We start from the raw sequence: 71,725 nt of genomic DNA on the forward strand, positions 1-71,725 counted from the left end.
CTTAGAGCACGTGGATCTCTAAAAGGGAGGGAAACACTTCCCGAGTGCTTACTGTGTATAAAGTGCTCACGTGTTTTATTAAATGCCGTCTGTGTAGCAGGTGTTAGCCTCCTTGTACAGATGAGAAAATTAAGGCTTGGCAAAGTGAAATGAATAGCCCCAGTTCAACAGCTAGAAGGTGGTGCAGCTGGTGGGTTAGTCTCCACTAATGCCTCAGGGCTGCGGGGGCTGGGAAGGGGAGGCAGTGCCAGGCACAGAACGCCCATAGGTGTGTTCTGGCCATTCCTATGGGCCGGTCTCTGAGGGCTGACCGGGCTTCGTGTGGGGTGGGCCGGGGAAGGAGAGGAGGCCGGTGTAGAGGACACTCACAGGGGCCTTGTCCTATAGGCCCTTGATCCATGGGAGGCAGCAGGGTGTACCAGCCCTATTTCTTCCCACCCCCTCATCTGACCTCACAAAGAACTTCTTAAAAAACTGAAGAAAATATTGAGATATGAGGAACCACCAGCTCTGTGGGGGCGCATTCCCCTCAGGAATGGTTCTCAGCCGGAGCGGTGATGTGCTACCTGGCCCTAAGCTCTGCTGCTTTATTTCCCAGGAACAAGGGCAGGGTGGCAGGTGTCCCTGTGCGGGCTGGAGAGAGTGAGGGTCCCTTCTGCCCCTTCTCACCTTCTCGGTCCCTTGCAGTTCCCACTTCCCACTTCTCTCTCCTCTTCCCCAAAACCATGACGGTAACACATGCTCCCCCCCGACACACACACGTGCGAGGCTTCCCGCCACTTCCATGAGAGTCTCCCAGACCCTGGCTGAGTCTCCTGGCAACTCTCTTCCTCAGAGCCCATCGCCCATCAACTCCCCTCTTCATCCACGCCCCAAGGCTGGTCCAGCTTTGTCAGGAGGGAGCAGCGGGCCCACATCCCACTGGGCCCTTAGCAACTAATGACCCCTGAGTCACCAGATCTCCAGCTGGCCTCTCCCGTGGGCTCTCCCAGGCTCATGCCGTGGGGTCTAAGAGACCTGCCCTGTTCAAGTGCACCGCCCAGTTCCCCAGAGACACCTCAGGGCCTGGCTCCTCCAGGCACAAGAACAGACACGTCACCTTCACTGGGCCACAAAGACATACGTGGCTCCGGGGCTGAGATCTCTGTCCACAAAAGCTGTTCTCCAGACCCAGGGTTGCCATGGCAACGCCAGGTACTTGTGACCCGAAAAGAAAAGATGGCCTGGACATGGGTCCTGCATCAGCTACCAGGAGAGCGGGCCTAGGGGAGGGAAAGCCTGGGGGTGGTTCTGCTGTGGCTCATGTCCTCTTACCATGGCTCTGACCCAGGAGCCTGAGTGCCGCTCCCAGCTCTACCACTACCCAGTCGTGCAACTTGGGGCAGTCACTTTGCCTCTCCCCCCAAGTGTAAACAGAAGTGAATGAGCTTCACCCATTCCTCCCAAATCCCAGAGCCTGGGGCCTGGCCAGACAGGATCTCAGAGGCAGTGAGTCAGGTCAACTTAGTGTGAGAGGAGGCGTACCATCCTAAGTGCTGGGACGGGTGTCTGGGATTCTTGGCGTCGCCTCTGCTGTTTCACTGTCATAACTCAGTTGCAGAGGGAGGCCAGTGTCAGAGGCTCGTTTTGTCACTTGCTCCTTCCCTCAGCTCATTTACAAAACACGTGTGAAGGGCCTGCTGCATCTGGGGCACTGTGAGGGGTCCGGGGGTCCCAGATGAGGACGAGGTGGTCCCGGCCCTCGCAGTGCTCCCAGCTGAGTGGGGAGGAGATGCCCCAGAAACCAGCATGAGCTAAAGAGCCCTGGGAGCCAGGATGCCAGTGCTTAGGAGAGCAGCTCTGAGGTCAGCCTGGATGTAGGTTTGGATCCTGGCTGAGAGCGAGGGAAATACTGAAGTACTCCACACCTCGCTCTCTCCACCTTGCAATGGGCAAGAACAACAGGTAACAGGTGCTGCTTCACAGGGTTGCTGCAAACGTTAACTGAAAGAATCTCTGGGAAGTGCTGGGCACGTAGCAAGTGCCCAATAAATGGTGGCTTTTCATGACAGTTGCCATGACAGGGGCTATCGCAGAGGTTCAGGAAAAGTGCTGAGGGTGATGGAGGCCGAAAGGGCAGCACGTATCAGTGCTCTGAGAAGTCCCAGTCCCATTCCTTTTCCTGCCGGTGGACAGGAAACCGCTTTGGTCCCTGAGGTGGCTTCCCAGAGATGTGCCTCAGTTTACCACCTTTCTCTCTGGCCTCCGCAGTTAAGGGCTATGAGACGAGATTGGCCTCCATGTTGCTGCACAAGCAGAGGCCCCGTCAGCCTCAGGTGTCCCCGTCCCCCCTGTTGGCACACTCGCCACATGAGCTTAGCCCGGCAGCGAGCTGGCACGGAGCAGGGCGGCCTCACGCCGGGTCTGCTCTGCCTCCCTCAAGCACCCATGTCTGGGGCCCCCCAAGCCACTGCCCAGGATACCAGGGTGGTCATGGCAGGCAGGCTTGGGCCACCTTGTCTCCACGCTGCTCTGAAGTCAGGCTCTCCCTCCTCCTCGTCTTCTCCCTCCCGGCTCCGGTCTCCCACATTTCTCTCGCTCTCGTTCTTTTCCGTTAAATAAGAGCATGATGGATTGAGAAGGGGACTGAGCTGAGTCACGGAGTTTAGAGATGGAAGAGACCAATTAGATCATCAACCTCATCTCTCTCCTGAGGAGAGGCGGAAAATAGGAGACAACAATAAACAATTTTATTGGGATATTAATTTAGGCGCCTAAGGGCCTTGACTTGTGTCTCTTAATATAATGCCATGGATTTTTTCCCCCCTTCCCTACTAATGCAATAACGGGGCCATTTTGTGGACAGTCGGTTTGCATGATGGCTTTTGTTTGCCTCCTTTTCCCACGGAAGGTCCAGATGGAGTTTCGGAGGAGCTGGGAGCGCTGGCGGCTCAAGCACTTGCACATCCAAAGGGACAGCAGCATGAAGCCCCTCAAGTGCCCCACCAGCAGCCTGAGCAGTGGGGCCACGGCGGGCAGCAGCGTGTACGCAGCCACCTGCCAGGCCTCCTGCAGCTAAGACCCCAGCACCTGCCCTCCCTATGGTCTCGCTGCTGGCGGGCTGGCCATCCCAGGTGGGAGAGCCCGTGCCGGGCCCGGGGGAGGGAGGGACACACGCACGCACGCACCCATCCCTGCTTTCCCTTCCCAAACCCATCAGACAGGCAAATGGGCAGTGCCTCCTGGGACCCGTGGCCACATTTCCTCCAAGGGGAAACAGCTTGCTAATTTGATCACAGTGGCAGGAGGAGAGAAAAACCGATTGCTGCTAAACCGAGGAGGATTTCTTCCCGTGAAGCCACCAGGCCCCTGGGGAACCCCAAGACAGAGCAGCAAATCAGCCCTAGACTCACACTCAAGGTCAACGGCTTATTAGCGGGATTGGGGCGTGCCAGAGGAGATGGTTCTGAAAGAGGCTCATATAACCTCAGACAAACAGAGCATAGGGAACGCGAATCAACTCTGCTTGCCTCTGGTTGGGTCACCGCCGCCCCCACCTCCTCATGAAGGGACACTGTTCCCATGACTGCATTGCTGGTTCATCTTGCCCCCCCATCTCACCACCCAGCTTCTCTGTGGGGGCTTCGCTTGGGTCACGACCAGCAGCTATTTCTAGAAATGGCTGTGGATGCTGTTGAGCATGAATGCTGAGAAGGTGCCTGACGGTTTCCTTTGCTGGTGCCTACTTCTCCCGTGGGTATCTGACCTGCCTAGGTGTCTGCTGCCACTGTGCCCAGGGAACCAGGACAGGGCCTACTGCCCAGGAGCCCAGCTCTCAGAGTGAGCTCTGAATTCTATTCTAGAGATGCTCCAGAATCCTCTGGGGTTCAATGAGGGAACTTCAGGAATGCTTTCACTGGGGGTATAGTGTACCTGCAACTGTTGGGAACCCAGAGGGCCGAGAGCTTTACTTCCACCTCTCTGGGGACAGGTTTTTTATTTGTGACCAGATTATGTATCTTACATGGGAATTTAGGTGTGCCCTCTTAACTTTAAGAGACTTCTGGGGGAAACTACCAGTTGCTACTGTTACCACGGAGGCAGTCTTCCCCTATCCTTGGTTTCTTCTCCTTGAAAGTCCCCCACTTGGGAGCTTGTATATACTTGGTTCATTTTTCTTTATTGCTGTGAACAGTCTGCATGTGCAAATGTGTGATTCTGATTTCTCCCACCTGCTGGAAAAAAAGAACAAAACCATTGTGATTGTGGTGGTGTTGGGGGGAGGGGGTAGTAATGGATTTGACTCAGCCACAGTTAGAGATCATCAGTGTTTTCCCTGCCTCCAGTTTCACCCCATAATCAGTGAGCAGCAGACAGGCTACATAGGGGAAACCCAGATAGAAGGGAGACAGCCATCCCAGGGAGGCTGGCGATGGAGTTTGTGGATGCAAAGGAAGTTTCCAGAGTAGGAGAGAGAGTCCAGACCTTCTAGGAAGGCAGAGAAAGAAGCTTTGGGTGAATTCCTTTATGGGTCCCTTTCTCCCTCCTCCTCCTTTTTAAGTGCTGGAAGACCCTCCCCCAAACCTTGCACCAGACACATTTTCCTGTGCCTCTCAGAGAGGCATGTGATGTACAGGGGAAATAATAATGGGACATAAAACACATCAAGCAGAAAATTTCTTATACTTCAGCTTCAGTGAGGTGTTGTGTCTATGTTAATGGGGAACTTGAACCTCAGGCTAAAGAATTGTGCAGACTGGCTCCTGGAGAAAATGTAGAGAGGTGGGGGAGAGGGGCACCCCTACTTCCCCAGAATGAGGAAGGATTTTCCAACACGCTCCACTCCTTGGCTTTCTCTTTAGAGGAGGAGGGGGAGATGAGCACCCATGAGTTGATGTGGGGTACAGCTCCAGTGCCAGTGTTTCAGTTTTGGATAAACTGGAAGATTTCAAGAATCATTAATACACTGCACAGCAAAAAAAAAAAACAAAAAAAAAAAAAAAAAAAAAAAAAAAACCAGCTTGATATAAGCTGAGAGAAATAAATTATTGTGGGCAGGAGGGATTGTGGGGAGAAAGTGTTTAGTTAGGCACCAGGGGAGCTCAGATAGTGTGGTTTGAACTGTACGTAGAGTTCTTTTCCCAGCTGGTACTGGTGATTCCTGGTCTCAGAAGGCTCGTCACACCCCCATGTCCCAAGGCTTGTGACACTGAGGAACTGTTTCCTTCATAGATACATATCAGATACTGAAGAAATATTTTCTTTGCTCCAAGACCCACACTATTAATATTCATTTGGTTGGCAGTGTGCTCCCGCCAAACTATTCTCAAGCTCTCTTCCGCTAAATATAACTCTAAGAGATCTGGGAACGATCCCATGCCGTGTATTCCCAAATTCCACTGGCTGTTTACATGCATGATGCCTAAGTGTGGAGCTTGCTGCACACACTCTTCTCTGCCTCTATCCTGGGGGTGCGGTTGCTGACCAGCAGGTGTGGACTGTGTGTGTGTGTGTTTGCAGCCAGCAGTGCCTGATGACTATTGGGACGCGAGCCTGAATTCAGCACTCTGGCCAGCTCCGCGTGTTAGGCGCGTAAATCATGTCCGCTGGGTCTCGACCACATCAACCTTGACAACAGCTAAATCACAGAACAGAAACAAATCGCTTACATTGCAAAGCTGCCTTCAAGATGAGTCTCCAGATGGCCCGTGTGATTTTCGATTCCTCAAGGCAGTCCCCTCCGAAGCCCATGCCAGGGGTGTTCTTGAGACTCCGAGCACGGAAAGACCTGCCCTGACCCAGAGAAGTGAGGCGGGAGGCTTGCAGAGCTGACTTGCAGGAGGGTGGCTGGGCTGGGCCTCCAAGTCCAGTGAGGCCTCTGGGAAGGATAGGTAAGAAATGGAAACAGCCGTTCAAGATCCCCTGAGTAAAAGTCGGCCATGTTTATCTGGAGTTTCTGTAAAAAAGGAAACGCAGTAGCAAACGGTAGACAGGTCAGCTAGTGAGGGCGCCATCTCCTCAGGGACTTCTACTGCCGAGAGGAGGGGAAGGCTGCGCTTTCCTAGCCCTACTGTAGTACTTCATTCATCCTTGTCTTTAAAATTAAGAAATCGAGATGCAGCAGAGCACACATATAGACGGACACAGAAAGTGAGCATTTTGAATAGTGAGTCCAGCTCTCTTTTAACAAGTTGGCAGAATGGTTTTCTGATGGATCTGTGCTTAATTTGACAAGTTGCTTTGCTAGCCACACAGACTGAGCTAAAAGAACTGGAAGGATGTCCTAAGCCTTCCCCTTTGGCTCGCTAGTCTTCCTGAAGTTGGAGAAGGCTAGCAAACTGGGCAGCGTCAGCCTAGCAGAGGTCGCACAGCCCCCCAAGGGCGAATGGAGTCAGCTCACATCTACACCCCGAAAAGCTCAGTTGCCTCATCAGTGTGGGCCATCTTTCAGCAGCTCCTGTCTCCATCCACAAGGAAAGAACACTCTGGGTGTGTGTGTGCGTGTGTGTGTGCGCGCGCGTGTGTGTGTGTGTCCTGTGCACAGCAGCATAAAGATAGGAGATGATGAGTCTGGAATCATCCCACCCACTGTGAAGGTCATGGGACCACACAGTCCAGGGCGAAGATGGGCAGGAGCCTGAGCTGTAAATGCTTCCTCTCCATGCACAGACAGGGTTCGCATTATTGCTAATGTCCACGACGTGCTCAGGGAAGATAAAATATATTCCAGAGGTTTATTTTCCCTCCACTGAATTGACTCTAATCTACGGTGCTGACCCTGCTTTTGGCTCCTACGAGGAACCAAACTCTATAAAAACTCACAAATAAAATATGTCGGCTTCCTCTGCTAAGATAGCTATGTGAATGACATGCTAAGTATTTCAATAGAAACCAAATTAGTATCGACTCAAACCTTTTTTCCTTTCTGTTGCTGGAGTGAGGTTCTTTTTGGTAAAGAAAACGTGAGGGACTTCTGCAAACATGTCGCCACACCTCGACAGTGTTACCTGCTGACTCAAACCAGCTCCCTGGCCAGGCCTGGAGGGCCAGAGCAGGAAGTGTTGTTAAGCAGTATAATTCAAACACTTAATGCCTCAGTGTGTCTACGGTATCTGTAATTACTTCTGCTCTGTCAGTGGATACAGATTGGCAGGAAGCAGATAAGTATAATTGTTTCCCCATTAACGACCCAAATCTCTTGGACTTCGCCTGCATCTGAATCTATCAAAGGGAGAGTTTTTGCTTCCCCCTTTGGCCATTTTAGCGAGTTTCTCAGGACCTGAGCCAGCGGTGCATTTTCTCTCTGATGCACCCTAGCTCTTCCCCACCCCCACACCTCACCGCCACCTCCCCATCCCCACCCTGAGCTTCCTCACACTCCTCCCCCATCTAGCCACGTTATGAATGCTTTTCTCTCAGCTGTGACCAATTTGGGGGTGCAGCTGAGAGTGAGGCAGTGCCAGGGCTGAAATGAGGCCTGCACCCCATACTGTGGTGTAGAGCTCCTACATGGCAGCCAGCGGCTTGGACCCTAACTTACATGGGGGTTCTGCAACCTTTCTGATGGAGCCTGTCAAAACTATCTGTAATTAGTCAACCCAGACAATCTAGCATGACTAACTGCCACGGTGTCAAAGCAATCCGGGAGAAGGAAATCATATATAAATGAGAATGTTGGGATGTGGTGAGCAAAAAGTTCCCAACGAAGTTTGGAACATATAACAAGTTAGGGTCTTGGCTTCTTTGCAGGGGAGACAGGGGGGTGGTCAGGAAGAAGCAAGATTTCTTCCAGATGGCGCTGGACCTTGCCAAACAGTTCACACTTTACTTTGAAATCTGCAGTTCTAAGCTACTCCCACTAAAAGTAATCACACGCTCAAAGCAGATCAACCTCAACATCCCATGGGTTTTGGAGGGGGTTCAATGCAGAGCTTTAAATGCGCCGAGAGAGAGGTGAGCCAGCCTCTCAGGAGCTGGATTTCTGTCTTCAGTGCTCTTGGGGGATGTTTGCTCTTCATGAATGTTTAAACAAGATAATTTTCATGTGATTTCTTAATGTGTAAATTCACGTAAAATACGACCTGCGTCTATAGGTAGCAAACGTGTATAATTCCTTGCACAGACATGAAATGGATTCAGGCTTTTCCCTAACTTGCCTTGTAAATGTCAAATAAAGGCCTGTCATTACTGTGTCTCTCTTGCTCTTCCTTTGGGAGAGGAAGTTTTCTGCAGTGTCAACCCAGGTGACTCATGGTGCAGTGGGAAAACACAAAAGATGCCGTTTCCAGCCCAAAGGGGAAAAAAAAAGCCCTTGCTCATTACTCACATCGTGATTTTCATCTTCAAAGCACTTACCAAGTACTAATTTATCCATCGCAGCCTTTATACAGGGACTGCACAGCCATTTAATTAGAGAATTTGGGTGGTCGAGTGGCTTAAACAATGACTGGTGGCCAAATGGACGTGTATTCTAATTCCACTCATTCATTTGATCTCCCGTCTAAATGAACTCAGTCCATTAAATCCATTTTTTCAAAAATGTCATAAAAGCACAAGCCTTGTTTGCAGAGCAGCTACAGAATTTGAATGGAGCTGCTGTTTAGAGATTCATCTTCAGAAAAAGGAACTTTCCTCCAATTTAAATAATCTCTCGCTCTCCAGGTTTGCAATTCACTCTGCTAGAAGACCAGAGGAAGTGCAGATGCTCCCACTTCCTCCACCATTGCAGCTACCCGTTTGAAGATCCCTGTACTTATCTGAAGGTTTCCCTAAATGACCTCTTTTTTAGACAAGCGTTGGGGTTTGTCTCTTTCAAACCCAATAATTCTTATTCCTGAGAGTAAACGACAAATACAGCCAGCTCCTGGTGTCTGCCTCTTGGCTGGTCTGCACCAATCTTGTTTTTGCCTTCCTTCACTCTCCTGTGTTATTCTCACCCCTCTCTGTCTTTACTCCGCTGCTCAGCAGCAGAAACAAGATGGAGCTCAGAGCTTTCTCTCTGTGCCCCATCCCCAGGGAAACATCTGCCCAAACCAATAATGACCAGCACATGTGTACGATGTGGAAGCCGGACAGATGCAACCTCAGGAAAAGAGGGTGCACTCTGGCCTCACAGGTCTTAACATCAGCCTGAACAGGGGGTAAAGGCAGCTTCCCTTTCTGCTGGAATTCTTAGCCTCCAGACTCACTCATGTTCACATGCCACATAGAGCCACATTCCAGTGGCTGATACCCCACAGATGGGGATAACTAAGGTCCACAGAGCACTGGTGAAGGATCTCACTCCTATGCTTTGTGTAGCAGCAATCCCAAGGGTTGGGGATACCCCACCCCACCCCACCAAATCTCTCACCATCCCCTCAAAAGCCTACGCCTTAAACACAGAGCAGTTCAGTGTCTTTCAATCCCTCCCTCTCTCCTCCTCTCAATCTCTCTCTCTCTCTTACACACACACACACACACACACACACACACAGCAGAATACTGAAAACGATGGGGTCTCCCTTACCTGAAATAGTGGGGATAAAACCCCACCAGTGCAAATGGGAATAGAAAACAATGTAGGCAGAACATTGGAGAAGATGGAAAAACAGACAAGGAAGAAGTAGAAATTTGAGTGTTCCCAAAGGTGGGAGAAGAGTAGGTGGGAAAGATGATGACGCTAGAACCTAAGAAAAGTAAATAAAGAAAAACAACAGACTGTGTAAATGTGGGAAAGAACTGTAGTAAGACTCGAGGAAATTGCAGAGGTGGGAAAAAAGAGAAAGGGAATTGCCAGTGGCGAGCTGTAGGGAGTCAAGTTAGGAGCCCCATCTCTAGCCAGTGTTATTAACTCCTTCTTCTATAAATCTGAGCTCTTTCCCTGAAGAGATCTCTAATCCTGAACTGTGATAGATTCTTCTCTTTGGTCCTAAGGCTCGTTCTAACTAACATAATGATTTTAGAAAGAGAAAAAGATCACAGCCTAGAGTAAATCCAACGAAGTTTTTTTTTCCTCCCACTGATACAGGGCACCAGTGTTAGAATGGATTACTGTGGCTCCCCTCACGTAGGAACAATAGACCTCAGGACTTACCTGTGTGGCAACCGCTCAGAATAAAATCAATAGCTGAGAATTATAAACACTGAGCAGTGCCATGCCACGAGATGGACCGCTCTGAGGCTGAAGTAGGCAGGTAATGCCTGGAGGGGATTTACAAGCAGCTTTTCTTTTTTTTTTTTTAACTTTCCATATCTCCAGGGTGAAAGAGCAAAGACTTGAAATAATAAATAATGTTTACGGAAGACTTTTCAGTTCCAATGACCTAAGGTGGGATTAGAAACACAGCTCAGGACTTGGGCGCTTCAACTACACACATTTAATAGCAACAACAAAACGGCCGTGGTCGCTGTACTCATTAGGTCCAATCTTCAGCAATCTATAACCATTTATGTACATTTCTGGTTTATAGAAACAAGTGTTGTACCATCATATATTTTGCCCTCCAGAAAGCTTCAGAACTTTAAAAATGCCTAGGAAATGAAATTTACAGTTTTACTGAACTCCAGCCCCTATCCACCAATTAGATGCCACTTTACAATGAAACCACCCTCAAGCCCTTTCATTTTTCGAGTCCTGTTATGGGAAGTGGAGACTGGAGAACCAACATGCAGGAGACCCACTCTAAAGTAAAGACATCTCACTCTGATGAAGCTAAGCCAATGTCCTTCCAATAGCATGCTTTGGAAAGGTACAGTAAAAATCAGATGAAAAGACATATGCACTGGGGCACCTGGCTGGCTCAGCTGGTAGAGCATACATCTCTTGACCTCAAGGTTGTGAGTTCAAGCCCCACGTTGGGTGTGGAGCCTACTTAAAAAAATAAAATTAAAATAATAAAAAAAGAAAAGACATGCACCCTCACATTATATAAAAGAATCAGGCTACCATACAAATTATACTGTGTTGGAATATTCTTAGCAATTGAGAGAAACTTCTAGAACACCACACTTTACATAAGGTATTTACAAAAACATCTTCTCCCAGAAAATGGTAAAGATCACGAAGCCTGCCAACCAAGGCATGATGGTGCCCCAAGTCCAGAAAAGATGCTGCATCCATGGAGCCCTGGCATCAGCTGCAACCACATTCTCTCACATTCTCCTGGCCTGGAAATCCACCTGCTTCTCAGATGCAGGTCTTCTTCTTTGCCTCTGTTTCCTTCACTGACTTGTCTTGGCGTTCACTCCTCACATAAGAAATGCAACTGCTCTTGAGATACTCTGCATCCGTGGTGCAGAGCCCCTGAGGGGACGCCAAGCCGCCTGAAACCCAGCAACGCCCCCAAATGGGAGTAGCATGTGGGGCTCAGGCACCCTCTGTACCAGCACATGAATAGATCTTCACCAAACTCGGAAAGGAGCACTCATGTAGATTTCTAAAGGCTGCAGCAACGAGATCATGCAAACCCCGTGTAGACATTTTGGAATCCGACCTCCCTCTCCTCCTTGGGGCTGGATCCTCCAAAGCTGTCATGTCCTAACATCAACTTCCCATTGAGTCATCTCTCCTTAGCAAATGCTCTCCCAATTGCCCTACTCACCCTGCATTCACCAGCCTTTAGTAGGCATGAGGCTTCCTCTGTTTCTGGGAAATGTACAATGTTAGGAGATTCTCCTCTTCCCATAAAGAGTTCTTTGAAAATCACAGATAGGGGCGGAACCTGGCATCACCCACAAGAGGTGCCAGATTTCTTAAAGACCTTACTTTTCATTGATGAGAATCTAGAACAAAGCAATTCTTTCATATCACTCTGTGCCATTTCACCGCACGAGATGTGTAGCACTGCCGAAGCCAGTCTAAATCTCGGGGGAAAGTCATTAGAAGGAACGTGATTAAAACAAACTCTGCATAACAAATCCATTTGTGTCCATAGAGATGGTCCACTGTAAACAAACTGCGTAATGTATAAAAAAATACTCTGCCTATAAACGCATATGCTTTTCTCTAGGAATCATCAAAGTATCATCAATATCATGAGCAAAGTGGTGAGGTGAAGTACTTCCCATAGGAGAGAGGTAAAAAGGGACACGGACACATAGGGGAGGTGTGTGTCTTTACTGGGGGATCAGGGAAGGCCTTTCGGGTGATGCGACATCAGAGAGGCCTGACTGGAGTAAGGGAACAAATCCCAGGCTCATCTAGGGGAAGTGAGCTCTAAGCAAAGGGAACAACTCGCACAAAGACGCGAAAGCGGAAGCTGCTTTTGTGTGTTGGAGGAGGGGTCAGCAGACTGTGGCTCACTGCTTGGTTTGTTTATAAACCAAAGTTTATAAAACAAAGTTTTATTGGCATTCTCATTTGTTCACATATTATCTCGCATGGCTGCTTTTGCTCTACAACAGCAAAGTCAAGTCATTGTGGCCGAGATGGTATGCTCAACAAGACTATTTACTGTCCGGCCCTCTACAGAGACAAGGCCAAACCCCTGTGTCTGATGAACATGAAGGAAGTGAATATAACTGGGAGAGGTGAGCAGGGGCCAGATCACTTCAGTCCTGGTAGGATAAAACCAATAAACCGCCAACCAACTGCCACACGAAAGACGCGTCTCCCAGGGTAAGGAGTGCAGATGTCATTTGTAAGGCTTCTTTTCGCCAGCTCGCTCCAGTGTGCCTGTCTGAACTCTGCCTTGTTGCTGGTCTGCAGGTTTTCAGCCATTTTTCCTCTGTGGCGGCGATATGCACATCTGATAGGCTCCCATGAACACACCCCTGGTAGGCCCAGGTGAGCAAGAAGGTGTATAACACGGGGTCACCTTGCAAGTGCATTAATAAAATGGCAACATTCACAAATAATAGTAATTTCCTAATATTTTAAATGCGTCATAAGGCACAACGAGAACCACTGCTACAGACTATGTTTTCTAGCATTTTTTTTTCATTCAAGCAAAATTCCAGGCACAAAACGTATTCAAAGACCTTGCTACTCAAAGTATAGTCTGAAGACCTGTAGCATTGGCATCACCTTGGAGCTTACCTGAAATGCAGAATCTTAGGCCTTGGCCCAGACTTAGAGAATCAGAATCTTCATTTTAACAAGGTCCCTGGGAGATCTGAATGGTCACTAGGGTTTGAGGCCACTATCCTGACTGGTCTCTAACTGCTCTTTTCTAAGAGTTTGAAATATGGTTTTATATTTCAAAGAGGTTAGCCTATTTATACTATTCGTACTAGTGAACACTGGCTACAACTTAATGGTTAATAAGAAAGGATTGGCCAAATAAATGATACATTTATCTAAACAGAAATATTAGCGGCTGGCAAAATCGATATTGTAGAAGGCCGTGAGAATTTATTCATAGCTTATCATTAAGTGAAAAAATACCAATTACAGTCAAAAGGATTGAGTATTGAGGAATGGAGAGAAGTAGGGAGAAGGTGGAAATACTAACTTCTTACATTTGTTTTTTACATGATATTAACAAATTCTGCCTAAAAATCCAAAGGATTAAGTAATGAAAGCTAAAAAAAACTTCGGAACAGAAATCTAAGTTTTCCAAATTATCAAAAGAAACGCACACACAAGGGAGAAAAAAATCAAAACAAAACAAGAAAGAGAGACCAAGTGTTAAAATTACCAACATAAACAGAAAGCATAACATGTGTGATGAGATAAACAAGACTCAGTAAATATAAATGAGCTAAACACACCTATTAAAAGAAAATATTCTAATGTATTACAGAGTAAAATTCAACTATTCTCTACATACAAGCAACACACCTGACAAACAGGACTCAAGCTCAAAACTACAGCACGCACAGAGGCACGCTTGGCCAATGAGAACAAAACGCAAGCAGGGGTCCCGATCTCGATATCAGATAAGGAGGAATTCCGGGCAAAATGCAATAAAGAACACAAATATGGCTTTTTATAATGATGAAAGGGGACAATCTGTAATGAAAAATAGGCTTTTATATATTCCAAAACCTGAAACATACTAAAAAAATACTATAATCCCATTAAAATTGTTGATTAAAAATAGTAACAGAGTCTATCAGCACATTACAAGAACAGTATATTAAAATCAAGGGTCATTTATTCCAGGAATAAAAGGATGGTTTAATATGAGTAAATATACAAACTGATTACATTAATTGGTCAAAGCGAAAAATCACATAATCAATCTCCACTACACTGGAAGAGATTTTGTGAAATGCAACATCCATTCTTAATTTAAGGAGGAAGAAACCTTTTAATAACATAAATACAGATGATAATTATCCATCCACTTACCACAGAGCCAGCAGCATGCTTAATGGGAAAATACTGAAACAAGCTCATTAAGGTCAAGAACAAGACAAAGACATCATTGACTATCATTCTGATTTAACATTTTTCTGGATGTTCCAGCCAATGTTATTAGATAAAAAGAAAAAACAGGAGGCAGAAAAGCTAGAAAAAGAGGACTTAAATTTTACATTACTGGAAAAGAAAATAATTATCTATGTGGAAAATCCAGGAAAATCAAGTGAAACACCATTATAGTTAGTAAGAAAATGCAATAAAGGACGAGAGCTATAACAAAATTAATACCCCAAATCAATAGCTTTCATATATCTGTATCTATATCTGTATCTTCCCAAGCGCCCTGATCGTCACCTTTTCCTAGGTGGTTTCTTGTGACTGAAAGGCTATCTCTTTGCCTCTGCCTGTTTTTCTGGGAAGTACCTGATGTTCCTTCGAACTCAGTACAATGTCACCTTCAGGAGGCTGGCCCTCGCCGACCCTGATGCTCGGGCCCGCATTTACACGCCACACTGTCAAAGCGCTTACCGCGCTATCCTGTAACTATCTGATTCTTGGCTGCCTCTCCCATTTGACTGTGAGCTCCTTGAGAAAAGGGGCCTTGTCTGCTTTCTGTGTGCTCAGAGCCCAGCACCAGGCCTGGCAAAGATTAGATGCTCTATCAACCTCCACATTTGATACTACATTAGGCTTCTGATTCTATTCATAAGAAATGACCCAAACCTGAACACAGGACAGACTGACAGATCCATGGATAAAGATGGGCAGATAGACAGATAGGGAGAGATATGATATATTCATAGAAGTTAAAAAAGCAGGTGCTGGTGAGATTATTATGTCTCCTTTGGTCCCATTTATGGATTATAATTCTTTCACTGATGAAAGAATGAATTCAGTAAAAAAAAATTTATTCAGTAAAATGCTGTTAAATTGATGAATGCACAAATGTATCTGTTTCGGAAATAAATGGTCACAGGTTTTATTTGGTTCCTTTTCTAAAATATTTGTAATTTTTATTGTGTTGACTTGTAGGATATTCCGACTTAGTTTTTAATTATCATTACCATTCATATTATTGGTTTCCCCAAATTAAAACCTTCCACTTTAACATAAAAAATAGATCATATAAATATACTTCAAATCCCAGTAATTTTGCCATACTGTCAATATCTGTTTAAAAAAATCTTAAAAGATAGCTGAATTTAAAAATATGTAAACATTTTCACCAACGGGAACAAAAAGGTTAGGTGCTCTGTAAATGAATGGATGAATGGGTGGGTGGATGGACAAATGAAGGACACAGAGAATCCACTTTTCCACATGCTAGCCCAGGTGATCTCTTAAAGACGAAAGCTGGATCATGTCATTCTCTTACATAAAAATGTTAAGTGTGCATGTAAATAAAGTCCAAAACCTAAAAGAGAAAAAAGAAAGCGAAGGGCAGAATGGTGTGTATCATGTGCTTTGTTTGTGGGCTGCATGGAGCACGGCAGGATGTGGGCAAGGGAGACTCTACCCTGAGTGTCTGCTGTGCCTCTTGAACTCTGAAATCTATGCCTGTGAGTACAAAAATACAACACTCTTTTCTATAGTTTCAAATGTTTTAAAATGAAAAAGATTACTTTTTTTGTAATTGTTTTTAAAGAAAACTTCAAAAAATAATGCATATTCGATTATCTTAATAGTCTTTGGAGCTAGTTCCTCAGTATTTTAAAGCCATGCATGTGGTTCTTTTTCTCTGTGTGTTCCGAATCAACGGTTTGACAAATGACAAACCTTGTTGCCCCCTTTAAAAATACATACCCATCTTTCTTTGCTTAGATCTAATATACGCTGTTTCCGTCCTGTTTTAACATTTGTGATTTATATCAATGGCTTTTGATCTTTGGTGAACTGGAGATTGTCCCAAGGAGCCTGTTAGAGTGCAGATTCTTGGGGTGCTACTCCCATACATTCTCAGGCAGTGCGTCTAAGTGGGGCCCTGGAATCTGCATTTTAGCATCACTACAAGAGATTCCCGTGCAGATGGTCCATAGTCCACACTTTTCAAAATATTCATCTGACTTGTTAAGGAAACAGAATTTTTCATTTAAAAGTATGTAGTACTATGAATTTAGATTTGAAAGTGATCTCTCCTGATAACTTCTCCCCTAACACACACACACACACACACAAACACACACACTACTTAGACCTTTATAAACATCTGTATTATGTTATATGCCTTATAATGTGGCTCTCTGTGTACTTTTCTTCTCTCTCAGCGTTCTGAGAGATCCAAATCTTTAACCCAATGCTCCAATGTCGCAAAATAAAAAAGTATATGACAAAAACCAAAGCATAAGAGTTCAAATTTACTTTCTTTGGCTTAGGGATCAAGTTTCTCTGCCAGCGATGTAAGTTTCTAGTATCCCCCACCCCCAACGAAGGTCTGATATAGACAAGCACAGGGCTAACCCCTTCAAGCGCCATACTGCCTGCTAAGTCTAGAGACGGCTGTTGTCTTATTTTAAAATATCAGTATAAATCACTTCTGGTAGCTTTCTGTACTTTTCCCAGGACCTCTGATGAGCCCTTTCCCCTGTGAATCTTAAAGTGAAAAGAACTCCTAAAAAAAGCGGCACAAGTGGTTCAGATAAACATCCCAGGGGGTTTTCCACATTACATAAATTATCAAGTGTGGGGAGAAGGAACTGGGATGAGTAGCAGCAGCTCTATGCTACCCCCTGGTGGCGAGATCTTCCATGGCGTCCCAGCCCCACCGGGTACCCCGGCTCTCAGGGTGGACTCACTGCGCAAGCTCACTTACCGGTTCCCCAGCAGCGCCAAGCCTAAATACAAGTATTTGCTGGTAAACAGTTAACAGCGTGACTGGCAGGAAACAAAACACGCAGTTAGGTTTGTATTTTCTTTTGCCCAGCTGAGGATCATTGTTCTGCCAATTGTATAACTTCCTTTTTTTTTTTTTTTAATTTTAGCACAGAGCTTTTGAGCCTAATCTTACTGAAGAGATCCGTCAAAAGGCAAATGTGGAAGACCTCCTAGACTCAAGTACAATCCTAATAGCATAAGATATATATACCTAAACCATCAATGGTAAAACTCCAGAGATTTTGAGGAAAGTCACTGCACCCACCAACTGGGACATTCACCCCTGCCCTGCCCTGGAACCTCAGAATGGGTCAAGGCCAACTTGAAAGTGATTGACCTAGAGGTACATAACTCAGATGATTTAGCCTGAAGGACAGGCAGGATTGAGAGAGAAAAAGCAACAGTTCGCCAGTCTGGAGGATGCTCCGTGTCCCCTGAGATTAGATAAGAAATAATGTGAAGTGGCATTGGGGGTGGCTCAAGTTCTTTTAGTAAAGAATTTCCTAAAAAGTGCCTACAACTTGGACCTGGATTCTTCTTTAGGTGTCACTAGGAAAAAAAAATATTTGGTCAGGAATAAATGTGCCCAAGGTGAGGGTGCCTTTTTGGGGTCCCTTCCAGCCCTACAAGTGGAGATTCATTTAACAGTCTCTGTGAATAGACAAGATAGGATAATGTGAATAAAAGCAAAAACCAATTTACTTGTAAGATTCGGACAGAAATGACCTCACCCGTGCACACAGCAATCATAGGGAATGAGAGCATCTCTGGGATTTCAAGTTTCCTGGTGAGAGAGGCAGCCTTTAATGGAAGCTGCTTGCTGAGCTAATGGTCAGGCCCTGAGTGGAAATTCTGAGATCAATAGGCCTTTCTAAATTCAGGAAATCAAGACTGCACCTAAAGCTTAATGGTCTGATAAGAACAGCAAATACATACTGTCCTATTCTCTCTTCCCTGCCATCCATTTAATTGGTTCACACCCCACTTTTCCTAGAAGTTAATGCTGTCATTACATGCAACCTTTGGCAAGAGGTGAGCGAGGAGAGGTGATAGATCGTGCACAGAAAATCTCATGAAAGATGGGCTTATGGCAATCAAGCTCCACCTCATTATAAATAACTACATTTGCAAAGAATGCTAGTGAGGCCCACACCTAAGTTGAGGCTCTGCTATGCTTAAGCAAAATCTCTCCTTTGCTGAGATTGCTACTTGGATCAAAGGTTCCCAATTCAGAGTTACAGGCACTCTGTTTTCGGTAAAAGTTGGAGCTACATATTTTTTAAAATGAAAAATTCTTTCTTAGAACAATGCTTATTGAACTGGGCATTGTCACGAGTCTTTGATCAGGGATATTTCTTCCTTGTATTTGGCTTTTATGAAATGTAAAAGCCCAAGTAAAAGATCAGGGAGATGAAGAAAGCCTTAAGAAAACAAATCAAGAAACAATATCATGCATCTTGAATACGAGTAAACTTGCCTGTTTCATAGGGATTCAGCTGTTTCCCACACTTTCTAGAGGCCCAGTGACACAGAAGTCACGGAAGACAAGACTTCTTTATGAGCTACAGGGAACTCCTGCTCCAGAGACGACTCTGAGGGACAGCTGAACTCCCGACCAGCAAAGGGCTGCACAGAGATGCTGAGCAGATAAGCAGAACGTTCAACAAGGGCTGAAACACACGGGGTTAGTTAGCCGCAAAGTGTGAGTCATGAGAATATCCCCTCTGTTGTCCTCCTACAACTGACACTTATCTCACTCTACTATTTTTTAAGTTATTTATTTAGTTTAAGTAATCTCTGTGCCCAATGTGGGGCTCGAACTCAGGACCCCGAGATCAAGAGTCACATGCCCCTCCAACTGAGCCAGCAAGGCACCCCATCTCACTCTATTATTGATATTGCTTGTTTTACTTTGTCCACCACCCCACTCCCAGCTGGACCATATGCTCAGAGTGATGAGAATATGTCTGCTTTTTTCATTATCCTATCTCAAGCGCCTACCAGAGTGCTGGCACTCAATGAATAAAAATTAAATTTAAATTGAGCTAAGATTTTGTTATAATAAGCAAATCAGGCAAGAAAGAAAAAAGAATTCAGCAACAAGCATCCATTATTTAATAACATCTCACAAATATTAAAGTTACTGTCATAATATAAGAATAACTGAATTCAGAAGTTGAAAACCTATTGAGGAATCATTAATTTCTTAAAATCTTAAGTTTAGGAAAAACTATTGCTTTAACACCAGACACTTCTTACTTATCAGTATGATCCATAAAAAAGATATTTAATGGTTTGCTTTGCCCAATTTTAATGAACCCAAATTCTAACTTTGTACTGGAAAAGGAAGGAAATCATGTCTGGATATCATTGTTTACATAATTTCTCACCAGAAGCCACAGGCGACAGGACTGCTCACTCTAGAGCCTGCAGAATATAAGAAACATACCGAGCAGCGAGTAAGTCTGGAGTTCCACTTTCACAGCTCTTATCTGAACACACTCAAGAATTTTTTCTTGCTGAATTTATCATGAATAACCGCTTACCAAATCTATCAATATTGACTTTGTGAAATCCCTCCCCACACCTGTCACATAGGACTTTGTCTTCTCTTATCTTCCTTCATTGAGTGGGAGCCGAATAACTGAGGGCAATGGGGATCTGTTTCTGAAAAGAGGATGTTTTAAAGATATTTTATTTTTCAATACCATTAATGACTGAAAAAAGCAAGATTTAAAGCAGGAAGGAAAAACAAAAACCACAAAACAATGAAAAAACAAACAACATCAACAACAACAAAACCCCCCAAAAAACAAAAACCAAAATTTAAGTTGCAAGTTTTGGTTTTTTTTGGGGGGGGGATTGCAATAAAAATGAAAAGACTTAAAGAGAACACTTATTAATTGCACAGTCCTGATGTACCTCACCATGCCTTCAAACAGCTGGGTATTTTAAAGTGATCTCCTCAGCACCCTTCTAAAGCTCTGAAAACCACCTTTCTCAAATAATGAGACAAACAGATTTATTTCCTGAGTACGTAAGTTTGATAAATTGCATCAGATCCACAGTGAGTGTCTTTCAGGGGGTTTAACCAAAACCAAAGAAAAGTTCAAAGATAAAACTGCAGCAAAAGATCTGGGAAAGAATGTAGAACTTCACAGTCGCAGAACTAACCTGCAAGCTGTCCTTAGTCTTGGGCACCTGAAATCAAACCCACCAGCCCATGTCCAAGGGCTAGGAGGACCACGTGGGAGGCTAGCTGCACAACAAGAGAGTTGGTCCTATCTCCCCTCCAGGGGTCTAAGCTGTAACTCGCGTTCCAATTGCTCTGCAGTCAGGGTGCCCTGGATGGCTTCGCAGCCTGGGTTGAATACAGAGTAGGCACTCTTCTCCCCCTCTCTCTTCTCTTCGGGGCTCCGTGTCCCGACATACATCCAGTAGAACAAGGACAGGACAAAATAGACCAGGCCAAATTCCAGTTCCACAAACAGTCCCAACAGGACCAACCAGAGAAGGACCTTCAAGAAGGTGATGTTGGTCAGGAAAGACTGGTCCCGTGGCGATGGCAGAGGAATGGCTGTCTTCTGTGGAGGCTGTGACGTGCTGCTCCCAGGCTGCGCCACTTCCTAGGACACACAAACAAACAGAAGTAAGAATAAAGGGTAATGGCGCTCAGAGGATCAAAACCAATCTGGAGAGACAGCTCTCACTGCTCTGAGAAGGCTTCTGGCTCATTGATTTCTATTTTCCTGCCCTGCTCTCGAAAACAATCATCTCCAAAGAGCTCACGTGCTCTGCTGGGACTGAATCAAAACTGATCTGCACTTAGCTAGAGGTGACCTGATAAAAACCTTACAGCATTCACATGGTCTCCCATTCACCGGAGTCACTTCCTCAGATTAGTCTGCTGCTACACACAGATATGCAACAGCCACACCTAATGTTCCACACACAGAACCCGTGTGTTTATTGAGTTGATTAGATGAGCTACTGTTTTGTGAGTGACATGATTCTAAAATGAGGACTATACTAGAAGCAGGAAACAAAAATCCCTTCCACTTATTAAAAAAACATCAGGGGCCCTTGGGTGGCTCAGTCGGTTAAGCATCTGCTCTCAGGTCACGATCCCAGGGTCCTGGGATCAAGTCCCACATTAGGCTCTTTGCTCAGAGGGGAGCCTGCTTCTCCCTCTGCCTGCCACTCCCTGCTTGTGCGCTCTCTCTCTCTGACAAATAAATAAATAAAATCTTAAAAAAGATAAAAATAAAAACAAATCCTCAGTACAGCCACAACCTTTCCATCCCGGGACCACCCTACACACCCCCAGGCCCAGGCAGTGTCTCCTAAGTGGACTCCCTGCCTCCCATCTCTTCCCTCTCCAAACCATCCTATGTAAAGCTGCTAAGTGAATTTCCTAAAACACCCATCCACCTTCTGTTCACAAACCTTCAGCAAATTTTACTGCCTTCAAGTTAAAATTTAAACTCTTTGGGCTGGAATCCAAGCAAGGCCTTCCATTTATTCAACAGTTAGAAATGCCAGTATACAGTCCCCTGTGTTGAGTGCTAACAGGAGACAGAGATATTTAGGTAGCTTTAGGGAGGCTTGATCTCTAGTCTGGCATTTTTCAAACTTTTGGGTATGGCCCATAATAAAAACATTTTGTACTGGGAACCATCATATATACATATAAAGAATAGAACAAGTTTCACAAACCAACAAATATTCTTCACCACATATGAAATTTTCATTTTCTATCCATTTTTAAAAATTTATCTTTAATAGAGGACTAGATCGTCCAAATTGATTTCACCACCCACTAATGGGTCACAATTTGTAGACTGAAAAACAATGGTCTAAAAAATTCCCTGTGCAACACAATCCACAATCCATTGCTTTATCAGTTGAACCTCTACTCCAGTTCAACAGGTCCTACTACCCAAAGACATTGTCCACCTGTAGCCTGGGACAGGCATGACTGGTGAACTGTGTATGCTTGAACTCATCAAGGAGGGGTGCCCCCTCTGCCCCCCAGAGCACTAATTGCCTGTCTTTCTCACTGAGCACCGAACTATTTGTCAGTTAAGTGTTTTTCTTTTATAGAGGTCACAAGTGTCCCTAGATTGCTACCAGGAGGCCAATGGACTATCGTTCATTATCTTTTGGTGTCTCCACAGCCAAACACAGCACTCCACACGTAGGTTCTCAATGCAGAGCACAACTTTTGGTTCACTTCTTCAATTATACTCCCCATTCTCCCTGTGATCATTTAAAAAGGGACCACAAACATTATTTGGTCTCAATGAAAAATATAGGTCACCTGATTTACGTTGGTTCAGAAATCCTATTTTGTTAGAACCTCTTTTAATGTCAACGTTGTAATCGTTACATTTCAGTTAGATTGGAAAAGCCCATACCATGCTATCAGCAACACACCCCCTCCTGTCACACACAGATTTGTTAAGGAAATAAATGCCCCCTTTGGATTTGACCACTGTCCACAATAGGGAAATCACTGAAAGTCTCAGCAGGGAACTAATATAATCTGATTTATATTTAAGATTACTCTGGCTGCCAGGCAGAGAATGGGCTACCGGAGTAGAAGCAGGGAAACTGTGAGTAGCTCACATAGGAGGCCCCGTAAGGGAGGAAGACTGGGCATAACGGGGGTGGGGACATACAAGTCAGAGAGAAATGATGGACTGAGGGATACGGAATACATTTTGAATGTGTATGACTTGAAATTCACAGTAGACTGAATTTATATTTAAGGGAGTATAAAAAGAATAATGCTTATGGCCACCATTTATTGAGTGCCTTCAAGATGTCTGATCTCCTGTAATCCAGGAGGCAGGCACTATGGATCCCAATTTACTGATACGGAAAAGCTGAGATGTTAAGTAACTCCCCTAATGTCACACAGCGAGAGATAGGCAGAGATGAGGTTGGTGTATGATCCTAGGATGGTCTCCCTCCACAGCCCTTTGTACTTAATTAGGGGCCTTTAGGGGGGATGGTAAGGGGAAGGGTTAGAGATCTAGAAGGAGATGCGGGGGGGGGCAGCAACCAATTGGCAAAGGGAAGAAACAAGAGGAGAGATACAGAAATTCCTTTACCTTGTTTGGCACTTGCTTTAGTACCAGTGTGGCTTCTGCTATAAAAGTTGTGTATGCAAGTGTTTGTGGTCATCGCAGAACACAGAGGCATAGTTTAGGGAAAGTACACTCCCATTTCTCAAATACCAAGCTGCTCCGCACCTCAGGACCTTTGCACCTATGGTTCTTTTTGAGAGGAATGCCGTCTTTCCCTCACATCACCTGGCTGGCTCCCTCTTCTCCTACAAACTTCAGAAAAATGTTACCACATGTGCCCTTGGCCTTGTCCCAGATTTCTCCAAGAGCAGCTCCTTCTTATGAAATGCCACCTCCTCAGTGAGGTCCTCCCTGCTCACCTCATTTAAAGTAGAACTCTGCACCTGTCACCCCAAATCACTAGCACGGTATCCAATCCTGTTTTTTTCCCCTTTCATAGCATTCATTATTCCGCTCTTCTGTTTCTTGTCTGTTGCCCTAAAAGCAAATGCAAGTTCTGCGAGAACAGGGCTTCATCTGCCCTTATCCCCCCGTTTCCCCAGATTCAGGACGGGAGCTGGAACACAGTAGGCACATGATATAATTTTGCTGAATAAATGAATGATGGTAAGGGAAAGGAAGAAATTAAAAGATGATTCCTGAGTTGGAGGGAGTGATGCAAAGTTGGAGGGAGTGATGCTTAGCCAGGTGACTCCAAAGAAGGAGGGCATTTGAGCAGTGGGTCAACCTGAGCCAAGGGCTGGGGTGAGGAATCACAGGATGTCTGGGTGCCTCGGGGCTAGCCGGTGGACTGGGGGCTGCTGTGCGATATGCCTGGGGAGGGAGACAGGGGGTTTCTGCAGGATTGAAGAAGTCACAAGCATTCTGGTCTTCACGTGTCAGAAGCTTGTCACAGACTGAAATATTTTATCTTGGCGACTGTTTTCCTCAAGCTAAATTGGAGAGTGGGGGAAGGAGGATATGGATGCTTCCTTATCAATGACAACCAAGAAGCAATTACAAATAGAAGGCTAAAGAAATTTCTGACAAGCCACCCTGTGTCAGCAAAATTATTAAGAGAGATGGACTGTAAATTGGGAGGAAAAGAAACAATTTAATGAGAATTTTCACACCAGAGCAAACTCAGGAATGATAACGGAGTCAATGAAAATGAGCTTAAGACAGAGTCCCTTATGAAAAACAGAGTAATAAGAACCAACTGTGCGTCCAGCATTTCCTGTCAGCCTTTTGTCAGGACATCAGCTTTGGGGCTTTTAATAATGGAAACTTTCTCCAAGTTCACCTTCTCTAGGTCCAATTCAATGATCTCATATTCCTTTGGAAATGAGACATACAGGCAAATACTCATTGTGTGGATTAGACATTGTTTTTTAACTGCAGAGAGGAAAAAGGGTAAGGGAAGTAGATTCTAAAATCTTAAGCAATTGTGCTCAGTGAGTTCTAATCAACAATAAAGTTATCCCGAGACAAACTGCATGCAAGGAAATGTATTGTTCTGAACCCTGCTGCACTCGCTTTCTGTAAGTCTGACAGAACCCTCCGTGTCATGGAGAATAATATCTAATCTAAATTGAGTAACGAGTTCTCTTTGGTTTAAAAAGTTGCCAGATGTTGTGCAGTAATAAATGAACTAAGAGAAATAATTTTAAGAGGAGTAAGGGACACTTCTGCTCCAATACATTTTCATTTTCAAAAGGAATTTTTGGCTCTTATTACACTTTTGAGATACAAAAGGCTTTGTCACAGATTGTCTCAAGGCACCCAATTTCCCTCGATGTGGCGTCCTGTATTCCAACATAGATAATCCAATCTCACACCTGCAAGGCACCTTGCCACTCTACTCCTGAGGGAAAACTAAATGAAAAAAAAAAAGATGTGAATCAAGTTCATCTGCAAAATAAGAGAATACCAAAAATTAAAGAGTGAAAAGTCTGTAAGACTATTCTAATTAATGTTTTCACCGGAACATTCACTACCGAACTTGAGTAAGTTTCCCTAATTCAAGAGCGGTGCACAAGCATCGGCCACCTCCAGCAGTTAGAGCGACCACACTTTTGCAAGTTTTGTATTCAAATGCAATTTCTAAAGCATAGGCTCTTTGGGCTACTGGCTGCCTGTGGCCCAGGTGCGAAATCAAAGGAAGCCTTAATTACTGCCACTTTTTAGCAGTATCCAATTAGACCTTTTACCCTCCATTAGCGGAGGGCTGCGGCTTAAAGCTGTTGTAGGGAGGTTTCCTGAAGCCACAGGGCATCACAATAACTCAAGGGCAGAGGTGCTTTCCTCCAGGGCCCTAGACTCTTGCTTTCCGATTAGAACCGGGAGCTGCGTGGGTCGCGGGCTGAAAAGAAAATGTCAAAGCCACGGATCAGTGCTGACGCGAGTGGCCGGAGACGTCCGGCCCAGACCCGGAGCAGGCAGCAGGCGCCCGCAGGCCAGTTACGCCAGCGAAGGTGGGAACCAGAGGAGGGGGCGGGGCCCGCTCCCCACCGGGGGCGTGGCCTGCAGGCCGCCACGCGGCGGGCGTGCCGTGGGCGTCGCCTCGGCCGCAGTCTTCTGGGAGGCCACGACAACGTCCCTGAAGCCGGCTCCCGGGGGCGAGGCCTCCCTCTCACCTGAGCGAGGCTGGGCTGGGCCCGGGTACGCGCGGGCCTCGGTTTCCACACCAGGAACCGTTTTAGCCAGCCTGGGGCTGCCTTTGGAGTTGCAGTTGCTTCCGCCTTCTCTCCTGAGGTTTGTGCACTCGGGCTCCAAGTGTTAGGTTCGGCCGCCGGCCCGGCCCGTTTCCTGGCCGCCCGGAACTCGGCTAACCGCTGTTCCATGGCACGCGCTTCGCTCCCCGCCCGCCGGGAGCGCGCACCCGCCCGCGGGGCCCCTGCCCTCCGCCGTCCGGGGTGCCGGGCCGCACTGCGCCTGCGTAGCAACGGCTCTGTGCCGCGCCTGCGTGGTGGGGGCCGGGCCGGCGAGCGCCGGGTTTGTGACGTTCGTGGGGCGGAATGTCCCGCTCATAGTCCCCCGTAAGCGCCCGCGGCCGTAGTGTCAGCCTTTCAGGCGAAGTGGTTAAGAATTGGAAGCACAGGAGCATCTGGCTGGCCCAGTCGGAGGAACATAGGACTCTTGATCTCGGGCTAGAGAGTTCAAGCCCCTGTTGGGTGTAGAGATTACATGAATGAATAGAAACTTTTAAAAAATGGAAAACAAAGACTTAACATTGTTCCCCTCTCCCCTGGGGGCTCTTCCGAGGAAAGTTCTGCACAGTTCCATCTCGCTTCAGTGATCTGCTCCCCCTCAGGTGGAGCATGCCTTTAGCAGTTAGGCACTAGTTTTGCTCGCCAGTTTCAGAGAGTCCCAGGGCATTAAGGAAGGCCCATCATTTCTGGGAGGTTCTGGGTCGGAAGGAACAAAGGTTACAGTCGCCCCTTTTCCTTTTAACAGGTCTGCCACCCTTGCACTTGGAGGATGACTGTCACCGCTCGCTCAGTCTCAGCAGGCCATGCAGACCCTCTATCATAGCTTTTGCCACAATGCAAACTACCTCTCGGTGTGTCGAGATGGGTCAGAAACTAAAAATACAAAAAACAAAAACTTTTATTGGGGGGAACCTAAAATACACAAATCTTAAGTGTACCGCTCAATAGGTTTGTAATTATGAATACATCTATATAGTACTATCTAGAAAAAGAACGTTTCTGGCACCCTGAGGGCTCCCTTGTGCCCTCTCCTAATCACTACGCACCCAAAGGTTCACAATTCAGGTGTCTGTTAGATAGATGTTTAAAGCTCTAAGCATCCAGCTAAGTGCCACTGACGTAATTGAGACTCAAATATCTCTTGGATCTTGCTGAGTTGGAGTCAAGAAACTAGACAAAGTAGAATGGAATCTTGCATTCATTTAACAGATATTTATCAAGATCCTGCCGTGTGTCAAGTATTGTACTTGGCACTAGAGATACTGGAGTGAATGAAATAAACCCATTTTATTTGCGCTTCCATTCTAAATAAACAAATGTATAACTACATATTTATATTTTATGTAATGTCAGGTACTGATTAGTGCTGTGAAGAAAAATAAAGTAAGGACTAGGGATGATGGGTCTCTTTAGAGCTAATGACCAGGGAAGACTTCTCTGAGGAGTTGCCATTTCCCCAGAGACCTAAATGAAATGAGTGAGCCATGTAGGTATCTGGAAAACAATGTTTCAGTTGTAGGAAACAGCAAGTGCAAAGGTCAGCCTGAGACCTTAAGTCTATGCTTGACTTGCTCCTAGAACATTAGGGAAGCCAGTGAAACCAAAGCAGAGGGAGGGAGAGAATTGAAGAAAATAAAGATTCACGGATATCCAGGTGTTAGAGCCTTATAGGCCATGGTGAAGACTTTATATTGCGTTCTGAGAGTGATGGTAATTGCTTGGAAGATTTTGAGTAGACAACAGGATAGGACATATTTTTGAAGGATCACACTGGCTACTTCAGCTGGGGCCCTAAAAGAGTGCAAGAGTAGAAGGAAAACCAGTTAGGAAAAACAGTAGGACAAGAGAGACTGACTGGGCTAGAGTAGTGGTGATGGGGTGGTCAGATTCTGGAATGTATTTTGAAGATCTGAGCCACATGGTGTGTGGATAGATTGGATGTGGAATGAGCGAAAAAGGAATGGAGCATGATAATGTCTGCCATCCTCTCTCCCCCTCAAATACACACCCTGAGTAACCAAGTGAAAGGTGCTGGGGCCCTCCACCGAAGTGAGGGAAGAGAAGAATAGGAAGAGCGGAGAATGGGATGAACATGGAGAGTTTTGTTTCGGACGTGCCAAGAGTCTGAGATGACTGTTGGATATCCAGTGTAGGCAATTGGATGGTGAAAATGAGTTCAGGGAAAAGGCAGGACTGGAGATGCGTGTTGGAAATCATTAGCATGTGTATAATATTTAAAGCCATGACACTAGATGAGATCAATTAGTGGGCGAGTGTGGATAAGGAGAAAGGGTATTTGAGGACTGAGCCCTGAACAGAGATGGTTTGTAAGACAGAAAGGAATGGGGTCATCATACCACAATGACCTCTTCTAGAGAAACCACGGGGAAAATTTCTTGCCTATCTTGGTGTCTGGGGCAGGTCTGCTTCTCTCAAGGGACTGGAGGTTCTTTTATTGATTGTGTTTCCTACTTGATAATCACACTGAGACCCAAGAGCTGCATTTATGGTCTGCTTCTAGTGTGTATTTACACTTAAGGCATGTGATCTGTGGGCTCTTGTGATCAGGGTCCCTGGCAGGAAAAAGGACACTTTCAAACAGGTTAAGTAAGGAGAGTTTCATGAAGGACTTATTACAAAGGTGTGGCAGGATAAGGGGAGCCAGTCAGGGACGGTTCACAGTGTTACCAGCCTCTAGGCCTCAAGCAGCAAGAGGACACAGTGGTCATCAGACCCTGTGGGACCAATAGTATAGGAAAAGCCCAAGACAGGGGAGCCCTTTAAGGAGGACAGACCACGGAGGGAAGGAGGGAAGGAGGAGCCAGTGGAGACCGTCCAGCTGAGCCCTGATGCCATTCCAGCCCCAACTTGCTTTGACAACCTTATATTCCCTTCACCGTGTTTTCCAATTTATTATATATTTATTTTGTCTCAGTGCTTTGTAAACCCCTTTAAATCCTTTTTGGAAGAGGATGAAAGAATGAAAAAAAGGAAAGATGAAAGAAATGAACAAGTGCTGAACTACATTTACTTTTTGGATAAGATTATGAGGCTAGTAAATAAGAAGGGTCCCAAAGTGTACTTAATGTGTGAATTTAACATTTATTATGAAATAGTTTATATATACACCATATTCATATATGTACACACACACACACACACACAAACCTGGGGCGAATTTGTATGTGTATACACATATATCATATTTGTAAGTTAAAAGTAATAAAATATTCACATGCCCTGTGATATTTTAAATCCTTGGCCTCAATTCTCCACTCCTCGTATCTGTGCCATAAAAAGCGGAGTGTACTTTCCCATCCCTTGACTTTGAACTCAGCCATGCAGTTTGCTTTGGCCAATGGGATAATGGCAGACATTATGCAAGCAGGGGCTTGAAGTGTCTTGTCTTGTTGAGTGCACTCTCTCAGTACTCCGTGCTACCATGAGATGAACTTGCATCAGCTAGCCAGCCGGTCTAAGAATAATGAATCGTGGATATAATCATCCAGTTGACCCACAGACCTGCCATTGAAAGCTGAGGTGCCCAGCTGAGCCTAGCCTTAAATAGCTGACCCTAGCTTACCCCAAGATGTATAAAAAACATGCGTATTTTATGTCACGAAATTTTGTGGGTTTTGTTACACAGAAGAAGCTACTCAAGAAAGAGATTTCTCTGTGTGCTTGTGGTCCATTCCTGACTCTGTCCCACCTCTTCAATGTATTAATGTAGTGAGTTACATTGAGTTTTTGTTAAAACATCCTACATTCCTGGAATAACCCGAATTCAGTCACATTATAAAATATGAAATTGAAAGCTAAATTCAGTTTAGTGATTTTTTTAAGGACTTTTGCATCTATGTTCATTAATGAGACTTTTTTTCCTGTAATTTTCTTTTCATGCACTGTACTTGAAAGGTTTTGGTTTTAGGATTATAAAAATCCTAAAAATCCTTTATGAAGTAAGCTGAAGTGTGCCTCCATCTTCGCACCCCCCCCCTTTCCTAGAACAGTTTGAATAGAATAGGAATTAACTGTTTCTTGAATGTTTGATAGGACTTAGCAGTAAAACCATCTAGAGTGGGTGTTTTCTTAATCAGATAAATAAGTGTAAGCTACAGTTAAGTGGAGTCGTAGCTGGTCAACACGGTCTTACCCGAAAAGTGTTAAGAAATGGCTCAACATTAGTCTGTCCTGTCTGATGTTTTGGGGAGTGGCCTGGATGAAAAATTTAAAAGCCAATTTATCATATTTTCAGATGACAAAAATGTAGTAGAGGAGATCAATAATTATGTCTGTAAGGTAAAAAACAAAAACAAAATGAATTTGATTCAGTTTATCATGATGAAAGGATTGTGGAGATGCTAGGAGGGAACTCTACCCTTCTAGATTTGCATTTATGTTTTTNACAAAATGAATTTGATTCAATTTATCATGATGAAAGGATTGTGGAGATGCTAGGAGGGAACTCTACCCTTCTAGATTTGCATTTATGTTTTTATAGCTTTGTGTCTTAGGCATTGGCCCTGAGAGCAGTTTGTTTCAATAGGACTCAGAGTTTTCCCTGACCACAGACTGGAGAGGAGGGAGCGTATGCCATGGGTGTTTCAGCTGCTATAGTCTGTCTGGTTGTCATAGTGAGAGAGGATCCCCCATGTTCCACGATCTTTTTGGTCTCATCCTTGTAGGTACGGCATGACATTTCTGAGCGCTATGCTTTTATGACAAGCCATAGCGTGTGCAGAGGAGAGTAATCTGGATAATATTTCTAGAACAGTGTTTCTCAGCCTTGGTACTTCAGACCCTTTGGGCCAGATAATTCTTTATTGTGGGGGCTGTCCTGTGCCTTGTAGGATTCTTTTTTTTTTTTAAGATTTTATTTATTTACTTATTTATAGAGAACACATGAGTGGGGGAGGGGGAGAGAGAGAGAGGGAGGAAGAGAGTCTTAAGCAGACTGCGGCAGTGCCTGATGTAGGGCTCGATCTCACAACCCTGAGATCATGACCTGAGCTGAAATCAAGAGTTGGATGCTTAACTGACTGAGCCACCCAGGCGCCCTGTCTTGTAGAATTCTTAGCAAAATCCCAGGCCACCACCCGTTGTTGCCAGTAGCACTCCCTGCTAGTTGTAACAGCCAAAAATGTTTCCATACAGTGTCACAGGTACCCTGAGAGGCACATTTGCCCCAGGTTGAGAACAACTAGTCTAGAGACCATATTGTGGTAAGAGTGGCAAAGACAGTGGATGATTTGGGTCAGAGGAGAGGAGTCATAGTGAAAATACACCAGTTATTTTTAGAAACTATTAAAAGGGCTATTGTAAGTGGGGGAGGAGGACCGTTCTGTAGGGCTTCGCAAGGCAGAATTAAGGCCAGCAGTCAGAAGTTACAAGGTAATGCATGTGAAAGCTTAAAAAAAAAAAAAGGACTTTTCAGCAACTCTATTATTTTAGCAGCAGCATGGGCTCCCTCGAAGCAGTGAGCTCCCCGATACTAGCAGTATCCAATCAGAAGCTGACCAGCCACCTCTCAGGAATGTTGTAGAGGGGCTTTCTGAACTGAGGAGAGATGTGGTTAGCCCAGATGATTACCAGATCTCTTCCAACTGGAGAACTTCATGTTAATGCAAGTAGAGCAAACTGCAAACCGGGATAAGAGAATGGAAGACTTTGGGGCATCAGGCTAAGAATATGTCATATAAGGTGTTGGCATGCTGCCCCATCCCCCCAGATCTTGCTATGGCTGCACCTGCTGATGGCTTGTTTCTGTAAGCACCTGGGGGCTTTCTCTGGCTGCTCAAGTGTGTTCAACTAGTGCATGAGCCAGACTGGCAGCAGTAGGGGCTTATTCCCCCCACCCCTCAAATAGCCTCCAACCAATTTTGAGTGGGAGTTGGTGGATCAGTACCCCAGCTCCCTCACCCCTGATGTGGGATGGCTCTGAGGCGTGTTCCACAAAGTCTTCCAGGGACCATCAGGAGGAGCAAGGCTCTGTTGCCCGCAGCAGTACGTGCTCATTAAAGCATCCTGTATCACTTTTCTTCCCTTTCCTGTCTCACTTCCCTGCTCCACCATCCATGCTCCCAGGACTCACTTCCCTGGTAAACTTCTTCCATTCAAATCATTGTCTCAGGATCTTCTTCCAAGAGAGTCTAAGGCAAGACCCATGCAAGACCTAAGCAAGGCAGAAAGGGAAGTCAACCAGTGGGCTAGGTGGTAGTTCAGATTTATTAGACCTCTGTCTTGAAGTTTAAAGCAAGCAAAACAGGGCATTTAGACTGGCACAATCTCAGCAGAATGATATTTGGTGATGGAAATAAAAAAGAGAAAGGAAGAGGAGGGGAAGGCCATAGTGCCTCAGGTGAAGGAGCCTGGACCAGCTTCTGGGAAGACGAGTTGGCCCACACATGTTGAGCCCTGCGGACGACAGGATCCAGTCATTCTGTGATTCAGTCCTCGAAGGACTTCAGAGACCATTCAGTCAGCAGATGTTGACTAGAATCTTGTTATAGGCCAGGCCCGGTGCCAGGCTTTGAGGATGCAGAGAGGCATAAAATACAGTCCCAGCCCTGAGGAGTTGAAGGTCTAGTTGGGGAGGCAGACTCATTAAAAGACGTGAAGGTCTGGGGAAGCAGAGGACGGTCACTGATCAGGTTGGGGAGTAGTATGACTTCTTTAAATTTCAATATGGGGAAACTGAGGCCCACAAAGGTAAGCTGATGAGGTTATATATTACCGGAAATTGCTGTAGATGACAAATATTTCTGGAGAAAGTTTTTTCTTGATCGCAATACCTTTTGCATTTACATTAGAAAGTGTTGCCACATGACCCCTTGGCTCCCCACCTTCACACCTGTTCTTGGCTTGGTGGTCACAACTGCTTTTGCCTGACAGCTACTGCTGGTTTGGGTTTTTGCCTTTTTGTGTCCCCTACCTGACTTATAGGGATCTTGTGTTCCAAAAGAGCCCAGGAGTCTATGCAAGTGTTTCCCAGTCGGTCCTGCCTAATCCCATTATCTGAAGCTTCCTCGTTGCCCTCTTCGGCAGGTCTTCAACTCCCTCTCTCTCCCAAGATCTCAAGTTGTGACAGTTTCCCTACCTGACTTGCCTGGTGTTGCTCTGTTTTGAGTCCTATTGTGCTTAGCTGTGATGCTCAGAGAAGTGTCTCCCGTGGCTTGTAGGACAGATGATCAGACAAAGCCCACAGAATTATAGCAAACATCATCTATATGTAAATCCCATCCCCAGGCTCTCCTTAAAAGGATCTGAAAGTATTTGGAGAAGAACCTCTTTGCAGTTCGAGGGCACACATAAAGCATAACGCAGTAGGCATTGTGTTTCAGATAAGCTTGTTTCTCCCTGGTTATGTATGGGGATAGAATCGGAAGAAGGCAAGCTTTTGCCCTTAAAAGTCCTTTGAAGAAATGGGCTATTTGGGTAAAATATATATGCACGCGCCCAGAGTGGTGTATTTCCTGATTCTTGACAAAATTGGCTGCTCAGCCTCTTCCTTGGAAACTCCTGCCTTTCTCTCCAGCCCTTGACCTTCCAGAGTCTTGCCTGAACACAGGGGTCTGGGGCCCAAATGGACCCATCTTTCATGCTAATAGCATTAGTTGCTGCTAAGGCTTGGAGGGAAAGCTGGCTCCTTCTGCGTGACTTAGCGGCAGGAACACTGCCAGGGCGTCTGACTCTGCTTGGTTGTTGTCCGCTCAGCTGTTAGTCATTTCAATGCCCTGCACCCCGGGGAGCCATTATTGCTCCTGTAGTAAGGTGGACATGATGGAGGGGAAGTGAGGTAATTCTTACCCAACATTCAGCCTTCTTCCAGCTTGCGTGTTACTTTTCTAGACTTGTATCCCAATGGGAAGATTTTCTGGCTGAATTCTTCCTTAAACAAACAAACAAACAAACACATTTTTTTAACCTTGAGGACCAGTTGAGTAATTCACTATCAACAATGGACACTTGTTGGGCTCCAATAATAGTTGATCTTTGCGGAATGATTCATGTATGCCAGGCACTGTGCTAGACCNAACACATTTTTTTAACCTTGAGGACCAGTTGAGTAATTCACTATCAACAATAGACACTTGTTGGGCTCCAATAATAGTTGATCTTTGCGGAATGATTCATGTATGCCAGGCACTGTGCTAGACCCTGCAGATTACTATGTGCTTTAATTTCCTCGAGGACCCTTCAGGAATGCACTTGGACAGAGATTAAGTAATTCGGTATCACACAGCAAGCCACTCACAGGGCCAGGATTTGAATCTGAGGCTGACTCCAGAGCCCAGGAATCCACTTATTCCACCTTCTCCTCTGCGCAGACCACTTCCAAGTTTCCACAAATACAAACAAGCATGAATTGTGATCCCCGACCTTCAAAAAACTTAGAAACTTGCTGGGAAGATGAAACAAGAATGTGAAATGCTACATAATGCCTGGCACTAACTGCTAAGTGGTTCTGTCAGTGGAACAGACAGGCAGGAACTTATCAGGCAGAGGAAAAGATCAGTGAAACCGGGGTGGTCGAAAAAGGCTCCATGGTGGAGGATGACATTTGGCCTCAAAAGATAGAAAGGACTTAGGTCCTTTCCTCCTTAGCTGAGAGGAAGAAGTCAACCAAGGTATGGAGGACTTTGAACACATGGGTTCAAGTCCCAGCTCTGACATTATCTCTACAATCCTAGGAAAGTCATTATCCTCTTTATTGCTCCATTTCCTTTACTATAAAGAGAGAGGCTCAGGGAGGTGGCATGGAATGAGGGAGAAGGCGGAAGTTTGGAAACAGAAGAGGCCTCAGAGAGGTAGGGAAGGAGGAGGTAGTGATTTCTGGGGGGAGGGATGTTGACAAAATTCTCTCTTGACTTAAGTGGTGATTCCCTGAGTTATCACTGTGATAATCCATTGAGCTGTAAAGTCAAACAAACAAAACCCCTCAGCTTCTAATTTTTATTCTGCCTTAGGCAGTAGTCCCTCTATTTCTTTATCTATAAATGGAGGGATAATACCTCACAGGAGGATATCAGGATGAGCTGAGCTGATAGGGGCACCTGGCAGTACCTGGATCATTGTAGATCCTTAGTCAACATGCACAGCTGAGGGAGGAGGAAACTAGCGTGCTTCATACTCAGTGGGTAACCAAAGGGCTGGGAAGAAGCAGAGGGAAGAAAAGAACATCTTCCTAAGCCAGACAAACTGGAATGCACGTGGAGAATTGGTATGTTGGAAGGTGTTTAGACTGAGGAAGATACTATTCACCTGAGATGGTTGAATTCAAATTGTTTCCATGTCAAAAAGCTGACATATGGCTTCTGTTTCTGCCTTCTTCCCAGACTCCTTTCACTCCCCAGCACTTGTTTGAACTAAAATAAACCTCTTCCCCCCATTACCTTAATAGGCTTGGGCTAAATTTACTCAACCATTGATCTCCCCTCAAGGTTGGTTTGAGGTGGTATTGCTAGGCCTGTCAATCAGCCAGCCTCCCACAGTCTGTTTGTAGGAGCCACTGGGGATTCCTGTCTGCCTCACAAGCAATCCAGCTGGCAAGGACACCAGACTGAGCCCCTCTGTGAATCTGGGATTTCCATGCTAATAGGGGAAACTGTAGAGGAGTCTCCTTCCTTGCCAGGAGCTGCTCAAGACATGGAGGGATTCCATAGTGAGAGATTCTCTGATTAGAGTTTTCATCATGCCACCATACCCTCTTTTCTTCCCTCACACAAAATCCACTCCCAAACTCAAGCCTCCTTGCTCCCCACTGCCCACCGGAACCCTACTCTTTAGTTATGCTAATTTATAATTTCTCAAACATCCTACACTGAAAATATCCTGCCTCAATATCTTTGCCCACACTTTTCCTTTTTATCTGGGGCACCCTGTCCCCTTTCATCACCTATCAAGTGCCACCATCTTACATACTTGACTGAAACATCTTCTTCTCCAGAAACTGTCTTAGGCCTCGTTCCCCAGCTGGGGTTTGGTTTCCACAGATACGTTCTCCTAGCACCAACTGCATCTTCTGTAGCAGTCTTTATGGTCTGTATTAAAGTGGTTGGTTTACTGGTTAGTAGGATATAGTTTAAGATTTTTGAGTAAAGACCAAAAATAATAGTAGCTTAAACAAGATAGAAATTTATGTTTTCCTTCTTGGCATCACTTTAGAGTACCACTGGGCAGTGATCCAGGCTTATTCTGTTTTGTTGCTCTGGCATCCCTAGGGTATTGACCAGTATGGTGCAAGTGGCTCACTACCAGGCCAGAATTCTGGCCTGCCTTAATTCTAAAGCTAGCCTCTTAATCACTAGGTCATATTGCTTCTATTAGTGAAATTGAGCTCATTGCAGATTGGAGAAGAAGATGTGAAAAATGTTAGAAAAGTTCAAGGTATATTGGGAGACACTTTGAGTGCCTGGTGGGAGTGGAAGGAGATGCAGTCATGAAGGTTGGATCTCATTGTGCAGGACTTGAGTGTCAAAAACACATCTGGTGATGCCAGTAACCTTCGTTGTCAGATAGTGTCATTTCTCAAGCTCCAAAATCACTGCCTCTGAAGTCAGAATAAGCTCCAAGTACCTCTCCTAAATCTTTCTCACATTATTTTGGAGAGACATGGGTCAGATCTTTACAAAGGGAAATGGAGAGGAGAAGCTAATACTCAGTGAATCACTTCTAAAACCAGAGCCCAGGGCCTGATCCATCCACCTCTGAGCTATTTCCAAACCTGACTGATCATCCTAATCACCTTGGCACTTGAATAAAAAAGAAACAGGATCCTGAGCCCTTCAATGGCCCTTGAATCTCTAGGGCGGAACTCCGGAGTCTGTATATTTTTGTAAAATTCTTTCAGTGATTCTGATGGAGAGTTGGGTGTGGACACCCTTGCACTTAGGAGACCTATAACCACCCCGTATTTAAGTGCAGATTCACCAATTGAGCTCTGTTTTCTTTCATGGTGACATTTTTCTCTTTGGACCTTTGGCAAGGTAATTCTTGTTTGACGTTCTCTTTGAACTCTAAGTAAGCCCCAGGTTGTTGCAATGTCCTAAAAGTTTTAGACCTCCAAGCCTGTTCAATGACAAATCCATTCTCTAGAAACTTAAATACAGAGCTGAGCAATTCAAAATTTTGGTTAACTCCCAGCCCAACTGTTTTACATCTTGTAAGGGGGTTTGGAAAATCATTAGACGTCAAAACTTCAAGTAGACCCCTGATAGAGATTTTTTTCTTCCTGAGATTTGACCATCCATATCCATGATTCTCATCTCATTAGTCCCCTGGACCAAACTTTCTGTCTTTAGAAAATCACCCAGGCAGAGGCAGAACTCAGTAGTGATAGTAGAACATTTATTTAGTGCCTGCATGAGCCATATGCTTTGTATACATCATCTCATGTAAACTTCCTTGACAAGCTGGGGATATTAAGATTATTAGTCCAGGGGCGCCTGGGTGGCTCCATCTGTTGTTCATCTGCCTTCGACTCAGGTCATGATCTCAGGGTCCTGGGATGGAGCCCTGCCCCAGGCTTCCTGCTCAGCGGAATATCTGCTTCTCCCTTTCCCTCTGCCACCCCTCCCCTCTCGTGCTCTCTCTCTCTCTCTAAAATAAATAAAACATTTTTTTAAAAAAAGATTATTAGTCCAAAATAAATGTGAAGACTCAGGCTCTGAAAAGGAGCAGAACTGGCATTCAAACTCAGATCATTTGAGTCCAAATTCTGAGTTAGTAAACTACTTTTCCCCTGTGTGTGTGTGTGTGTGTGTGTGTGTGTGTGTGTGTGTGTGTGTGTGTGATGGAGGGGGAGCTGTGTGGGGGCAGGGACGAGGAAGAAAACAAGGAATAGAGGTGGTGAGATAGCATTTCCTTGTTGGGGCCTGATGCTTATTATCCTTTTCTGTCCCCATCCCACGTAGCCTCTTCATGTTCTTGCCAGTAGCAGCCAATACAGAAAAAGCTTTTTATGCTCCAAGGCAAACTTTAGCAAAGAAAGTTGAGCTCCTTCTACAGAATCTAGCTTTCCCTGCGCATCATTTTAGAGCCTCAGTAGACCCACAAATATAATTTCCAGCTAATCACATATGCGCCAGACAGTTATGATATATAATAAGTGATTAACACATTCAGCTGATTCCCTTGAAGACAATTCACCAAATTTATTGGAAGGCACTTTTATTCAAGATGCCACACAGATTCTTTTTTCCACATTTCCTTCCTTTGCTGATTCACTGTGTATTGTGCCTGAATCATTTGGTTTTTTTAAGTCAACAGAACCGAATGGGAGAAGCCGAGGCCTATGATGGGGAAATGGCAGGTTTGGCTCATGAGAAGTATGTGTGGGGCACTCTTTGGGATCAGGAGTGCTCTAAATCTGAGACCCTTGAAGAGGGAGATAACCATCAAATTTGGTTCAGAGCTTCCCTTGGAGGTTGCTATTATTTGTTGATGGGAAGAAAATTATACTGGATCCCCTTGGTCTGTGGCAATTAGAGTGAATTCTCCTGCGGCAGCCCGGGCCTCTAGAGCTTTAATTGATTCTGATGCAGAGTGGCTTAAAATAATTCACTTTTCCACAAGCTAATCTCTCATTTCCCAGAGCAGATTGAATTGTTCAGAAATGAGCCATTGAGAGAAATCTTCCCACTCAGTCCTAGATTTGTGGCATATCATTCTAGAAAAGATAAGCCAATGCAGGGGGTGGGGGATGGGGCGAGGCGAGCTGTGCCTGTTCTGTGACTCCACATTTTTTTCTCCAGTCTGGACAGTCTCACCCTTGTCCCCCAACCTGCCTGATGAACCCAGGATAATGTGCATTTTAAAAAACTATTCTGTTCCTATGCAACTTAGAGTCCTGGATGGTTAAAAAAATGTTAGTGCAACTGTGTGGAAAGGGTATCATGGTCTAAGTTCTTACCCTGACCCTGTAACCAGCTAGCTCAGTTTTCTCATCTGTAAAATGAGCCAGATGGATTCCTTGCCCTCTGAAGACTTAAATGTGATAAAATCCATTTCATTATTCTAAAACACGGTTTCCCAGCCTCTGCATGAATAACATTTGGGGGCAGGTAATTCCTCGTTATAGGAGCTGTCTTGTGCATAGTAGGATGCTGAGAGGCATATGTGGTTTCTGCGTACCCCACTGAGTCACACCCACTCCACTGAGTTGCAACAACAAAAACTATTTCCAGACATTGCCAAATGTCCTTTGGGAGGCAAAATTACCCCTTTAAAAGCTCCCTATTGCCTACANGGTTGAGAACTACCTTTAAAAGCTCCCTATTGCCTACAAATAATGCATCATTTATTAAATATTGAATATTATTTATTGCTACTTGGTAAGGCCAAAGAATAACCGCGTCTCAGTCCCTGGCCTCAAGGAACTCAAGGTCTAGTTAGGAGGACAGACAATGTAATCTAGTGTGGCATATATAATGATCAGGTTGCAGGGGAAGGAAGGGGGAAATTTTTTTGAGGGAGAAGGCAAAAAGAGCTCAGAAAGCTTTTTGAAGAAACTAATGATTAAATTGAACACGAAAGAATGAGTAGAAATTAATTAGGCCTTCTCAGCTTAAGAGAACAGCGTGGTGACTAACATAATATAATTTAAAAAAATGTTATTATACAAAAAAAAAAAAAAGAGAGAGATAGAACAGCATGAAAAACAGGCCTAGGGGTGAGGAAAGGGACTTACTCCCACAAAGCTGTTTGAACTGGAAAGTAGTGAAGTTGAATCTCTCAAGGTCAAAAAGATCCCCAATTCCAGCTGTGTGTGTGTTGTTTGTTTTGTTGTTTTGTTTTTAGCATGCTATTCTGGAGAAGAAGTTTAGAACCCTAGAGAACACCAGCCTTCTTTGTTCTGTTGAATCCCCAACAGAATGTGCCTGTGTGGAGCTCTCCAGGGTACTGAACCGTATCCATATAAATTGCCCGTAATCAGCAGTTCTCTACCTAAGGACCTGCCTGGAACCCTGCCCTTTCCTGATCCTGACTCCTGTCCGTGCCTGCCGCCCTTGGCTGAAGCTATGTAGTGGAAAGAGCATAGGTTTATCAGCCTAAATGATTCAAATTAGGAGACAGTCAAATAAATGATAAATTTATTATTATAAATTATGGCATGTCACTGTGAAAGAATGTTACACGGTGGTGGCCATATATATATTTATATATATATATATATATAAATATATTAAAATTATTTGGAAATTTACATGTTTTCTAAGATACCTTGGAATCAAAGGACTGGGATGTGAATCCTCTTGTCACTAAATAGCTGTCTGACCTTCGGTCAGTTAATTTAATCTTCACTGGCCATTGTTTATGCAACTACAAAATGGAAAAAAAAAAGGACAAACTGTCAATAATTCCCATATGCCTATAATGTGGACCTCTTGTGGTTATTAAATGAACACAAGCGCATGTATCTACTACTGTGTTGCTTAAAGAAAAGAAAGAAACACTTGGCAAATGTTTATTATTCCCTACCCCATCTCTTAGATGCTCAGTTTTCTACTACAACAAGGGCAAGCTTGGTGTATAACAAGGGTGGCAACATGTTTTGCATGGATGGACTGACCATGCCCTTCCCACTTCCCATTCTTGAGGACTTCATTAGAAACAGAGCTCCACAGTAGGACTAACTCTTGATATGTTTATGTTATTTCCACACCTGGCTTGGCTCCCAGTATATTAGCATCTAGCCCCTTACCCTCATGGCAGGATACTGGAAGATCATTCCCTGGGTAATCTAACTATCTGAACAGTAAATCCCTATTTTTGGTGTTCTCCCAACCAACAACTGAGCCAGATCACCCTACTTTGAATCTCAAAGTTGTCAGTCCACACACCCTGCTCAAAACTTCTAATTAGTTTCTTACTTTTCCATTCATTATCATGAACATACAGCCAAATTTACATCTAAGGAAACCCTGTGTTATGGGAGATAGAGATCGAAAACAGAGGAAAAAGCAATTTGGAGGAAACAAAAACTACGTAGGGAAGAAAGCTTCCCAAACAAATTTTATGATCGATGTACTTTGAGAAATAGAAGAACTTCCATGAAAAAAGAACAGGATGCTCTAGTTTTTTTCTCTTTTTAAAAAATATTTTATTTATTTATTCGACAGTNTTTATGATCGATGTACTTTGAGAAATAGAAGAACTTCCATGAAAAAAGAACAGGATGCTCTAGTTTTTTTCTTTTTTTAAAAAATATTTTATTTATTTATTCGACAGTGATAGAGACAGCCAGAGAGAGAAGGAACACAAGCAGGGTGAGTGGGAGAGGAAGAAGCAGGCTCATAGCAGAGGAGCCTGATGTGGGGCTTCGATCCCATAACGCCGGGATCACGCCCTGAGCCGAAGGCAGACGCCCAACCGCTGTGCCACCCAGGCACCCCTGCTCTAGTTTTTAAAAGAATGTTCAGGGAACATGAAAAAGCTCATGAAAATGAGACACTTGTTAGGAGAAATGAAAAACTACCTGGGTAGGAAGATAATATTGAGGAAATGTCATCTCATTCTCACCTTCCAACTAAAAGAGCAAAATACATAGAAGGAAAATAAGAGAAAACCTTAAAAAGAAGAGAGGACCATCATAAATGTCCAACATTAGAATGATGGCATTTCTAAAAAGTGACAACAGGGGCGCCTGGGTGGCACAGCAGTTAAGCGTCTGCCTTTGGCTCAGGGCGTGATCCCGGCGTTATGGGATCGAGCCCCACATCAGGCTCCTCTGCTATGAGCCTGCTTCTTCCTCTCCCACTTCCCCTGCTTGTGTTCCCTCTCTCACTGGCTATCTCTGTCAAATAAAATCTTAAAAAAAAATAAAAAGAGACAACAGAGAAGATGGGGAAGAGTAGAAAATTCTTACATAAATAATGCAAGAAGTTTCCCAGAATGGATTGAAAAACCCATCAAGTACCCAGCTTAATGAATGAATGAAAGAAAGAAACTTACAAGGCACATATGTCATTGTGAAATTTCAGATCACTGGGGAGAAAGAAAAAATTCCACAAGCTACCAGCAGCAGGGGATATATCATATATATATACATATATATATATTTTTTCTCTGAGATCTAGAATCAGAATGACTTCAGATTTCTCAACAGCAAAACTTGAAAAAAGAAGACAATAGAGCAATTCAAAACACTGATGGAAAAATTAACCCCCATCTGCAATTCTATACCCAGCCCAAGTAAATATCAACTACTGTGGAATAAAAACATTTCTAGACCTGTACGGTCTCAACAGATTTCTCTCCCCATGTGCCCTTCCTCAGGGAGTTACTAGAGTATTGCTCCACAAAAAAAGAGTATGCCAAGAAAGAGAAACACATCGAGTACGGGAAAGATATGCTCCAGTACTGGACAGGGTAAAAGAAATACCCAAAAGGATGGTAAATGGTGGTCTCAGAATGACATCTATGTACCAGGCGTAGAGGACAACCAGGCCAGGGGATAGCAGAGCGCCTAAAAGAGATGTGTTGAGTGCTGTCATCATTAAGATTCGCACTGCTATTAATCATCTCCTCCTCTTCCTCCTCCCTCCTCCTCCTCTTCCTCCTCCTCTTTCTTCTCCTTCTCCTCCTCCTCCTTCTTCTTCTTTTTTTTTTTTTTTACCTAAGTACGGAATTCCCAGGTGAGTCTGGCTGAGCCCATGATATGTTCTGACTTGCCTTAATCATTTCTAATGTGGCTGCTGCTTTTCCTACTATGGCCTATTTTCTGATCAGCTGAGCATGCTCTTTTCACCCCACAGAAGTACCCTGCTTTGACCAACTTCAGAAGCTGAAAGTGAGCTGTGGTAAAGCAGAAAATCCAGAGCAATCCATACTCTGGACTGTATTTCTTTTGGATACCCAGTGTCTGGCCCCCACTATAGCCCTACCACATGTCCAACTCTGCTTTCCCAAGACCCACTCATGACCTTGTCCACCTACTTCTCCAGAAGAGGCTCTTGTAAGTAAACTCTTGAGGAAACTGAAACCAGACTGACCCAAGGACTGTTTAGCTTCTCTCACTCCTGGATGCCTTCCAACATTGCCCTTTCATTCTTTACTAGATTTATGCTTCTACAGAATACACATTGTTTAGAAAAATATACCTAGGTGGTTAACCTATCAAGGAAATCAAGAGAATGATTAGCACAAAGTCAAGATAATGGTTACTTCTGGGGAAGAGTTTGGAGGTTTTATTTAGAAAAGGACACCTGGGAGACTTCTGAGGTACTGGTTAATGTTCTGTTAATCTTTGTGGTGAGTATGTAGGTGTTAAACATACTATATTTTCAACTTTACATGTATTTAAAATACTCCTCTATACATATAATACTTGACAATAAAAATTTGCATATCAAGCAAAGCCAACCTATGAAATAATGAAATTGTATGCTCATATGTACCCTCTGGGCCTTGAACAGAGGGAACTGTGAAGCGGGACATAAGGTTCTCCTTCTCTCAGAGCCCTAATCAAAATGCGGCAGGAATAACAAAATACCCAACCAGCAGCACAATGCTGAGATTTTTCAGACCAGTTTAATAAATTGGTTTCACAGCACTTGGAATCCTGTTGTAATAACCTGGGTTCCATGAAAGAGCTCTGCATAGAAAAACAATCCAGAACCACCCCTTAAGCTGTTAGCAAGAGGGTAGGAGGTAAGAGGCTGTGTATTCTTCCTTTGCCCTTCCCGATCCATTCACCCTGATCCATGCCCTGTCCACCTTGCGTTGTGCCCCAGAAGCTGACTTCTATGGACTGCATCATCCAGGTGCCTCTGTTCTTTGGCTTTTAGCGGGTTCTGCAAATAGGAAGCACTGTCAGGAGAACAGAAGGCTGGAAAGAGAGAGGTCAAAGGGGTTTCTTCCCCTCTCCCTCCCTGCCTCACCATCCGTTATTGTTTCTTTAATTCCACATACACCCCTTTGAATAGTTCCATATGAAATTTTCTTCAGTCAGACCGTTTTGAGTGTCTTTTCCATTTCTTGTTGGGACCCTGACTGATACTTTATTTTAATATGATTTACTTGTCCTTACTGGGTGGTACATTTTCATGTTAATATGGATTGTGAGGGCCCAAGCAACCTTATCCAAGGGAAGACGCACATGTAAGAACATCTGTCTCCACTGGGGGGTCCGCAGCCGTGGCTTTTTATGGGAAGGTTATATGTTGGTTTATTACTCAGTGACTATTACTGCTAGCTAAGTGTAGAAAGGCTTAGGAGAACTTGCTTCTGGCTCGTGGAATTTTTATTCCTTTTCCAGCTCTGTCCCAGAATAAAAGGAGGACTTCTGTGCAGGCCCTTGGTAGAGATGCAGCCTTCACTAGCATCCTCGCTTTGCTTTAAGTGAGGGCTTTTTTTTTTCCCCCACAGAATGAGTCAGATGCTGACCGACTCCTAGCATCTCTCATCATCTTCCTGTTGCCCCTTCCCCTCTGAAGATCAAAGCTCACCTCAGGAGAACTTCCAGGGAGAAGAAATAGCCAGCGGAACCCCCAGAGCTAGGCAGGAAAACCCAGTAAACAAGTGATTGACGCACTTTGTAGACAAGCTGGAGGGGACTCCAGGCAGTCTCTGCTGGGGGTGAGCGTGACCGGGGGAAGTTGAGGAAGCAGTCCAGGATGGGGGCGGAGCCCCGGAGGGCTTGGGTAACAGCTCATTGTTCCTCTGGGTTCCCAGGGAATAAGGCAGGCCTCCAACAAAACAAACGTGCCAGGAGGACAGGCTATTTGTGTTGTTAAACACGGAAAGAAGGGAAGTGACGAGCTGGAGGGAGCATGGGTTTGAGTGCCATATCCCAGGCCCCTTGGAACACAAAAGGAAGGAGGAGAAGGAGCTTGGACAAAAAGGCAGCGCTGAGTGTTAAACATATGGAACCTGGAGGTCAGCAGACCTGGGTTCAAGTCCCAGGATCTCAGTTTCCTAGCTCTGTAACTTGACCCTATTATCTAATTTCTCTGGTTTCATTATCCTTGAAATGGGAATGATACTTCTTACCCATAAGGTTTCCTTAAAGATGTAATAAGGGAATGCACTTTAAGTGTCTGACACATAAAAAGTTCTTGTTAGGAGATGCATCAGTGAGGAACAGGACCGTGGGGAGGAGGCAGGGTGCAGCTGCATCATCAAGCACCTGGGATTTAGTCAAGGCTCTGACACAAGTTCATTGTGTGAACTTGAGCAAGGTACTCCCCATCTCTGGTGCTGAGTTTTGCCTCCCTGGAATGAAGGTGCTGAGCAAGGTTTCCATGGTTTGTTCTAGTGCCGAGATCTAGAGTTCTAAGGAACGCTATCCAAGGTGTGGCTAGGAAATTCTCTGACTTGAAAGAAAAATAATGCAGAAGCAGCCATGTGAGGTGTTTGTCCCCACCATACTGGTCTCTTTGGGATCTTTACTCCTACTAACATGATGCTGCCCTTTCTCAAAACATTTTCAAGTTCATTGGTTTAAAATTATCTGCAGAGCCAGTTGTTGGAGCCAAATGAGAAAATCATCTCTTTGCTTTATGAGTTTCTCTTTTGTTTGCTTGTTTCTTTCATTTTTTGAACAACAACAACAACAACAAAAAGTTCTCATTCCCTTAAGGCAAATTAGATTCCACTTCCAGTGTTGCCACTTACTGGTGGAAAACTGTAACTTTATCTTTTCTGACCTTGACCTGGAAGATGGAGATAATAATACCTACATTGTAGTGTGGCCACAGATGAGCTGAGGACGAGGACAGCAGCACCAGCCAGGGGGTGTGGCTCACAGTAGGCAGCAAAACACATCAACACATCCATCTACACACACCCTCCCTCAGCCACTCTCTCCCATCCCGATTACCTACTTTACCATTTTATCCACTAAATAAATTCACAGCTCACTCAATCCACCGAATTATAAGGCTCTGTAGAGGCAAAAACCTAAAACTTTCTCCTCCTGTGGCTTTCCCTTTACTTTCACAAAAAACACTCTGACACTTCTGGTTACCAAATGTGTGCGAGTTTCTCTGTGACACCCAGCTGGCAGTTCTCTGTGATTGGGTGTCCTACAATTAAGCTCAATTCTGACACTCTTCCCAGGTAAAGTCAGATCCCTGACCATCCCAGAGACACTGTCAGATCCCACAGGTTAATGGCTCAATCCCACGAGACTTTCCACTACTTCAGATGCCAAGCCCAAGTCATAGGATCCAGGTTACCCACAATTTCTGTGTGCCTTTGCTACAGATCAGAGGTTCCCAGCCTTCCTCCTTGGGTTTGATTAACTTGCTAGAACAACTCAGGGAACTCAGGGAAATGCTTACTTGCCTTTACCAGTTTCCGAAAGGCTATGATAAAGGATACAGATGAATAGCCAGATGAAGTGATGAATAGGGTGAAGTCTGGGAGGGAGCATCTGTGTGGAGTTGGGGTGCTTCACTTACGGGGTACACAGATGCTTTCACTTCCCTAGAAGCTCTCTGAACCCCATACTACTGGGATTTTAGGCAGATTTCCTCACATAAGCATGATTAATTATTAACTCCATTTCCAACCCCCTCTTCTCTCTAGAGAAGTGGGGAGGGGCTGCTGAAAATTCCGAGCTTCGAATCATGGCTTGGTCTTTCTCGTGACCACCCCCAACCAGGAGCCGTCCAGGACCCTGCCTAGAGTCGCCTCATTAGCACAAAGGATGTTCCTGGTGCCCGTATCACTTAGAAATTTGGGAGGGCTTTAGGAGCCTGTGTCAGGAACCAGGGATGAAGATCAGATATATATTTCTCAGTATAAATCACCATATCATAGGCTCTGAATGATTTTCTCCCATTTCCAAAAAGCAAGTAGACTTTCAGAGGTAAAAATTTGCTACCATGAAGGACATTTCAGAGGAATGTGCTCAGATTTTGAATATTTCACTTTTAGACAATACACTACGTGTGTGTGTGTGTGTACATTTGGTGTTTTATAAAATCCTCAACCCCTGTGAGACCAGCAGATAGACTTGCAGCCAGCACTGCGATGCTGAGTCTAGCTGGCTTCAGAAAGTCAGGGCTCGGGCTGATACCCAGAGCCAGGGAGATGTTCAAGGCACTCTGGAGCCAGCAGGCCTGGCCTCCAGGCTCAGGGCAGCCCCCTGTGGCTGGGTGACCTCTGTCAACCGCATCATCCTTTGAAGTTTCAGTTTCTTTACCCAGAAAATGGAGGAGCTAACACAAGTCTCATAACGTTCTTTTGAGGATTGTAAGTACGAGTTTTATGAATGAGGAAGGAAGAGGCACCAGTGGGCAGAACGTTAGTTCTATGTAAGGCATATTATACCTGACTCCACGTGGCAGGGAAAGATGGAGAGAAAAGGCAGACAGCAGTCTTAACTCTGTCCGGTGCGGCCTCTGGAAAGAAAAGTATTCTCCCCAGTGAAGCCCACCCCCCTCCTTTCCCAGTTGGAAGAGTGGTGCTTTGTTCTCTCCTTCTCTCCCAAGGAAGTCATTCCTCAGCCTCTGGCCTAAAGCTGCCAGACAAGTTTCAGACATGTTTATGAATGGCTTCACCTGAAGTCACTTGATTGGTTTATCAGCCCTGGCCCTGGACACATTTCCTTACAATGAGCAGTGACATTTATAGCTCCAAGAAGTGCAAGGGAAACATTTTTCTTGCGACTCTCCTCTCCTTCTAATGAAGCTGTCATTATAGCCTTACAAAGGTGGACTTTGTTGGTCAGAAACATGCCGTAACTTCCCACAGGAGAAATGCTGTAAATGTCACAAACTTATCTGAAGTGCAGAAAATCAGCTGCTTGAAAAGTGTAAAATAAAAGCCATGTTTCTCCCCGTTCTCCCCAGCCGGAGCCAGCTTCACGGGCATGTGAGCCTGGCAGCCACACAGAGTCCTGTGCTCATAGGGCCCTGCTCTTGGTTTAATAGTCCGCAGTGAAAACTGGCATTACCACGGTATAAGGAAGATGCTTATAATTGAAATGCTAATAATTGAAAAACATCATTTTTCTTGACTTAGGACTTCACATGGCAAATAAATACCACCATGACCAGCGGAGAGACCCCAGAAGAAAGGAAAACCTATTTTGGGACATGTAATAACATTTTTCCCTGCCTTTTGAAGAAGGAGCCTTGCACTTTCATTTTGCCGATTAGGGAGCCAGCTCTGTCTGCAGTATTGTAGAAACAGCAGATGTTTCCATTGTAAAGATAGAAACTAAAAATAAACTGGAATCACGGGCACCTTGGCATAACTCACCTAATAATGACCACTTTAGGCAAGTTTTCTCTTCCCAATTTGCAGTCTATTCATTCTATGTATGTATGTATTCTTGCTTATGCTAAAAAGCTGTCTACTGCTGAACACACAAATTTCTCTCCATTTCAGTTCATGGTATTTTGTCTAGGATTGGATGTGGAATACTTTCCTAGGTGACTGTAATTGTGTCTATCTATGAAAGCTTGTGAAAACAAGACTCTTCTTTCTTCCTCCCCGTCTTTCAATGGCTCTCTCTCCCATCCGTCACAATAGCATTAAAGACTCTGAGAAGTCCTGCAGCAAAAACAAACATACAACCTATTTCGTTTCCGTTAACCCAGAATTTTGGAAACTTGTTATTTCCCAAACTGGTTCCAATCCCCTTCTTTCGTATAACACCTCTGATCATTCTCTCATAGTTAGCAATACAGCACAGTGTTTACAAACCTGGTTCTGAGCTCAGACTCTCATGATTTGACTCATGCTTCCACCAGTGTCCTGGAGGAAATCTCATAGTCTTTCTAAACCTCAGTTTTCTCATAAGTAAAATGGGTCTAACAATCCTCTCTCACAGGATTGTTTTGCAGGTTAAAGAACATCATATATGAAATACACATAGGCACTTAATAAAGGTAAAAGCTATTATTATTAAAAAATCTTAAGGAAGTGCTTCCCTGCAAAGCCATTCCCACCCTCAGCAATCATATCCAGTCTGTCTTCATGTTCCCATCTCCCTGTCTCTCCATGTTTTCTTTTCTTTTTTTTTTTTTTTTTTAAAGATTTTATTTATTTATTCGACAGAGAAAGAGAGCCAGCGAGAGGGAACACAAGCAGGGGAGTGGGAGAGGAAGAAGCAGGCCCATAGCGGAGGAGCCTGATGTGGGGCTCGAACCCATAACGCCGGGATCACGCCCTGAGCCGAAGGCAGGCACTTAACCGCTCTGCCACCCAGGCGCCCCTCTTTTTTTTTTTTTTTAAGATTTTATTTATTTATTTGACAGAGAGAGACAGCCAGCGAGAGAGGGAACACAAGCAGGGGGAGTGGGAGAGGAAGAATCGGACTGCCAGCAGAGGAGCCCGATGTGGGGCTCAATCCCAGGATTCCAGGATCACGCCCTGAGCCAAAGGCAGACGCTTAACAACTGCTCCACCCAGGTGCCCCCTGTCTCTCCGTGTTTTTTTAACCTTCAACTTTGGGCTTCTTCAGTCAGTGCTCCCCAGCCCCCCATTGTGTCTAAGGTTCTCATCAGTTTTATGAATCCCTCATATCCCTATCCTGGGCTGCAGTGGGGGATGGGGCAGGGCAGGATGCAAGGCTGCTTTTGCTACCCCATGATGAAGAATTTGCGGTCTGTGTCCTCATTTGGGAAATGTGATTTTGTTGTTTGGTTTGTTTTTTTTTTTAAAGGAGCTATTCCTTTAAGTGCACGCCAAGTGTTTATCGCTATAAATATTACAGTGCAATAAAGTCTGGCTGCAGAGAGACAGATGCCCAAGCTCGGGTCTGAGCAACATCCCGAGGCACAACATCATGTTAATGGAAACTTCCAGTTAGCAGAATTGTCTGTTCTACGCTGAGGTCTTAATACCAAGCAAGAGCACCAGTGCAGTTAGTAAAATGCCCTGTGGTGTGGCTGGTGGTTGCTGATGCTTTCTCTTTTGAGATCATTACGAAAGCTGTCATCATGGGGCCCTGTCTCTCTCTGACAGGACCTGCTGAGGAGGACCCAGGGAACCTTCCTGGACCTGGAGCCTTCCAGATGCAGAGCAGAGAGCATCATGAAGTGACCTTCAGTGAAGTCTTCTGCTAGCATTCAGGATTTAGTGCAGGAAACAGAAACCACTCTTGATTTTTCAAGCCCAAAGCAATTAGACTTAATATAAGCAATTAGGTGCCTACAGGAGGATCAGAAGTCAGGGGCCACTTGAAGGCTAATGCTTCAAGGTCATACAGCTGCAGCCAGAGGTCAGGAAACTGCTGCTTCAGCTGTTGCCGTCGCCGTGATGTGAACCCAGGAACCTGGTGACCAGGAACTTGGGCTTGGCCTCTGGCAGCTGCAAGCACGTCTGTCCAGTCTTCCTTACCTCCTCCTTCTGAGTCTTGCCTGAGTTTATGTCAACCTAAAATCTCTAGCTGCAAGGCAGTCTGGCCTTTGAAACTGCCGGCCCTTGTAATACAGACAGAGGGTGGAGGGACATGGAAGAGAGTGGGCTGGATTCCAGGAGACCATGTCAGGCACGTCTTCTAGACAAAACAAGAGTAGCTTTCATTTAGCAAGTGCCTGATTTGCCAGATGCTGTGTTAGGTGGTTTACATATTTATCCAGTTTGACTTTCACAATGGTCTTCTGAAGAAGTTGTAATCACAGCGTCACTTTACAGCTGAGAAAACTGAGAATCAGTGAGATCAAATAGATTACTCAAGGTCTGTGATGGGTAATTTTATGTATCTACTTGGCTAGGCTATGGTGCCCAGTTGTTTGGTCAAACACCAATCTAGATGTTGCTGTGGAGGTATTTTTAAGATGTGAATAACATCTACGTCAAGAGAGTTTGAGTAAAACTGATTTCCCTCCTTATTGTGGTTGGGCCGCATCCAAATAGTTGAAAGCCTAAGAGTAGGAAGAAGGAATTCTGCCTCCAGATTGCCTTTGGACTTAAGACAGCGATATCCATCAATGCCTGACAGAATTTCCAAGCTGCTGACTGACCTGCCCTGAAGATTTCAGACTTGCCAGCCCCTCCAATCACATGAGCCAATGCCTTAAAATCTCTCTCAGGATAGGTAGGTAGGCAGGTGGATAGGTAGAGAGATGATATAGTTAAATTAAAATATATTGATTTATCAATAGGTAGTATCTCTCTCTTCATCTATCTGACTAACCATATCCGACCTATGGGTTCTATTTTTCTGGAGAACCCTGAAGAGCACAATGTCCAACAGGTGGTAAATGTTAGGGCTGAATTTCAAGCTCAGTCTGTCCAACTCAGAAGCCCCCACTCTTGAAAGACAGAGTCAGGCAGTCTCAAGTTCTTAGACTTTCCTCAGCTCTCTCAGTGCTTGGCAGAGCTCCAGACTCTGTGAGGGAAAGATGTCCATGCATTCTGGGACATCTCAGAGGAAACAATGGTCTGTCTCAATATGTAGACCCAGGTTATGAAGGGATTGCTCTATCTGTCGGCTAGTCATTCCTCAAACATTTATTGACTCCCTGCTAGGGATCTGAGACTGTGTCAGGCTTCATGAAGACACAAAAAAATGGATGCAAAACAACCACCATGCCTGTATGGTCCCTGATTTCCAGTTGGACGATGAGAGCCTCAGGTGGATGTGTCCCTGTTCTGGAAATCACCTATAAGCAACAAGGAGATACAAGAAACAGAAATTCAAACTGTATCTCTGTTCCAACTCTAAGAAAGTCAAAACTCTAAATAGGGGGAAGGAGTGTAAAAAAATATAGAAATAGATCAGGAGTGAGGGAATGAAGAGAAGGCAGAGGGTGCAGATGTCCAAGAGTTTGCCAAGCACACTTACCTGAGGTGAGGGGCGCACCGAAATGTTAGAACCTCAATCGTTGCTTAAAACAGTGAGAACTGGGTACCCAGAGCAGGAACCAGAGTTTCCCTGCATCTAGCTTGGTCCTGAGGATGGGGAAACTCTCAGAGTGACAGTAGGGAGAGGAGAGATTTTCCTTAGTATCAAGTCACTGGCTGGCTGTACCTACTGTCTGAAGAGAAGTAAAGACCAAACTTCCATCCCTGGGTTATAGGGAAAATTCTTGCTGGTTTGGATCCTAACTTCCTGGATGAACTCCTGCAAGTACCAGATGGAGAAGAAACACTCTTTGCTCAGTTTATGCATCCAAAAGTCTATATAACAGTGACTTCTGCTTCTGAACAAGATGGCATAATAAGAACTAGATTTACCCTCTGCCTGAAGAAAGAAAGAGAAAAACTAAAAAAGCAGACAAAATATTTGAAGCAAAGGTTTTCAAAATATTGGATATCATTCACTGGTATTCATTGATTTCAGAGAGATGGGAAATTCATGAGGTGAGTCCTACTATTGCCCTAGGAGAGAGAGAGAGAGAGAGAGAGAGAGAGAATGAGAGAGTGTGTACTCCAGAGATGTACCAGGGGCCCTCCTGAGTCTTCAGCTGAATTCTGATAAGTGCATGCATGTGGGGAAACCACCCAAGGGACACAGGGGAGGAGGTTGGGGAGGATGGGGAATGAACCACCTAAAGGGTTAGAGGAAAGATTCTCATTAAGATGAGGCAAGGATGTCTGCCCTCACCCCTTCTACTGGTATGTGCAACAACATGGATGTCTCCATAATTAGTATATACTGAGTCAGAAGTCAGACTAACAGAATATCTACTGTATGATATCATTTACATGAAATTTTAGAAAACGCAAACTAAAGTGACCAAAAGCAGGGGCGCCTGGGTGGCTCAGTTGTTAAGCGTCTGCCTTCGGCTCGGGTCATGATCCCAGGGTCCTGGGATCGAGCCCTGCATCGGGCTCCCTGCTCAGTGGGAAGCCTGCTTCTCCCTCTCCCACTCCCCCTGCTTGTGTTCCCTCTCTCACTGTGTCTCTCTCTGTCAGATAAATAAAATCTTTAAAAATAAATAAATAAATAAATAAAGTGACCAAAAGCAGATCAGTGGTGCATGGGAAGGGGGAAGGGGTAGGAAAGGACACAGGGAGGGATTATAAAGAGTCCTGGGAAATTTGGGGTGTGATAAATATGTTCACTCTTTGTGACAATGGTTTCACAGATGTATATAGATGTTAAAAAGTATCGAATCGTACACTTAAATATGTGAGGTTTCTTGTCTATAATTACACCACAAGAAAAATACAACCTCCCCCCAAAAAAAGAAAAAGAAAACAACAAAGAAAGAAAAGGACAAGAAAAGTCAAGGAAATACAACATACTAAAAAAATGGTGGCCCTGGAGGGAAAAAAACCCAGAAATCATGAATAGAACAAATATTTAAAGATACAATTCATCAAAACTTCCCAGAAACCAAGGAAGATTTGAACTTAGCTATTGAAAAGGGACAACTGATTCCAGAAAAAAAAATAACAAGGATTCTCATCATCAAGATCTATCCTAGTGAAATTACTGAACTTCAGAGATAAAGATTCTTTGGGGCAATCAGATTTAAAAAGCCAAGATCAGGGGTTCCTGAGTGGCTCAGTTGGTTAAGTGTCTGACTCCTGATTTCGGCTCAGCTCACGATCTCAGGGCCTTGACATCAAGCCCTGCATCAGGCTCCATGCTCAGAGCAGAGTCTGCTTGAGGATTCTGTCTCTCCTTCTCCCTACTCATGCCCTCTCTCACTCTCTCTCTCTCTTTAGCTCTACAAACAAACAAACAAGATTAATGACTTGCTGACTTCAGGCCTCTCTAAGTCAATGCCCATTCCTAGAAGATAATAGAACAAATCCAAACAATCTTTCAAAGGAAAGAAAGTGTGATCTAAAATTTTTATTTAAAAATTTTCTTTAAAATTGGGGCACTTGGGTGGCTCAGTCAGTTAAGTGTCTGCCTTCCACTCAGGGTCCTGGGATCGAGCCCTGTGACAGACTCCCTGATCAGTGGGGAGACTGCTTCTCCTTCTGCCCCTGGCCCTGCTTGTACTCTCTCACTCTCACTCTGCTTTCTCTCTCTCAAACAAAAATCTTCTTAAAAATTTCCTTTAAAATCATAATTAAATGATTTTTATTTAAAAGATATAAAATTAAACATTTTATGAACATGCAAGAATTTAGGAAAGATTGTTCTTATGAACTCTTCCTGAAGTAATGACTAGAAGACCAGCTTCAACCCAAATAACATTCAGAATGGAAGGATAACAAGGAATTATATGGGGAGCATTGCCTGGGAGAGGAGTCCATTGTTAGAGTGGAAATGACTGAAAAGGATTTAAATATGTTAGAAGAGTCTGGAAACTTAATTATAAAGGAACTTGGAAACGTCAATGCCTCAGAATATGGCCAAGAATAAATGCAGAAAAGCAACCATCTCTGACAGCAGCGGAGATGATGAAACCTAAGTTGATATGCCAAGAATGGCCAAGCGGCCACTCCACCTGAGGAATTCAGGCCAGGCTGGATTTTTATCCAGTGCCCTTGGAACTTGGAATTTTTACTGCTTTCTTGAGAGTGGTGCATTTGCCCATTTCTTTTGGGGAGGATACTCATTTCTATCAAGAGTAAAAGATATCAAATGATCAAATAACAGGTTGCACAGTATTTTTAAATGATCTTGGCAGAATTAAAAGAAGTGATTGAAAAGTTGCCCCATTCATTTTTGGTACAATTAAGGAAATTTTCACATAGGTCGTACTTTATTTTAAGCTTTTATTTATTTAGTTGTTGGAGAGAGAGAGAGAGATTGAGTGCGCAAGGAGGGGGAGCAGCAGGCAGAGGGAGAAGCAGGCTCTACATTGAGCAAGGAACCCGGTGTGGGACTCGATCCCAGGACCCCGGGATCATGACCTGAGCTGAAGGCACGCGCTTAGCCAACTGAGCCACCCAGGCGTCCCTAGGTTGTATTTTAGATTTTGGAATTATTGTTAATTTTCTGAGATGTGAACATGGTACTATGGTAGGAAAATTTTCTTATTTACAGGAGATTTATGCTGAAATATTTAAAGATGAAATGTCCTATCTGTGATTTGCTTCCAGATTATGCAGCAAAAAAGTGTATATCATATATAAAAAGAAAATATGGCAAAATGTTAACAATTAGTGAATCCTGGTGAGGACTATATGGGATGTTCATTACACTAATCTTTCAATTTTTCTCTAGCTGTGAAATTTCCAAAATAAAAAGTTATCCAATTAAGATCAGAGTTATCAAAACAGCAAAGATTATCTTTTAGGGAAATCAAGACCTAAAAAAGCATCTCCCTAAGGAAGTATCTGGGCTTCAAGATTTAATCAGATGACTTGAAGAAATAATTCAGATACACAGGAAATGTGCTTGCTGCTTGGAGGACTGAGAAGAATTCACTGGGAAGCTGGCACTCTGTGGGAAGGTTACACATTTTTACTAGTGATTTTATAAAGCTTCCAAAGAGCAAAAAGAATCCCTGATAAAGAGAAGCTAAGTAGAGTGAAGATGATGCCTATACACTCTTCAGTTCAAGAAAAGAAAATCTCACGCTGCAGCGGGCATGCAACTCTTAGGGAGAAGATTGGAATGGATGAAATACTGAGCTCAGTAAATGAATCAAATTTTCTCAGACGTCTCAGAAAGTCCTAAAAGAAGCTCTACTGCACCAAGAGGCTGAAACTCCCCTTCTGAAGAATGGCACTGGGTGGCTGAAACACCTGATGGCCGGGGGTGAGAAGAGAAATGGCCAAAGGAGACAGGCAGTAGCTACCTCTCATCAAAATGAAGAATGGTTGAAAAAGTAGAGTCCACTTCCAATCCAAACTGAGTCACGAGATGTCAACTAGACATAGGCTGAAAGCACAGAGAAGCTAGACACTGACCCTGGGATGCAGCATTCCATCAAAGTTCCCCTGGAAAATGGATGCACAGCCTTGCAGCCAAAGCCCGAGTTCTTCATGACCTGGGCAGGTGTAGAAACATGGCCCTCCGAGAGCATGAGCTGGAGGAGGGAGAGCAGGTGCTCTCAGCTGCAGAGGAAGTAAAAGCTTATAAGCAGAGAATTTAAGAGGAGGAGGATGAATTGAGAGGGAGAAGGGGATGAGATGTAATAAAACCTAAATTGCTCTTTTTGATCAGAAAGTCTGTGACAGCAGGAGCCCTGCTGGTGCTGTAGAAAGAGCTCTTGCTATAGGGAAAGGCAAGCTCCTGGCTGGGGACAGAAAGGAATCCAAGTAAAACCCAGGCACGAGGGCCTCAAACACTCCTGACTATAACTCCGGGAAGACATGATCAAGTCCTACTACAGAGAAAGCCAGCTTCTTCCAGAACTGCAGGTGTCCTCTATGCAGGGCCAACTGCATAATTTGCTGCCTGAAAAGCATTTTCCAATGAGCAAATGCCATTGAAGGTACTAGAATAATGCTCTTTCTTTTCTTCTGGGATCTCTTGATGTGGCACAGTGTTTGTCATGAATGTTATCATTCGTCCTTATATTATCCTGTGGCACTTTCACCTGCAAATAGAAGAGTCTTTATAACTTCTGCAGAATCACCAGAATTATACAGTTCTCATGTTGTAGCTCATACATGTATATGTGTTTAGTTCTTACCAGAATAGTGGAAACACCCCACCAAACTAACTAAGCTTTTTAAATTTCACTTCTTGATTCGTGTGCATTCTACCAACCCTCTCTCCCTTTGGCTGACTGAGGAGTAAGAAGGACTGAAGAAAAGGGGACTGTTGTCATCCTGTCTTTGCCTTCCCTTCTGTGTCATTGTTTTAGGTGTCAAGTGGTTGGTGAATACAGGGAAGTTGCATGAGCGAAAAAGGAAAGAGTTCTTTGATCATTCCTGTTTCTTAGACCATCACCGCCTCTTCGAAGCAAGTTCTGGTTCTAAGGGAAAGTGTGGCCTCTCTGGGCTGTGAGCAGCCCTGCTTAGTCCTCCAACGCTGCTTATCTTATACTTGCTGTCCCCCTTGCCTCACTCAATTCCTGCACATTATGGCTTCAGCAGAACTCTGTGCTCATGAAGCCAAAACACAAGTTCAAAGAGAAAATCAGTAAGAATTTCAAGATGGCGGGGTGCCTGGGTGGCTCCGTTGGTTAAGCGTCTGCCTTCAGCTCAGGTCATGATCCTGGGGTCTTGGGATCGAGCCCCGTGTCAGGCTCCCTGCTCAGCAGAGGGCTCCCTCTCCTCCCTGCTCATGCTCTGTCTCCTATCTCTGTCTCTCTCTCTCTCAAATAAATAAATAAAATTTAAAAAAAAAGAAGAATCATTTCAAGATGGCAACAGCAGAACATTAAACCAAACATGGGGCCTGTCTAAGCTGCATGCCCACAAAGCCAGCTCTGACTCTTATCTCCCAAACCATGATTTGTTTCCTGGGGGAATCCTTCAGTCTTTAAGATCTGGATCTAGAAGGGAACTTGTGGCTGTCAACCAGCCTCTACCCAGTTCTAGAAGCCTCTCTCCTTCACCATGGTGGATGACACAGTTGATGCTATCCCAGGAGTGCCAGCATGATCTTGCCAACAAGAGGATGCCACCACCCTGGTGATCTGACCACCTCCTAACCTGTGGCCGACCACCTTAGGGACCTCCACCCATTTTCCTTGTCAGGTTCCCAGTGGGCCTGCTCTTCCAGACTAGGAGAAGAGTCCCTAGACTATCACCAGGAATAAAGGTCCTTCAAGGGTTTCATGGATATCCATCTTCTAGGTCCTTAGTTTCTTGGTGTAAAATCATACATTCCTCCTGGTTCCCATTTACCACTCACCCTCTCACTGCCATCCAAGGGGTGGCCTCCACATTTTAGCATAGGCACTGCCCACACACAAAAATTGCCTTCAATGTCATACAGGAAAATCCAGAGGCTTCTCTTGGCCCTTCAGCCTAAGTCAGTGAAAGGAATTTCTGGAACATTTCATATTTCAGAATAAAATATGCATTTGCTTTGTGTGCTTTCCATTTTAAAACTTCTTTTCCTTTGTGCCTTAACCTGACCAAGAAAGTCACCCCTGAGTTTTGTAGTTGGGGAAAAATAATTATACTTACTCAAATAAAGATTACCTCCTAAACATTATCCTGCTTCTTGTTTAATAGTTCCTATAGTTTGGGTAACTGATAAATTTTTTTAAATGTTAGGAAAATATAGTATATTTAAATACTTTTCCAAATTCCAACAAACTGGTCCCATACTAACAGTAGCAGATGAAGAAAGGCCACAGCCAAGCCTCACATAAGGGGTACTTTGACTGTCAGCTCCTCTAAGGAACCCCAGACCCTGGTCCACCCCACACACTGAAATCACCCTTCTCTGAGCTTCCTTGGCTCCTTCATTTTTCCATCTGATCACTTTCTGCCTACCCCTGAACTATTGATTTTTTTTTCAGAGAATATCCTTTATTTAAAGTATTTGGCCCAGAGTTTTAAAAAATGTGTCCTGAGACCCTGACATCAGAATTCCCCCCCACACAAAGGGTGGGGGTCAGGAGACTAAAGTATAGACCCCAGCCTCCTTTGCAGACCTTTGAAAGCAGAATCTCTGGGAATCTCAGGAATCTTCAGCTTTAACAAATTCCCTAGAGAATTCTAATGCCTAGTCCCACCATCCGTTTTGCATTTGAGGAGATTGAAGCCCTGGGGTCACCCAAGTCAAAGCAGTGAAGTGGGGACTAAAAGCTAGGTCTTTTCTTTTTTAGCCCATCCTGAGTCTCTACACCAGGATGCCTAGTCCCCCCTCTTTCTTAATACACAACCTGAGCCTCAATCATCTTGTAAATTCCTAAATGATGAGAGCCATATCCATCAAACTGAGTACCCAGCCCCTGGCTGGTGTGACATAGGAATTGCTAGTTCAGCAAGTAGACCAGTGAATGAGGGAATGAATGACTCCCTACAATAAGGCTTTACAGTTTCATAGCTCATTTTAACTTCACTTTTAGGTGTCTTTATTGTTAGCCATTGCAAATCCTCTTTGGCAGAGGGCTGGGTTTAAAAGAGAAAATAAATCAGGCAGATGAAAGCAAGGGTTCCGGTGGAATGGAAGCCCACTGGCCTGCCTCCTCTGGTACCCAGGATGGGGCTTCCAGAAGAATGACTAGCCCAGCAGAGCCATCTGTCACTTCCTGCCTCAGCATGCCACCTCCACCCTCCCTGCTTTAATGCTTAGCTGTGGCTCTATGCCCTCCCCAGGCACCCGAGGTCAATTTAATCCAAAATTTATAATTGTTTGTTGCCTCTCATTTGGGCTGTTGGTGCTTTGATTGTAAAAACACCCACCACCGCTCATGGGGTCAGGGACTGGGAGGGAGAAGTTCATCAGTCTTCACAGCTGCGATATTTCATGTCAAGGTGGTGGGTGGACCGGCCCACACACGCTCCAGCCTCTCTGTGCCACATGGCTGGCTGTGGGCACGGATGGTACTGATCGCATCTCTAGTGACGTCATGGCGGCTCCCTGGAGTGGGACATGTGAATACCTTGGCTCCCGGGAGCGAACGGATCTTTGTCAAAGGCAGAAATGTGTCCTTCGAGATCCTGTATTGACAATTTACTGGAAAAACTCACCAGGTCTCCTCTGTCTCCCAGAATGGCCTAATCCCTGTTCTCCCCCTGGAGGCCCCTATTCTTGAAAGGGATGGAAGGGATAGGTGGATGAATGGAATCACTTCAGTTAAATGGAACAAGTGTTAGAGCATCTGATATGAAAGGGCCCCCACAGATCTTTGAATCCAGCACCCTCATTAGACAGATGAGGGAAACAAGGCTCAGAGAGGAGAAGGTCATGGGGTTCTGATTGGATGTCCAGAATGTTAATACGCCTTCATTCTAGTGAAAAAACAACTGTGTATTAGGGGAAGGGCTGCTTCTAGCCCACGGGATGCCTTTTTGCATAGAAGAAAAGGGATCCCTTCCTCCAGGTGACACAGCTCTGCTCCAGGGTGCATGGCTTGGCAGGCAGAGTGGCAGCTGGATTTCAGCTCCTGCCGGCTTCTCTGCCGGGGACCCTTATCCGGTGCACAATCTTTATGATTCACAATCGTAGCTCTGGCCGTGGAAATCTAAAGTTTGCCTCCGAAGACTGGCCCGAGCCTTATTTACCTCCATAAATCCTGCCTCATCTAGACCTGTGCCTGTCCCAGTACAGGAGGAAGAGAAATATTTACAGAAGGAAAGAAGGCAGGCAGACAAGGGGCAATACTAATATCCTGGGGAACTTCACAAGTGAAACTTTGCGAAGGAACAAAAGAAGCGAAGCCCAAATAGCCAATCACTAGGTCTGGTGCAGGAAAATAGGCAAAGTGAAATAGGGTCCAATTCTTCTGCTTAAACAATATTAAACTCCAGGGGAAAATGGAAAGATAGCCCTGCTGACATTACTGCGAGCTGTGGAAAGGGGCCAAGCAATTATATTGGGGAAAACAGATAAGTTTGTGAGTTGCCAAATAAAGAAGCAATCACAGAGATAAAAGCAGGCGCTTTCCCCACACGGAAAACATAACTAAATCATTTGTCAACTTCCTATGCAGAGCCCAGTCACCTGACCTGGAGACAAATAAGGGTTGTTTTTTTTTTTCGTTTGTTTTGTTTTTAATGGTGTTATCTTAAATAGCCTGATTCCTTTGCCTCGGGCTAATTTGAATTAATCTATCTCCCCAGGAGGCCATAAAATCCTTCCTTTCCTTCATAAACCTTTGGAAGGACAGATGGTCACTCATCTGCAAGTGAAGTTTGAATTCCCTCCTTACTCCCCATTGTGCAGAGTAGGGAGGTGTGGGGGGTGCGGGGTGGGGGTGTTGTCTGAAGAGGGTGTGTCAAGAGCAGAGAGGCAGAGAAGAGGGAGAGAGAGATCACTTCTTTCATATATTCAGAAGTTCAGGAATGTCTCATTTATTGAGACAACAAGCCCCTGTCCTCCTTTTAAGAGTCAGTGTGGCTTATGTCACCCAAAGCAGGGATTTTGTAACCTTTTCAGAATCACAGACCCTTTTTTTTTAAAAAAAGATTTTATTTATATATTTGAGAGAGAGAGAGGGGGGGGGGAGGGAGAGCACAAGTAGGGGAAGGACAGAGGCAGAGGGAGAACCTGATGAGGGACTTGGGACTCGATCCCACGGCCCTGGGATCATGACCTGAGCCGGAGACAGATGCTTAAGCCACTGAGCCACCCAAGTCACAGATCCCTTTGAAAATCTGGTCAAAGGATAGGGATCCCCACCTCAGAACAGGTGCACATAAGTCTATGCTCACACATTTTGACAAACAATTTCAAAGAATTCATATGTCCCCTGAAGTCCATCCTCGGATCCCAAGTTAAAAACACCTGTTTTGGAGCCTGGAATGGAAGTCATTTTGGAGAGGGCCCTAGAAGCTTAAATGATGACACCTAATGCTGTCCTGTTGCATTTTAAAGGGGGTTTGAAGGCCTCAATTGCACTATGAGGAGCAACTTGAAAATGGCCTACCTTAGCAGCATTAGTGGGGACCCTGCTAGCTGAGGCTGAGTAAGGGACAGGCGGGGCTAGGTAGGGAGAGATGGGTAGGGGGCTACATGATCAGGCTCACCAAAAATCCCAGAAAGGCTGAGGCGTCATGAAACCAGAGATAAGGGAACATAACCAGACCACCTCATTTGTCTTAAAACATCAGAGATGAGATATTCAAAGGAAGAGTACTCATGGTGCTATCAGTGGTGACGTCAAGCAGGTTTAAGTTTCCTGGTCAGTTTTTTTAAAAAGACTGGCCGTAAAAGCCCTCACTGGCAACCCATTTGGGACCCCTTTCGCTCCAAAGAGCTTTCTTTCTGTTCTCACCTTCACTTAACAAATTTTACCCTTTTGTGTTTGCGAGATTCATCCTTCGACTCCATGAGACAAGAACCCCGCAACAAGACCTTGAGGGAAAGGAGAGAGATTGTCAGGGAAATGCTAGCACAGTCTATATGAAGAACACTTCAACAGTCCAAAAGTCAGGTCTTCTAAACTGAAGTTTAGCCTGTAATTTACAAATGCTGCCACAAGGTGGCAGTGCTGCAATCATATGGTTTTTCTTCCAAGTAAGCTTGTGTGTGCATACTTCTGGGTTCCAAAATCAAATCAAAAATTGTCCATTCGACTTTTTCAGTAGCTCAAGAACAAATATAGAGAGCCAAATACTTGCCTACCAAGTACTTACTGCTGGTTTAGGAATTGGAGGTAAAAAGATAAAGAAGACCCTTCAGTGTTTTTACATTGCATTCTTGTTCCTTCCTGTAGCAATGGTTAGTCTTCATGGGGCTAGGTTTCCATTTCCGAAACTCTTTCAACCATTTTCCCTTTCAGAGTCAGGTAGTGAGTGCATATATATCTTGCCTTTTAATTTCACAAAATCTGTGTGGGCTATACGTGGCGTTTTTCCTCTCTGAATTTCCTGAACTCTGAGCTGATGTAGAGTCTTTTTTTCTGAATAACAGAATAAGAATTTTTTATTAAACCAGCTAACTATTTACAGATGAAGAAGTATCACTGGTCACCAAGGAGTTCACTAAATTCTCTTCATAAACTAGAAGTATTGTTCTTTGATGCCCCTGACCCAAGCCTCTAACACACACACACACACACTCTTTAGGCTGCTGGTAAGTAGGTCAACTTCTGTAAGGAAGTTGAGTTTGACTTAGGCCTTGAAGGAAATTTTCTGTGATTATTGCTCAAAATATTTGTCTTCTCTGAATTCCCAAGTTCTTGTGATGTGGCATTTAATGTAAATGTCAGCTACTTGTGCGCCTATCCTGTCTGGCAGGATGGGGATGTGTCTCCATCTGCCAGTGCCTCTTTAGTAGAATGCCCAATAAGTAACATTGGTTGACCTTATCAGTCAGGAGGGATATGAGCAATAAGACAAAGAGTTGTAGGGAAGGGGACATACTAGGCAGAAAGAATAGCAAGGGCAAAGACAGCTGGGTGGGAAACTCCAAGGCTCTCACAGGAGAAGGTGACTCCTCCCAGTGTGACCAGGGAGAAGGTGTCACAAGGGCAGAGGAAGACAGAAGACTGAGGGGTGGGGAGCAGACAGACTGAAATAACCTTGAATGTTAACCTAAAGAATCTGGACTTGGTTCAGTAGGCAAAGGGGAGCCGTGAAGGGTTCTAAGTAAAGATTTCAGGGGCGCCTGGGTGGCACAGCGGTTAAGCGTCTGCCTTCGGCTCAGGGCGTGATCCCGGCGTTCTGGGATCGAGCCCCGCATCAGGCTCCTCTGCTGGGAGCCTGCTTCTTCCTCTCCCACTCCCCCTGCTTGTGTTCCCTCTCTCGCTGGCTGTCTCTGTCTCTGTCAAATAAATAAATAAAATCTTAAAAAAAAAAAAATATTTCAGCAAGATGCAGAAAGAACAGTGTGGGCTAAGCAAGGACCAGTAGGAATCCACTACACACATTCAGGGGTGAGATCATAAGGGGGTCAAACCTTCTTATGCAACACCTTTCACGGTGACAGGGAAGGGTGGACAGAAGTGAGACAGTTAATGGAAGAATGAATTCACGGAACCTGGTGACTGCATATGGAGTGGCCAAGGAGAGTGACCTGGGGCCTATAGGGAAATGAAGTGCTAGATTGGGAGCCAAGATTCACATTCAAAGAGCACCAAATGTGAACTTTCAATGTTATCTCCAAATGAATTTCAATATAAAATTACAAAGACACAAGATTATTCATAGATACAGGCAGGTTGATTCCTAGAAGTATATGGAAAGGTAAAGAAACTTGAAAGTCAAAATAATTTTGAAATAGAAAATCAAAATTGAAGAATCTGCACTACCTGATTTTTAAGACATATTATACACCACAGTAATCAGGACAATGTGGTATTAGGGAAAGAATAGACATAGAGTTGAACAGAGAGAAATAGAAAGTCCAGGAACAATCTCACAGAAATATGATCAATTGACTTTTGACAAAGGTATATATAGGTAATTCAGTGGCATGTTCTCAACAAATGGTGCTGGGACAACTGGATTTCCATATATTAAACCTCTGCCTCAACCTACCTACACCATTCATTGTGTGATGAATCATGGATCCAAATATAAATGGAGAGGAATAAAGTTTGTACAAGAACTTTATTTAAATAAAGAACTAAATTTAACTCTGCTAATGACACAGTAAAGAGAATGAAAATTCAAGCCGCAGAATAGGAGAAAATATTTGCCAATCGTGTATCTGGCAAATATATCTAGAATATATAAAGAACACTCAAAACTCACCAATAAGAAAACAACCTAATTTAAAAAAAAAAAACAAAAAAGGGACATCTGGGTGGCTCAGTCAGTTAAGCATCTGCCTTCATGAAGCTCAGGTAATGATCCCAAGGTCCTGGGGTTGAGTCCCGCATCGGGTTCCTTGCTCAGTGGGGAGCCTGCTTCTCCCTCTGCCTGCCTCTCTCTCTCGCTCTCTCTCTGACAAATAAATAAATAAATAAATTCTTTAAAAAGAGAGAGAAAAAAAATTTGAGCAGACACTTCACCAAAAGAAGATACACAGAGAGCAAACACACACATGAAAAGATGCTCAATATTCTCTTTCATTAAAGAAATTAAAACCACAATGAATATAATTTTATAACTATTAAAATGGCTCTATTTTTTAAAATACTGAAAATACCAGGTGCCGGCAAAGATGTGGAACAACCGGAACTCTCCTACATTGTGGTGGAAATGCCAAATGGTACAGTGACCCTGGAAAATGGTTTATCAGTTTCTTACAATTATACATACATTTATCACACAACCTAGTATCCTACTCCTAGGTATTTAGAGAAATGAAAATTTATATTCATACAAAACCTGTTCACAAATGTTTATAGCAGCACAATTCATAATCATCCAAATCAAATATAATCCAAATGTTCTTTAACTGGCAAATGAATAAACAAACTATGATACATCCATGCAATGGAATATTATTCATCAACAAAAAAAGAATAAACAATTGATGAATGCAACAAATTAGATGTCTCAAATACATTGTGCTCAGTTATAGAAACTAGTCTCAAATATTACATGATTTCATTTATACGACTTTCTGAAAAAGGTGATAGGGACATGTGGTAGGTTAAACTATTCCCCCTCCACCACCACCAAAAGGTTCCCACATCTTAATCCCTGGAACCTGGAAATCTTAACTCATCTAGTAAAAAAGTATTTTGCAGATGTGATTAAATTAAGGTTCTCAAGATGGGGTGATAACCCTGGATTATCCAACAGGGCTCTAAATGCAATCGTAAGTGTCCTTATAAGAGGGGGGCAGAAAGAGATTTCACATAGGAAAAGGTGATATGAAGAGGGAACAGAGAGGGAACTTTGATGTTGCTGGCCTTGAAGATTGAGTTAATGTGGCCACACCCAGGAATGCTGGCAGCCATCAGAACCTTGAAGAAGCAAGGGACCAATTCTCCCCCTGGAGTCATCAGAAGGATTGCAGCCCTGCCTACACCTTGATTTCAATCCAGTGATGCTGATTTTGGACTCCTGGCCTCCAGAACTGTGAAAGAATAAATTTGTATTATTCTAAGCCACCAAGTTTATGGTAACTTGTCATCGCAGCCACAAGAAACTAGTACAAGACAGAAAGCAGATCAATGGTTTTCAGAGATTAACATTCTTTAGGGTGTTGAAATTGTTCTGTATGCTGTATGTGGTGATGGTTAGAAGAATATAGACATTACTATGATCATCTCAATAATGCAGAAAAGGCATTTGACAAAAATTTAACATCTATGAGAAAAACTCCCAATGAAGTGGGTATAGAGGGAACATGCCTCAACATAATAAAGTCCATATATTATGATAAGCCCACAAATAACATCATACTCAACAGTGAAAAGCTGAAAACTTTTCCTCTAATATCAGGAAGAAAACAAGGATGCCCACTCTCACCACTTTTATTCAACATAGTTTTGAAAATCCGAGCCAAAGCAATTAGGCAAGAAAAAAGATATAAAAAGCATTGAAATCAGGCCGGAAGAAGTAAAACTGTTGCTTTGCAAGTGACATATTATATACAGAAAACCACCAAAAGACTGTTAGAATAAGCGTATTCAGTAAAGTTACAGAATATAAAATCGATGTACAAAATAGTTATGTTTATATACATTACTAATGAGCTATCAGAAAGAGAAAAATTAAGAAACAATCCCATTTACAATTGCATCAAAAAGAATAAAATACCTAGAAAGAAATTTAATCAAGAAGGTGAAAGACCTGGGGCGCCTGGGTGGCACAGCGGTTGAGCGTCTGCCTTTGGCTCAGGGCGTGATCCCGGCATTATGGGATCGAGCCCTACATCAGGCTCTTTTGCTATGAGCCTGCTTCTTCCTCTCCCACTCCCCCTGCTTGTGTTCCCTCTCTCGCTGGCTGTCTCTCTCTGTCAAATAAATAAATAAATAAAATCTTAAAAAAATAAAAAGGTGAAAGACCTGTGCACAGAAAACTATAAGACACCAATGAAAGAAATTAAAGAAGACACAAATAAATGGAAAGCTATTCCATGTGCATTGATTGGGAAAATGAATATTGTTAAAATGTTCATACTACCCACAGCAATCTACAGATATAATACAATCCGTATCAAAATTGCAATGGCATTTTTTCACAGAAATAGAACAGTCCTAAAATTTTCATGGAATCACACAAGAAGACCCTGAATAGCCAAACCAGTCTTGAGAAAGAAGAACAAAGCTGGAGGCATAACACTCCCTGATTTTAAGCTATATTACAAAGCTAGAGTAATCAAAATAGTATGGTATTGGCATAAAAACAGACACACAGATCAATGGAAAAGAAGAGGGAGCCCAGGATTAATTCACACATAAATGGTCAATTAATTTACAACAAAGGAGCCAAGAATATGTAATGGGGAAAGGACAATATCTTCAATAAATGGTGTTGGGAAAACTGGACAGCCACATGCAGAAGACTGAAACTCAACCACTACCTTACACCATGCACAGAAATTAACTCAAAATATATTAAAGACTTGATCTGAAACCGTAAAATTCCTAGAAGAAAACATAGGCAGTAAACTCCTTGACATCAGTCTTGGTGATAAGTTTTTGGAGTTGACACCAAAAGCAACAAAAACAAAAATAAACAAGTGGGGCTACATCAAACTAAAAAGCTTCTGCACAGCAAAGGCAACCATCAATAACATGAAAAGGCAACCTACTAAATGGGAGAAGATACGTGTAAATCTTATATCTGATAAGGAGTTGTTAATAACAAAATATACAATGAAACCATACAAGTCAATAACAAAAAGCAATCTGATTAAAAAATGAACAGAGTATCTGAATAAACATTATTCCAAAAAAGACAGGCAGATGGCCAATAGGTTCATGAGAAAGTGCTCAGCAACACTAATCAGGGAAATGCAAAATGACTATTATCAAAAAGACAAGAAATAAGAAGAATTAGCAAGGATGTGGAGAAAAGAGAACCTTCAAGCACTCTGGTAGGAATGTAAATTCCACTGTGGAAAACAGTACGGAGCTTCCTCAAAAATAAAAAATAAAATATATAGTATGATCCAGCAATTCCAGTTCTGGGTATTTTCTGAAGGAATTAAAAACACTAACTTGAGAAGATATGTGCACCCCATATTCATTGGGGCATTATTTAAAAAGCCAAGATATGGAAACAACCTAATTGTCTATCAGTGGATGAATGGATAAAGTAAATGTGATAAATATATATACAATGGAAGATAGATAGATATAGATAGATAGATGTTTATAATGGGATATTATTCAGCCATAAAAGAGAAGGAATTCTTGCCATTTGTGACAACATAAATGGACCTGGAGGGCATTATGCTAAGTGAAATAAGTTAGATATAGAAGAAAATGTGTGATCTCATATGTGGAATCTAAAACAAACAAATAAAAAATGGACTCATAGGTACAGAGAACAGATTGATGGTTGTCAAAGGTAGAGGAGAGGTGGGGAAAATGTATAAAGGGGGCTCAAAAGGCACAAACTTCCAATCATAAAATAAATACGCCCTGTGTATATAATGTACAGCATGGTGACTAGGGCTAATAATACTGTATTGCATATTTGAAATTTGCTAAGAGAGTAGATCTTAAAAGTTCTTATCACATGAAAAAAATCTGTAACTAACCATATGGTGACAGATGTTAACCAGATTTATTATGGTGATCATTTTGCAATATATACAAATATTGAGTCATTATGTCGTACACCTGAAACATATGTAATGTTGTATGTCGATTATGCCTCAATAAAAGCCCAATAATTTAGGCATGTGTGAAAATTCAGAAAACTGTACACCACAAAAAGTGAGTACTCCTGTATTTAAATTTTTATTTTTTATTATTTTTTAAAGATTTTATTATTTTATTTAAGAGAGAGCACACGCACGCATGAGTGGGGGGGAGGGGCAAAGGGGGAGAGGGACAGGCAGACCCTGTGCTGTGCAGGTAGCCCACCGATGCTGGCTCTAACCCAGGAGCCTGGGATCAGGACCTGAGCCGAAGGCAGACACTTAAGGACTGAGCCACCCAGGCGCCCCTGTGTTTAGATTTTTTTCAAATCGATCAGTAAAATTTTTAAATTAAAAAAAATACTGGACTCTCAAAAAGGGTAAGTAGCCCCACTCAGAACGAAGCTAAGGGGAAGCCAGGTCTCCCGCCCAGGGGATTCGGAGGCCATTCAGGAAGTGGCCAGAGGTGCTGCTATGTCTGTGTGGGGGAGGGGGGCTGGGGGATGAAGGGAAAAAGGCCATCAAGCTTGCTCCAGACACTATGAACTTGAGGAGACCTCAGGCTATCTAGGCGGAAATGTGCAGCAGGCAGTGGAAACGGTGACTCTGAGAAAGACAGGACAGTGTGGGAGGCTGGAGGGTATAGAGGTTAGGAGCGGACACTTCTTTTAAATTTGAATTCAATTAGCCATCATTAGTTCTTGATATAATGTTCAATGATTCGTTAGTTGAGTATATCACCCAGCGCTCATCACATCACGTGCCCTCCTTAATGCCCATCACCCAGTTACCCCATCCCCCCACCCACCTCTCTTTCTGAAACCTCAGTTTGTTTCCCAGAGTCAAGATCTTATATGGTTTGTCTCCCTGATTTCTTCCCATTCACTTGCCCCCCTACCCCAACTGTCCTCTGCACTATTCTTTATGTTTCACATATGAGTGAAACTGTATGATAATTGTGTTTCTCTGATCCACTTATTTCACTTAGCATAATCCCCTCCAGTTGCATCCATGTCGCTGTAAATGAGTGGACTGTCCACCAAGAGAAGCCTGCGGGCGTATTCCAGCTGCGTGACTTTGCCAAGTTCCTTAGCCTCTCTGAACCTCGGTTTCGTCTGGGAAATTGGGATAATGTTGGCACTTAATGAGACTCAATGAGAGAAAGCAAGTAAAGCGTCTGACCCCAAGGGCGGGAAGTGTGAGCTAGGACAGTTATTGTCAAGAGAGTGATGGGGACCCAACACGTGGAACCACGAGGGAACTGAGCATCTGATTTAGGACCATTGCAGAGATGCACGGATGGATGTCACGGGAATAAACGGGGCCAGCTGGAAGATGGAAGAAGAGGGTGCAGAAGCAGAACGGGTAGCCAAAAGAGGATGAAGTGGTGGGTATTAGTTTTTGAGGGCTTCCATCACACAGTCACCACACACCGGGTGGCTTAAAACAACAGAAATGTATTGTCCCAGTTCTGGAGGCCAGAAGTCCGAGAAAAGGTGGAGGGCTGAGAGGGAGAATCTATCTGTCCATCTTTCCCTCCTAGCTTCCAGGGTTTCTGGGGTGAGGCTGCAACAAATACTCAAAAATGTGGAGGTGGCTTTGGAATTGGGTAATAAGCAGAGGCCGGAAGAGTTTGAAGGTGACTGATAGAAGTCTGTCTGAATGGCCTTGAAAGATGCTAGATATTCGCATGTTCAAGGTGAGGTCTCAGGTGGAAAAGAGGAACGTGTTGCTGGAAGCTGGAGGAAGGACAACCCTTGCTCTGTGCCCCCAGGGCTGGGGAGGATAAATGCAATGGTCCCCGGGGAATCAGGTGTGCAGCAGACACGAGGGGCCTGAGGTCCCATCGCGATGTGCCTGCGAGAGGTCAACGTGAGGCTCAACAGGGGAGGACTGGAGGGACAGGTGTATAAGAAACTCTGCGGACAAGATGAGTTTCTTAAAGGCCAGGGGTGAGGGATCCTAGAGCCTGTCTATGGAGTCGCCCTGGCTGAGTTCCTCCTTCCTGCTTTCCTTTTCACATTGTCTCCCACAAACTCCCCCTGCACTGTTTTCTCCAGGCTGCCCCTCCCAACCCTGTCCCTTTCTGCTCCCCCCTTGACAGTGACTCCTGGTTTGGACCCCTTGTGCCTGTCCAGGGCTTGTACCTGTACCAGCCGTCACCACAGGTCCTGAGGCTAGCAGGACGGAAACTGTTAGTGTCATCTTATAAACGAGGATGTGGGGGCTCAGAGAGGTTGTTGGACTTTTCCAGGGCACACAGCATGTTGAAGGCAGCACTGGTTAAGCTTCTGGTATCTAGACTCCAGCGCAGAGCTGGGTTCACCACACCCCATGGCTTTGGTTTTTTGGTGGTTGCCGTGCTGGGAGGCTTGAGCCAAGAGAGAAAATGAAGGCAGATGCAGGGTTACCCTGGGTTTCCCCATCCGGACCCCTGGCCAGAAAGTCTCCTCTTGGGATCTTCCTCTCCAGGCGCTTTGAGCATCCCAGAGGGACAGTAGCGTCATCGTTTCTGTCAAAGTGACCACAAGGGGGCAATAGCGCCCGCGCGATGATCAGGCTGTTCAGAGTTTGAGGTCTGCAGAAGTGGGGAGGGGCTCCGTTTCCCCAGATGGTCTCAGAGCTTCCGGCTGCCAGGACCCTTCCCAGATCCCCCTCCTCCACGGAGAGTCTCATCACCTTTCAGGGTGTATAAACTTGACTCAGATTGGTCGTTCCAGTGTTTCCCGGGCTGGGCTGGTTTTGATGCTGGAGGAGTCCCCCGTTTCCCACCAGAACACACATATTCAGCCTGGACTCAGCAACATGAGTTGCCTCATTTGCCTCCCTGGGAACTGAGTTAAGATGAAGTCCACATCCACCAGCTCCTCTGCTGCTCCCTGGGCACTGTGGGCAGAGAGAGTCTGCTCCATCCCTTCCTGCTCCCTCCTTCTCTCCCCTTCCTCAGGATCTTAGAATTCTGAGAGATCAGCCCCTCCGGGGCTTCTCAAACCGGGCTCAAACAGGGCTTATTGGATCCAGGGACTCTGAGGAGTAAGGAGGCTGCGAGGGGGTGGCCCGGAGTCTAGCAACTCCCTTTAGAGACCTTCTAGTATCAGCTATTTTGTATTTTGAGTGTTTTCCTAAGATTTCTTTTGAAGAAAAGGCACCACCGTGGGGGGAGGGGCAGAGGAGAAGTCTTTGCAAATCCCTGAAGGAATCGATTCTCCTTTCGTTGGAAACACTGACTGAGACCCAAAGGCAGAGAGGCTTGCCTGACCACACACCTCAAGAGGGCCAGAGTCAACCCTGAAACCCGGGCCTCCTGGCCACCAGGCCCACCCCCACACAGCCCACCATGGCCATACGGGTTATGTGAGTGGGGTGAGGGTAAGGAGGCAACTCCTGTAACTGTCAGGAACATGATAGAAGGGTCCAGAAGTCCATGAAACCATACCAGTTGAGAATCTGTCACTCACTCAAGAAGTACTGAGCACCTACTATGTGTCAGGCACAGTGAACAATGGTGAATAAAACGAAGATTCCAGCCTTCAAGAAGCTTAATCTAGTGGGAGTTCTATTTGTTCTGTGACAAAGCAAAAAGGGCAAAACAAAGGATTAAAAACTCACCTCCGGGGCGCCTGGGTGGCGCAGTCGTTAAGCGTCTGCCTTCACCTCAGGGTGTGATCCCAGCGTTCTGGGATCGAGCCCCATATCAGGCTCCTCTGCTGGG

General features: G+C 44.4%; 2 protein-coding genes and 1 long non-coding RNA gene across 4 annotated transcripts in view; 2 read left to right on the forward strand and 1 right to left on the reverse strand.

The window, feature by feature from the left end:
* The window catches only part of GLP1R (glucagon like peptide 1 receptor), a 33,933-nt gene extending 28,938 nt beyond the window's left edge, over positions 1 to 4,995 (forward strand). The window contains exons 13-14 of one of the 2 annotated variants that reach the window (XR_004625476.1): positions 2,891 to 3,113; positions 3,279 to 4,995. Coding sequence is in view for 1 of the 2 variants with exons in the window: in XM_034660656.1 (XP_034516547.1) it covers positions 2,891 to 3,058 (168 nt within the window). In the remaining variant the exon portion in view is untranslated. Of the gene's footprint in view, positions 1 to 2,890; positions 3,190 to 3,278 lie in introns of those variants that run through there. The other variant, XM_034660656.1, reaches the window with a different exon arrangement.
* Positions 4,996 to 20,142: 15,147 nt separating this feature from the next.
* SAYSD1 (SAYSVFN motif domain containing 1) lies at positions 20,143 to 26,155 on the reverse strand. The gene is made up of 2 exons (XM_002926511.4): positions 25,845 to 26,155; positions 20,143 to 20,763 (listed from the first exon to the last, which is right to left on the reverse strand). The coding sequence occupies exons 1-2, from the start codon at positions 26,049 to 26,051 to the stop codon at positions 20,419 to 20,421; spliced, it is 552 nt and encodes a 183-aa protein (XP_002926557.2). The 5' UTR covers positions 26,052 to 26,155; the 3' UTR covers positions 20,143 to 20,418.
* LOC117802329 lies at positions 25,772 to 26,814 on the forward strand. The gene is made up of 2 exons (XR_004625477.1): positions 25,772 to 25,962; positions 26,665 to 26,814. It is a non-coding gene; the product is annotated as an uncharacterized LOC117802329 (long non-coding RNA).
* The last annotated feature ends 44,911 nt before the right edge of the window (positions 26,815 to 71,725 follow it).

The sequence above is a fragment of the Ailuropoda melanoleuca genome, chromosome 5, assembly GCF_002007445.2.
Source record: "Ailuropoda melanoleuca isolate Jingjing chromosome 5, ASM200744v2, whole genome shotgun sequence".
Classification (NCBI taxonomy): Eukaryota; Metazoa; Chordata; class Mammalia; order Carnivora; family Ursidae; genus Ailuropoda; species Ailuropoda melanoleuca.

What these genes read in the sequence shown, in the direction of transcription:
- SAYSD1 (XM_002926511.4), bottom strand. Translation starts at nt 26,051, where the DNA reads ATGGAACAGCGGTTAGCCGAGTTCCGGGCGGCCAGGAAACGGGCCGGG. An exon ending in CCCAGCCCAGCCTCGCTCAG is followed by an intron (nt 20,764 to 25,844) that starts GTGAGAGGGAGG and finishes TGTGTGTCCTAG; the next exon opens with GAAGTGGCGCAGCCTGGGAG.